Source organism: Hemitrygon akajei, chromosome 31 (assembly GCF_048418815.1).
Source record: "Hemitrygon akajei chromosome 31, sHemAka1.3, whole genome shotgun sequence".
NCBI lineage: Eukaryota > Metazoa > Chordata > Chondrichthyes > Myliobatiformes > Dasyatidae > Hemitrygon > Hemitrygon akajei.
In genome coordinates, this window is record NC_133154.1 from 27,931,483 (window position 1) to 28,003,571 (window position 72,089).

The window sequence follows — 72,089 nt, forward strand, 5'->3', positions numbered from 1 at the left end:
AGAGGTAGCTTATCCTTATCAGATGTTGTTTTTAAGTGTCTTTGGCTATGGATCATCTGACTGATCTATAACACCTTCTTATTTGCTTTGGTCCAGGCCAGCATCAATTTCAAAGATTCAAAGTATATTTGTAATGAGCCGATGACCATTGTTGGTCTGCAGGGGTTGATGGTGGGACTGTATCTTTTCAAGTTATTTTTCAATGATTTGCATGACAGTTTTGTGATGGTTTTGTGGCAATGTTTGCCACAATGTTTGCAGATGATACAAAGAAAGGTGGAGGACCAGTGGAAATGAGGAAGCAAGGGAGCTTGCAGAAAGATTTAGATGAGAGAAATGGGCAAACTATTGGAAGATGGAATATAGAGTAGGGAAGTGTATGGTCATGCATTTAGGTTTTTTATGGTTATCTAGAGAATAAGACTCTCAGAGTTTTATACTGCATATGTACTTTGATAACAAATGAATCTTTGAACCAATAATCTCCATTGTTACCCACAAAGATATGGCCACCATATTCTTCTATTCCTGGAATGCCCTAAATGCAATAGAGAACAACTTTCTGCTTCACACCAAACCTTTATTGAAGTTTCAAAGATTTACCAGCATATACAAACTGCTAGTATTTAAATCAACACTTCCATGTGGTGGGATGAGGATCCAATATCTAAGTTCATCCACACATGTATATCCTGATTCTTATTATTGCAGTTACATTGATTCATCTAATTGGAAAGATTACTGATTTGTTAATAAAGCTATATTATGTTTAAATGTAACATCTATGTTACTTAACAAATCTATTAGCTAAAACTATTCACGCAACTTATATAAAGCAATAACCTGCTGGAGGAACTCTGTGGATCAAGCAGCATCTGTGGTAGGAAAGGAATTACGCTGGTTCATTCACATCTCTGGGGTTCTGAGATTCACTACCTGGAATCTGACCCCGCTTTAAATGTTCCTGCGTGTGCCGCTAATATTAGGCTGGGGATTGGATGTGGAATGTGTGGGAACAATATTTGGGGTCCAGTTCATTGATCAGACTGGGGGAGGGGGTGTTGGAAGTGGTAAGGAATGTCACAGGACTGGTGCTGTGGACATATTTCGAAATGTACACATCTTTTTTGACTAGTTTACTGATTTGAATAGAGCTAATTTTGCTACGACAGTCACCACAGTAAACAGCGCAGCAGAAATCCCAGGGCTATGCTCCCTTATGAATTTCATGAAACTCCATTCTCCTGCCTCTTCATATTTCATCTTCAGGTACTTGTACCTCTGCAGAGCCCTTTCCATATCTTCCATCCTGCCCTCGACTTTGTATTTCTTCATCTCACTCCTCATATGCTCCATGGCGTTCTTCAGCTCTTCTACGCTACACTGTTTACCCTCCTCAAACCTTTTCCTGATCTGCTCCACGATCTCCATATTCCTCTGTTCCTCAGCCGCCTTCCTATTCTGCTCCATCTTCTCCATCTCCTGTTTCAGCCTTGAGATCTCCTCTTCCAAAGCTGACAATAGGGGCAGAGGATGAATTGGTTAGTCTGTGCAGAGAGTGGTGAAGGTGTCTCAAGGTGTGTGTGACAGGACATTGAGAGGGAGATTCACTCACTGTTCAGCCTAAGATTACACACAAAAAATGCTGGAGGAACTCAGCAGGTCAGGCAGCATCTATGGAAATGAGCAGAGTCCCTATGTTAAGTGTGAGAAGGAAGGGTGAAGATGCCAGAATAAAAAAGTGGGGGACAAGCCCAGGGGATTTGCAGGTAAAATGCTCTCTCAGCTGGACAGACGGTTTAGGGTCCTGGATAGAGATGCTGGAGGAGTTGTATGGACAGGTGTAGTGCTTAGGCTGCTTGCAAGGATAAGTGCCAAGACAATGATATTTGGAGGGGCCATGGGGACGGATGCATAAGGGAATTGTGGAGGGAGCAATCCCTGCGGAAAGCAGAGAGGTAACGATATGTTTAGTGCTAGGATCCTTTTGGAGATGGCCGACATTGAGGGTAATGGGTTGGATGCAGTGATTGATGGGGTGGTAGGTAAGGACAAGAGGAACTCTATCACCTTAACACTGTGGAAAGGTGGGGGAAGTGCGGATGTTTGGGGAAGAGAAGAGATGTGGGTGAGGGCAGCATCAACAGCGGAGGGAGCGAAATCCCATTCTTTAAATAAGGAAATCACTGTTTAAACTGTCCCCCCTCAGGTAATTTTTTTGATACCTATGAGGTTATTCTTTAAAACTATACATGCAATCAAAAACAACGTACTTAAATTCTCATTTCTGTCCTAGTTCTCAATCTTCTCCACTCCTTGGTCAACCCCAGCTATACTCCTGACTGAAGAGACCAATGTGAGCCTTGCTCCCCTTCACGTTTCTCAGAACAGTCAGAACAAAGCTTGGAAATGGGCTGTCCTCCAGCCTATTAAAGTGCTAGTTGTTAAAGAGCCGGTACATGGACCCTGCCCACATGTGTGATTGATGAGCTCTGCCCATAATAGGTGGTGGTCGGAGCACAGCACCAGGTGTATTGGTGAATGGTACAGACACAAACTTCATGAGCTGTGCCATTTCCAACTCAGAAGTCAATAGCTATTGGCATCTTTTTGAAGGGACTAGAATGAGAGGAATCACTGTACAAGACCCAGAAGTCCATCTTCTCACTGTCAATGGACACCCACACACCCAAGTACGTGCCCCCTCCAGCCCGATGCTACTCATAGCTGACACCTGTTTTCCTCTCTCTGCATTTATTATTCTGCACCCATCAGCTTTTTCCATCTCCAAGAAAATCCTAACTCCTATCAGTGGTAAACAAGTGCAGGGAAAATATTCCTCATTCTGTAATGGGCAACTCCTGGGCTACCTTGGAGTCTGAACAGAAAACTCAACCTTTATGGTCTGCGTCTTCCTTGTTTCCCCATTCACTGCCCCATCAGCTACACTGGGAGTTCCCCAAGCACTGAAGCACCCTTACTCTGCCCCATGAGCGGGGTTGCTAACCTACGGCCTTGTTCCATTCCCATCACCCATGGTTATGTTCAAGGTAAATGCTGGGGTCCCACACTTGCAGTCACTGTTCCACATTGTAGCAGGTGTTTCAAACCTGTACTAGCTAACTCCTCTCTTATACCATTGTGTTCTCCCTCAATTTGGCATAATACACCAGGTTTTTGATCAAGCTATTGATCCTCCATTGTATGAAAAATTCAGTTATACTCTGATCACCCTTTTCAAGATGATCTCTAACTACAAGATCGCTACCCTCTCTCATTACCTAAGATGAGAAAAGGTAATATATTCCCTTGTAGATTCAGTAACACATTGTTTCAGAAACCTATCACAGATGCATTCTATGAAGTCCTCCTCAAGATTGCCTTGACCAATATGATCTTGCACTCAATGAGCAAGTCCCCATCACACTTGCCGATCTATTCTAACATGCATTGGATATTTTTGTGTATTGCCTCTGCCATTGCCATTCATGCCACCACTGGTTTCTACTGCCTCCTTGTCTTCTACCATGTTTCTCCACTCACTCCTGGTCTCCCAGTATCCCACAACTTCTTCACCCTTCTGCACCCTCCTCTTTTTGCCTTCCTACTTCCTACAGTTTTTTGAATACTTTGTTTCTTTTCTCACCAGAGATACGCTTTTTTTCCTTCATCAGCCTGCTGTCTATCTTCTGTATTTCGTCTAGTCGGGGTTTTTCCTTCTTCAGGAAGTGGGTGAGGACAGCTGACCCCTACAGAGAAGAGAAGATATGGTCATTCAAGTCCAACTCTCTCCCACCGCACCTGTCCAGAAGAGATGAGAGATGGGCTCTCACCGTCAAACATACAATGTTGGGTATTGATACGCAATTAGGGAACGCCTCTTCCCAATCTAGAGGAAACTGGTAAAAACACAGCTGAAGACTGTTTATATTGTGGCATTGGATGAAGGCAGATTTTTAAAAAAATGATACCAGGATGAGTTGTAAAAACGACACACAGATGTGACGAAGAGTAGAGAGATGAGTTCTGGGAATGAAGAAGGATCTAGGAAATTAAGCACAATGTGGGATAATGCAAAATATCCATTATGGCAGAAAGATAAACAGAAGCATATTATCCAAATGGGAGAGTTTGTGAAGTTCTGAAATGTAGAGGGATCTGGGTGTCCCAGGGCAAGATTTGCAAAACGTTTATGTGCAAGTAAATGGGAGAGATAGACTGTGTAACAAAAGCAGAAGGGTAATGCTTCAGTTACATTAGGTTTTGGTAAGATTACATCTGGAATATGGACAGTACAGGTCTCCTTTAACATTACACACTGGAAGAAGTTCAGAGATGGGTCCCTGGACTGATACCTGGAAGGACAGGTTACATTATTAGAGAAGGTAGGACAGACTGAGACTAGACACTTGTAAAGGGGGTTTCTTCTTTTTCTTTGTTACTGTGTATGTAATCAAAATGGCTTCTTTGTTTTGTTAAAAGTAGGAATGCTTCTTTGTTGTGAGAGAGTGCTTGAAGTTTGTTTGGGTTAAAATTTACTGATACCGAGAATTGTATTCCTTTGTAAACCAATTGGGATTAATGTTGTTCTTTCTTCTGAGTCTGTAAGCTATTGTTGGCGGGCTTTTGGGGAGAACGGCACGAGGGGTTGAGAGAGAGAGGACGCGATGCTTTAAACTGGGCGAGGAACGGACCCCAAGCAGGGGTCCAAGGCCAGGAGGTACTCCGAGGAGAGGAGATAAAGCTAGATGTGCTTGGTTGACCACTTCGGATAGTCCTAGGCTGCGAGTCGAGGAGTTCGGAGGGGATCGAATGGTGGCCAGAAGACTTCAGTAATTGAGCTCCAACGGTTGTGCACGAAGTGGTTTGGACTTTGATAAGTTTGGCGCCTTTTCTTTATTTTTTTCCCCTTCATATATACTGTATCGTTATTAATCACTTAGTTATAGTAACCTTTATAAATTGTACTCATTTAATTGCATATGGTGTACTGTCTGTTTTTGGGCAGGGTGGGGACATCACACAGGATCCACACCAGCTGATTACCCAGTTTGGCGGGGCCGAAGTCTGCTCCCCCGAGACGAGAACGAGCTGAGCGAGCCTGAGGCAACCTAGGGGGTTACACACTTCTGCGGGAAAGACCAGAACTAGATAGTTATTGACTGGATAGTTAGTGTATGGGATATGGTCGTGATTTGCAAAGCTGAGTTAAATAAACAACTAGCTTGATCAATGGAGATATGAGACAAACATTTTTCCCTCAGTGCATGATTGGTTTTTGAACCTCTCCGTTGAAACACAGTAGAAACGGTAAGTTAAGATTTTTTAATGGGAGAGATTAGAAGGCTCTTGAAAACTAACATGAAAAGATATTTCCCACAGCCTGTGGATATCTGCCCCATCACTGACTCTCCACCCACTGAATCCCCCCACACATCCTATAGACATCTCCTCTATCATGAACTCTTCCTACCCATGGAATCCCCTCCCACAGTACCGCAGGCACTCACCCCTATCACTGAAATACCCTCACCCACTGAACTGCTCCCACAGCCCCACTGGCACTAACCCCATCACTGACAAATCCCACCCAATGAAACTTCTCCCACAGCCCACCATAACTAGTCTCTCAATCACAGACTCACTCCACCAGTTAATCCCATTCCAGATGTTACAGAGAGTGGAAATCATATTCACCTTTGTTGGATGAATGGAAGGAGGTGTGGGTGGAGAGAGGGATTTTCTGAATCCATGTAAGGCAGAGGAAGGAAAAGCTATGAGAATTGAAAAGTAAATGTCTTGCTGTAAAATATTGAACACACCTCTATCTCATTCTTAGTCTTTTCTTTATACGCCGTGATGGCCTTATCAAGATCCTTCATCAGCTCTGGGAAACCACCAGGTCTCCGGTAACGTCCAGATGCCAGGTTTTCTTTAATTGATGACATTTCTTTTGCTAGATGTGCCTTACATTGCTCTTCTGACTTTTCCTTGATCTTGACCATGAGAGACATGTAAGTGGAACTCATCTTGTCCTGGAAGTGAAGGAAAGATGTACAGTAAAGTGGGATACCAAGTATTGTACACTGACCAGTGTCTCTCAGTCCCTTTTACCCAGGGAGAGATCTGCACTGTGAGTCACTCTCAGGGAGAGATCTGCATACTAACTGTATCTTTGAGTCACTCTCTCTCTCTCTCTCTCCGGGAGTGATCTGTATTCCGTTTGGCGTCTCTTCACCACCCTCACTCAGGGAGTGACCTGCGCTACCTGGTGTCTCTCACTCCCTCACGTTCAGGATGATTATCTATGCTCTATGTCTGTCAGTCTATGTTTGTATGGGTTGAGTCCAGGGACTGGTGCTCAGAGATGAGATAGTTGGTAATCATTGAACATTAGAAGCTCACCTCCAGCTGTTCGATGTGTTTGCCACTGTTGCTCATGGATCTTTTGTGGAAGATGTTGAATGCCTCTCTGCTCTTCATATTGTAATACTCTGTGAGTGCGCTCATAGTAAGACAGTTATATTCTGAGAATTTTTTCATTTCATCATCATAAAATTTCAGGGCTTCATCTACTGCTGCTTGATTTTCCACCTCCAGTATTTTGGCAAAGCTGCTCTCCACACACGGTAGGACACCATCCGCCATCATGCCCATGTATGCCTTGGTCAATGCAACAAATCCTGCATGGAATGTTTCTGGAGGTCAGCGCCTGGGGATCTGATCACACCCTTAATTCCTACTCTTCACAGCTCAATGTACCCAATCCATTCTCATTCACTTCCAATGGGATCCCACCTCCTCAAATTCTGTCCCATCATTCATACTCTCAGCGGACTCAACCCATTTCCCTTTCAATTCCACAGTCTGTGCACCGAATGGGATCCCATCCATACTCATTCAATCCCATAGTCCATTCTCTCAGCTTTTTTCATTCAATATCACGCTTCATATTTCCATTGCGTCCGCACACCTTCCCATTGGACTTTGTCTCTTTCCATTCACTCCTACCCTCTACACTCACGCTGGTATCCCACACCATCCAACTCATTCTCATCATTTGTATTCCCAATAGGATCCCAACCCCTTCCCATTCACTTGTATTGTACACACTTTCAATGGGATTTCTGCTCCCTTCCCATTCACTTTCATTGTATACACCTTCACTGAGATCTCAGATTGTCCCTCCTCCAGCCCTTTATCTTTCACTAATCAACTTACCAGTTCCTTATTTCACCCAGTCCTCTTCTCCCAGTCTGACGCATCACCTGCCACCTTCGACTAACTCCTTCCCCATTCCCCTCCCCCACCTTCTCATTCTGATTTCTCCCCTTCTTATCCAGTCCTGATGAGAAGGGATAGGAAAGGACTGAAGATCGTGGAATAAAAGAGAAGTGGGAGTAGCATTAGAGGAAGGTGATGGGAAATAATAATTTTCAGAAATCGAAGTTGGAGGCCACCCAGACAGAACATTTGGCCTCATATTCTAGCTTAATATGCCAATAGAGAAAGCCTTGGACTGACATGTTGGAATGGGAATGGGAAGTAGAATTGAAATGGATGGTTAGCAGGAAATCATAGATGGAGTGAAGGTGCTCAAGCTGATGGCATGAACATTGATACCTTGAACTTCTGGTAAATTCCCATACCCCTGCCAGCTCTACCATTCCCCATTTTTGTTTCCGTCTCAGATCTTCTCTTCATACCTGCCCATCACCTCACTCTGGTGCTCCTCCCCTTCCCAGGGCTTCTGTCCTCTCTTATCAGATTTCCCCTTGCCAGCCCTTTATCTCTTCCACTAGCCGACTTCCTCGCTCCTTTCTTCACCCCACCCCTCCCTCGTTTTCAACTGTCACCTACCAAATTGTATTTATTCCTCCTCCCAACAACCCCATCTTTTTATTCTGATATCTCCCCTTTCTTTCCAGTCCTGATTAAGGGTCTTGGCATGAAACATCGACAGTTTGCTCCTTTCCATAAGTGTTTCCTGGCCTGATGAGCTCCTCCAGCATTTTGTGTGTGTTGCTTTGGATGTCCAGCATCAGCAGATTTTCTCATGCTCGGTTAGTGTGTTAACCGTGAAGAGAGGTGGTGAGGTTTTGCCCAGTTACTCACTCCTGCCCGTGACCAGCTGACCCCCAAGAACTCTCTTGACTTTCTTGTGGGTGTGAATGTAATTGATGAGGTTCTGCCGCTCCTTGACGAAATCCTTATCCAGATTCTTGTCCTCCAGTTCCTGGAGCTGCTTGAGTTTCTTCCCGTGTGTCGGAATGGGAAATGCAAAGCAGCAACGTGAGGGAAAATGATTGCGGATACACCTGCGGAGTTCATTATATTTCTTGTCCTGCTCACTGCTCTCACCTGTAAAACAGAACCAGGAATCAGGCAGGAATCACCCTTACTGAGTCTGTTCTCCCATTCCCAACATGGTGACTGTTACCCACAAGGCTGCGGGGAGGAATAAGGGAAGGACAGGAAGGAAACAGAGGGGAGACAGTTAGTGAGATGTAATGGTAAGGGACAGATGCATGGGAGGGGCATCAAGTGCATTGTAGATGGGTCCTGGGTGACTTGTCATTGAGGGGAATGATACAGGGTAGTTGAGGGTCATATTGATTGAGAGGGCTGTGTGTGTTGGAGACTGTCACCCAGCCAATCAGATGAAACTCTGATGGGAAGGAGGTGTCAGCTGGGTGGGAATGGTGCATTTACACCATCAAACCAGAGGACAGTGTTCGCTGGCATCAGGTTATTGCAGGGAATTGTGAGGTAATGTGAATGTGAACAGGGCAGGGGAATGCAGAGTAAGTGGGGAATGAGAGATGTGAAGGGGCTGGGATACCCTGGAGTTTTTATGCACAGATTCTCAAAGGTAACAGGCTGCCCCTTCCTCGACCACCCTAGCACACACTGGATTCAACCCTGCTCCCTCCCATTTCTGGGCCCTTTCCAAGTTTGCCCTATCACCTCAGAGACTGGCACTGCCACATACTCACTGTCCCTCAGTTTCAGACTGTACTCTAGGTACTCATTTGGAGTCGCTTCTTTTCCATCGATCTTCATATCCAGTGTCAAATCACGGATCACCCAGACAAATTCAGGGAAGAAACGGATAAGGTCCCAACTGTCAGAGCCATCGGGCTGGGCCTTCATCTGGATCCGCTTGGACAGTTTAGTCACAAAACTGTGAGCAACATCAAGGATAAAGGAATGAAGGATTGGCAGGAATGTTGTGAGAAATGTTAGTCACTATGCAAATCTGCTCCTGAGAGAGAGAGGAACTGAGAGACACCGGGCAGTGTACAGGTTTCTCATTGAAAGAGAAAGACTAAGTGGCACCAGTTGGAGTGCAGATCTCCCCCTTAATGAGAGATAGACTAAGAGACACTGGTCCATGGACAGATCTTCTGCTAAGAGAGAGGGACTGGAGATCCCTCTTAGTGAAAGAGACACCAGTCATAATGGAAATTTCTCCCTGACAGAAATGGTCCAATGAGTACTAGGCAAAGCTGCTGGCAGTTGAGAGTCCTGGGTGTTAAGGGTTATTAACTCTCGGGTCATAAAATGGGGAGGTGACTTGATCCAGATACAGGCAGCTTGGATCAAGAGAATCATTGAACGTGTATAGAGGATACCAACGTAAACTGAGGATGGAAATTTGGAGGGCAGAAGGGAGCATGAGGTGACTTTAGTTTAAAAAAACATAAAGGAGAAATCTAAATAACTTTACAAATACATTACTAAAGGAAGAGTAACGGGGGTGGAGGAGGAATTAGGGCCCCTGAAAGAACAAGATGGAAATGTGTTTGTGGACCTGCTGGAGATGGGCACAGTTCTCAAGCATTATTTCACTGTCACAGTGGACAGGGAAGAAGAGTACCAGCAAGTGCAGTAGGATCTTGATCAGCTGAGCACCTGGGCTCAGGAATGTCAAATGGATTCAGATAAGTACGCAGAGTTACATTGTAGGAAGACTAATCATTGTAGGACTTTTACATTGAATGCAAGGATTCCAAGTACCTTTGTGCAACAAGAGGTTGGAGTAGAAGTGTATGGTTCCCTTAAATGGGAGTCACAAGCAGAGAGAACGGGGGAATGAATAAAGCTTTTAGCATGCTGGCTTTCATCAGTTAGTGCACTGGTGGAAGACAGCTTCTTTTACCTGGCCAATAGACTGCTAAACACTTGCGTACACAGCTGTATTTCTATGTGATATTGGCGATATGATGTAATTGATGACAGGTGGTGATTATATTGAACCAGCCAGCAGAGGAAGTGGGTGAGGCACATACATTAGACACATTTATGAAGCATGTGGACAGGTATGAAGATGATGAGAATTCAGAGGGATATGGGAAAGTGCTGGAAAATGGGATCAGCTTGAGAATGCACTTTAGTCGGAATGGACAAGCATGACTGAAGTGTAGGGGTCCTGCCTGTAGAACTCAATGACTCTGATGGAGAGACAATGATCAGGGTATAGATACATCCAAAAAGAAAGGGACAGAGTAATGCAAGTCTCTGCACAGATATCCCACTGAGAGAGACAGGGGCTGAAATAAATTGGTTAGTGTACAATATCTCCCCAAGAGAGTGGGATTGAAAGATATCAGTCACTGCGTAGATATTCCCAAGAGAGAAGTACTGAGAGCAGTGGTCACTATAGAGATATCACCCTGAAAGAGAAGGACTGAGAGACACCAGTGAAGGATACTGTAGGTCTTGCAGGGATTGCTGGTCAATTTTATTTTTACCATTGTAGATGAGGATGCTGCTCAGAAGGATAGCCAGTAAATAGATGGAATGATCATTGGCAGTGTCTCCCTGCAGGTAGGACAGACAAAGAGTTAGTGAGATCTCTTGCTCAGAGATCAGTCTAATAGATAACCATTCCATTTCTGGACATTTCTTGCTCAGTGTTTACAGAGGTTGGTGGGTGAGGCTTCCCTCCACAGCATCCTTCCTGTCAATGCCACCAGTGGCAGGTGTGTGCCCAAGGGAAGCCTTACAGATGAGTCTCAGCCAGTGCTCACCAATACAGTGTTGGGGGGGGGGAGGGTAATACATAGTCATGCTACCTTAATATCCTTTTCATTTGGGAGGATGGGGTTGGGAATTGTGTGGGTGGGACCGGAAACTTGGAGTGGGTAATGGTCTTGGACCACATACAGTTCCAATGAAAAAGATGACAGAATTCCTCCCTGAAGCTCAGTGTTACCCTGTGATAAAAAATGTTAGATGATTAGTTAACAAATTCATAAATTTTTACTTTAAATCTAGATTGTAAAGAGAATTTAAACATCCTCATTGCCTGTGGTGGGATTTGAACTCTGGTCTGCAGATCATTCATTCGTCTGGGGGGGGGGTATTACCCATTTGGTAATGAAACCACTGTTCTGAGGGGGGGGCATAGTTGTGAGGGAGGGACTGACCTTCTCAGGATCTCCCAGACCCTCGGTGTCCAACAACAGGAGGACCTCATTGGGTCTCTGAGGGAGTGATCGACACCACATCCAGATTCCTTTGGTGTGAGCCTGGACGGTTGAATCCACTGAGAATCCTGCAGAGGGAGACAGACAGAGAGGCAGAGAGGTAAACGTTGCAAGAACATAAGTGGTTCTATTTTCTAGCATTGCCCAAAGACATGTGGGTTGTGAATACCCTGTTCTCATTTGTGAATGAGGGATAGGGTTTGGGAAGAATCATTGGGGACATGGGTAGAATAAAATGAGATTGTTGTGGAATTCGTGAAAAAGATCGATTCATGGTCGGCACAGAGTTGTTTTTACAGCAAGTAACTCTGATCCTCATTAACGAGACCCATGTGCTCTCTGCATCCAAGATATGAAGCAAACATGCAGTTTACATTTCTCAGATCTCTCTAGATCCATTGCCCAAAACACTGATGGGAACACCAACATGACACCAACGAATGTCTCCAGTACATCTCCCACTACTGACAGCTTGACAATGCAAGTGTCCTCTGTGTGTCCCAGGTCTCAGCATATTTTCTGCAAGACAGATAGGAAACAGAGGTGAAAGGTTAGAGGTAGAAGTTTACAGCCATGGCCCTTACCACTCTTGTCTCCCGCGAGACAGTTCATGAGGTAGGACTTCCCTGTACGAGCAGCACCAACCACAGACACAACAACCATCGGAACTTCAATGGACTGGAGGACCTTCAAAGCCTCTGTGTTAATTTGCAGCTTCCCTTCATTGTTATAAACCAACTGCAAGGGTTTCTCCATTTTCAGCTTGTTGGCAGTAGGGTCTCCAGTTACCGACACCAGACAGTCCTTTCCCGAAATGTCTGCAAAGTCAGAGCAAGGGAAGCACACACTAATTGAATCACAGTAAATGGAACAGACAAAACACAGAACACATCACTGGGACATCTGCATCTCAATCCTGAGTCCCTGGAGTAGTTTCCAGTGTTTAATTTACTCACTGAGATCTGTTATCTACAGTATATACCAATCCCTAGTACCATCGATTGTACCCCAGCTGCTATATCACTACCGGGGTTCTGTTATTTTATATATACTCCGTCTGAACAGCTGGAATAGATTACGGTCGATAACTCACTGCTGGAAATCTGTTATTCAACATATAATCTGCCTAAATCACTGTATTAGATCCAAGTCACGAAAACCTCCCAGTTATTAGCTTTTTTTTTCAATATAGAAACCAGGGAGTAAATGTAGGCAGAGCCAAGAACATGCTTCAGGCGATCCTCACCACTCTCCAGAAACATTCTGACTTCAGGAGACAGGATCTGAGTTTGGTTTGAGTGGCTGCCAGTTCTGGGCATCTTGGAGACTATGTTAATACTCATCTACCCTCCATCAGGAAGGCCTCAAAGCCCCCTGGTTCTTTCTTGACAAAAGAACCAACCACACCCCTCCACCACCACCCTCCCCTCTCTGGCAGAACTTGTCCTCACACTGAACAAATTTTCCTTTCACTCCTCCCACTTTCTCTAAACCAACGGGGTATCTAATGGCAATTCTGTGGGCCCAACCTATGCCCGCCTCTTTGTCAGCTATGTAGAACAGTCTATGTTCGAACTGCTGCACAGTTTTACTCCCAAACTCCAACTCTTCCTTGGCTACATTGATGACTGTGTTGGCACTGCTTTATGCACCCATGATGAGGTTATCAATTTTATCAATTTTCCCCCCAACTTCCACCCTGGAATTAAATTCATTTGGTCCATCCCTGACACCTCCTTCCCTTTTCCAGATCTCTCTCGTTTCCATCTCAGGAGACAAACTGCCAACTGACATCTTGGCGCCAGCTCTGAGCACCAGCTCACTAAGTTCTGTACTTCCACTCTGTACGTTGATTCGTCTCTGTTGGAGATCAACCTGATCACTGTTGTGTCGTCTGCAAATTTGATGATGGTATTGGTGTTAAAAGCAGGTACACAGTTATAAGTGAAGAGGGAGTAGAGTATGGGACAGAATACACAATCTTGTGGTGTACCAATTTTCAGGATAGTAGTGGAGGACAGATGAGGGCCCAGTCTCACTGCCCATGAACTCTCTCAGAAGAAATTCAGGACCCAGTTGCAGAGTGATGAGCTGAGGTCTAGCTGGTGGAATTTGGAGATGAGCTTGCTGGGGATGACAGTATTAAAAGCAGAGCTATAATCAACAAAAAACATCCTCACGTATGTGCCCTTTCCCTCCAGCTGTGTCAGAACAGTGTGAAGAACTAATGAGATGGCATCCTCAACGGACCTGTTTGCTTTATAGGCAAACTGGTGTGAGTCCAGTGTGGCAGGGACAGTGACTTTAATGTGGGAAAGGACCAGTCTCTCAAAGCACTTCATTATTGTTGGTGTGAGGGCAACCAGACAATAGTCATTCAAATTGTTGATGTTTGTTTTCTTCGGGACAGGCAATATGATGGCTGACTTCAGGCACTTTCGGACTGTTGCCTAAGATAGAGACAGATTGACAATTCTCATAAATACATCAGCCTGTTGTTCAGCATAGTCTTCAAGTACCCATCCTGGAACTCCATCTGGGCCTGCAGCTTTTCATGGCTTGACACTCTGCAGCATGTACAATACATCAAGTGTGCTTAGTGTAAGAACCTGTTCATCCTCTCGGCCGGGATTCTTGCGCTCCTCGCATTGTTGTTAATGTCAAACCAGCCAAAGAAGGTGTTGAGTTCATTGGCCAGTATGACATAACTGTGGGGGCATACAGGGTTACTCTTGTGGTCAGTAATAGGCCTGGTGCCTTGCCACATGCTTAGATTGCTAGCACTGTTAAAGTGTTCCTCCACCTGTTGCCTGTGGATGTCTTTGGCCTTTTTTATGCCTTTTTTTTCAGGTTTGATCTGGCAACACTATATGCTGAGGCATCACCAGATTTAAAAGCATTATTGCGTGCATTTAAAAGATTTTGTACCTCTTTATTCATCCACGGTTTCTGATTTGGGAATATCTTTATTTTCTTGTCTACTGTTACACTATCTACACAACTGTTGATGTAGGAAAGCTCAGTGGATGTGTACTCCTCCAAGTTCAGCTCTGTGCCGTGGGTAGCCTGTTGTGCAAACAGGTCCCAACAGGTGTAACCGAAGCAATCTTGGAGTTGTAAAGAGGCATCTTCAGGCCATATTTTGATTAGTTTTATTGCAGGTTTAGTTTTGTGTATAAGTGGTCTGTATGCTGACATCCCACTTATTCGCGAAAGAATTCAGGATTCCTGATGGTTTCCCTGATTAGTACCACTGTGGGAAGAGTACCCAACTTCAGCGCTTGACCGACTGGGTCAAGGAGTTGGAGTTTGAGTTGGATGTACTGACGATCATTCGGGAGGCTGAAAATATTATAGATGAAACATTTGAAGAGCTGGTCACACCCAGACTACAAGTTTTGGACTGTTGATGGGTGACCATCAGGAGAGGTAAGGGGATTAAGAAGTCAATGCTGGGTTTCCCTGTCACCATTACCCTGAACAACAAGTGCACCTCTTGGGGGGGCGGGGGGTGATACTCAATTGAGGCATGGCAGCTGCTGTCATGGTCCGGTATGTGAAGTCTGCATTCTGGTTCACGGTCCGGTCCATTTTTCCTTATTCCAGGTTTTCCAGTTTTCCCTTGTACTGTTGGGTGCTCTAGTTGAGGCACCTGATTTTCATTTTGGGCTGGCTACAAAAGTAGCTCCTGGGTTCAGCTTCATTTGCTGTTGAAAGCTGTGGTTGGTGATAGGGTGTGTGGGGCTGGCTGGCGAGGACATGATTTCTGCTTTGGGGGTGCATGTGTGAATGTGGTTTGGAACTTGTTGAGGGAAAGAGAGTGGGGAAGGAGTGGGAATTGCTGGGAGGGGGTTGCCTGGGTCTGGTAATGGCAGACAAGGCGAGAGGAGGGGCTGAGGGAAAGAGAGTGGAGAAGGAGCGGGATAGGGATTTGGGATCAGAGGTAGGCAGCTGGGGAGAAATGGATTATTGTGAAGGGAGAAATGAAGGGAGAACTAAAGGGAATAAGGAGATAGTGAAGGGATGGATGAATGAAAACTGAGACAAAGGGAATAAAAGAATAAGAAATGACAGTGGAGAGAGTTCTGAAAGTGAGGAAGATGAACAAGTTCAGAGAGGAGGTGTTGTCATAATTGGGTTTAATGAGAAGGCGCAAGGACACATGAAGAAAATTAACCTGTTTGTGCTAACAATAACCCTGGCAAATAAGATAGGGGAAATAGTATTTGCAAAACACCTTAATGATGGCAAACTATTGGTAAGATGTGCGAATGAGGAACAACTTGAGAAAGCACTCAAGCTAAAAGAGATAGGAAAATGCAAGGTGGAATATACAGGGAGGGTGGGAGCACGAAATGGTGGTTGTAAAAGTGTGATCACGGGTGTACCAATGAGTATAAACATGGAGGAGTTGAAGAGGAATATCAAAGGGGGGGAAGTAATTAATGTTCTAAGACTGAAAACACCAAAGGAGGGAGTGAAAAAGGAAAGTGAAACAGTATTGTTTGAATTTGAAGAAGAAAGTGCCAAGGAAAGTGTTCCTGGGTTTCATGAGTTACCCAGTAAGGGTATATGTGCCAAAGCCGTTGAGGTGCTATAATTGTCAAAGGTTTGGACACATAGCTAAAAACTGTAAAAGGCAGAGGAGATGTGCTAGATGTGTGGGGGGGGGGGGGAATCATGAATATGGAAAGTGCGGAACAGGAGTGCAACCAGAATGCTGTAATTGTGGAGGAGCTCATACTGTGGCGTATAGTGGGTGTGAGGTTATGAGACGGGAGAATAAAATTCAAGAAATAAGAGTGAGAAGAAAGATCACTTATGCAGAAGCTGTAAGAATGTCAAGAGAACAGAATAATGCTCCTAATGACCAGAGAGCAATAGGGATGCAAGAGATGCAGCAAAGAGTAAATGACAGGATTTATGTGGGAAAAAACCTCTAGTAACATTCATTGTAGGAGTCATTAATAGTACGGCAGAGGTAAAGTCAAAAAGTGACAAAATTCAGCTGGTGGTCAAAGCAGCAGTAAACCATTTAGGGTTAGTAGGACTGACATGGGAAGAAGTGTGGGAGAACCTCACTAATCAGTCAAGCCAGGAAGTGTCATAGGTTGGTTAATACTCATTATGGCGATTCTTTTGCAATGGAATGCAAGGAGTTTACTGGCCAATGGCCAGGAATTTAAGGACTGTATTAAGGAAATAGTTGTAAAACCGGATGTAGTGTGTATTCAGGAAACTTGGTTGAAACCAGCTTTAGACTTTGTGGTACATGGGTATACAATGATAAGGAAAGATAGAAATCTAGGGGGAGGAGGAGGTTGTGCTATGTTAATCAAGCAAGGTATACCATATAGAGTACTGGAAAAAGGAGACAATCGGGAATACATAGTGGTGGAAATATGGGAGAGAAGGGAGGGAGTGGTTATAATTAACTACTACAATCCATGTAAAAGGTTGGATTTGGACAGCCTACTAAGGATACAAGAACAAAATAGATATAACGTAGTGTGGTGTGCAGATTTCAATGGTCACAGCACAATATGTGGGGATCTGATTACAGATTCAAATGGAACGGTAATTGAAGATTTGATGGAAGAAAGGGATTTGGTATGTATGAATGATGGTAGAGGAACAAGGATAAAGATAACACCAGGAACTGAGTCGGTATTAGATATTACATTAGTGTCTAATGTCTTGGCTGGCATCAGTAACTGGAGAGTTTGGACTGCTTCAACAGTAGGCAGTGATCACTACCCAGTTTTATGTTCAGTGGGTGAAAGAGTTGAAGTAAAACCAGGTGGTGGAATCCCAAAGTGGGTGTTTGGAAAAGCAGATTGGGGTAAGTTCCAGAAGTTAAGTGAAGAAGCATTGACAAAGATTGACATTTATGGCAAGATAGATCAATTAAACAGTCAGGTGACTTCAGCAATTATTATGGCAGCAGAAGGATCTATACCCAGGAGTAAAAATAGGATGAATAGAAAAATAGTGCCATGGTGGACAGAGGAAGGTTGTCAGGCTGTAAAAAAACAGAAATAGAGCATTCTGGATAGTTAAAAAACTCATAATATGCAGCATTTGATTGAAAATAAGAAGGCACAGGCAGTGGTGATAAGGACTATATGTCAAGCTAAAAGGGCAAGTTGGAGGAGTTTTTGCAACAAAATAGGAAGAACAACGCCTATGGGAGAGGTATGGGGAATCATTAAGGAGATGGGGGGGGGGGTGGGGGGAGATAGAAGTGATTGGGAATATCCAGTAATGATATCTGAGGAGGAAACAGCAGTCTCCAGCAGGGATAAGGCTGAGATCATGGCCAAGTCATTTGTAAAGATACATAGTTCAGAACATTTGTCTGAAGAAGGGAGAAGAAGGGAAAGAACAATGAGTCAATACCCAGGTGTGTTAAACGGGAGGAAAGAAACAGATGATATAATTGATGATCCATTTACTTTGGCAGAAATGGTGAGAGCAATAAAGAGATCGAGACCAACCTCCCCAGGGAAAGATCTAGTATGCTATGTTATGCTAAAAAATCTAGGAGAAGGAGCGCTTTTGAAGTTACTGCATTTTTATAACAGAGTGTGGGAGGAGGGAAGATTACCAAGTGCATTGAAAGAAGCAGTAGTAATTCCAGTAAGGAAACCTGGCAAGGATCCATCAGAACCCACTAGCTACAGGTCAATAGCACCAACATCAAATGTATGTTAGGTAATGGAAAGGATGATAACTGAAAAGTTATCATATGATCTTGAGAAGAGAGGAATGCCAGCAAGTTATCAGAGTGGTTTTAGGAAGGGAGGGGATTCCATGGATTCAGTGAAAAGGTTAGAGACTGTAATAAGAAAGGCCCAGGCAAATAAAGAATCAGTAGTTGCAGTGTTTTTTGACATTGAAAAAACCTATGATATGATGTGGAAGGAAGGATTATTAATTAAACTGCACAACATGGGGTTGGGGGGAGAGTTTTTAATTGGATTAAAGATTTTTTGTTTGGTAGAAAAATTCAAGTTCGGATTGGATCAGAATGATCAAAACCGTACATAGTGGGAAATGGCACACCTTAGGGTAGTGTGATTAGCCCGTTACCTTTTATCATTATGAGCAATGATGTCTTCACAAAGGTACCAGTGGATATAGGTAGGTCACTGTTTGCGGATGACGGGGCCTTGTGGAAAAGAGGCAGGAACATGGAGCATATAATCAGGAAACTACAAGGAGCAATTGATGAAGTGGTAGAGTGGGGTTATGATTGGGGATGTAGATTTTCAGTGGAAAAAACTCAAACTGTATTTTTCACTAGGAAAAGAATTGAAGTAGGGAAGAAGTTAAGGATGTATGGGATTGAATTAGAAAGGGTTGGATCATTTAAATTTCTGGGAGTTGTATTTGATTCACGATTAACATGGGCAGACCATATCAGGAAAGTTGAGGAGAAATGTAAAAAAGTAATAAGCGTGATGAGATGTTTGACTGGTAGGGAATGGGGAGCAAGTTGTTCAGCATTAAAGAGAATGTATGTGGCTTTAGTAAGATCTGTGTTGAATTATGGAAGTGTAGCATATGGATCAGCTGCTAGGTCTCTTATAAGGAAACTGGATTTGATTCAGGCTTAGGCTTTGAGAGTGTGCAGTGGGGCTTTTAAAACATCACCAGTATCAGCCCTGCAGGTAGAAATGGGAATAATGCCTTTGGAATTAAGTAGGATGCAATTGATGGCAAACTACTCGGTTAATTTGCAGGGACACAGTGATTCTCACCCTGCTAAAGGAGTGTTGCAGGAGTCCTGGGAAAATAGATAGATAGATACTTTATTCATCCCCATGGGGAAATTCAACTTTTTTCCAATGTCCCATACACTTGTTGTAGCAAAACTAATTACATACAATACTTAACTCAGTAAAAAATATGATATGCATCTAAATCACTATCTCAAAAAGCATTAATAATAGCTTTTAAAAAGTTCTTAAGTCCTGGCGGTAGAATTGTAAAGCCTAATGGCATTGGGGAGTATTGACCTCTTCATCCTGTCTGAGGAGCATTGCATCGATAGTAACCTGTCACTGAAACTGCTTCTCTGTCTCTGGATGGTGCTATGTAGAGGATGTTCAGAGTTATCCATAATTGACCGTAGCCTACTCAGCGCCCTTCGCTCAGCTACCGATGTTAAACTCTCCAGTACTTTGCCCACGACAGAGCCCGCCTTCCTTACCAGCTTATTAAGACGTGAGGCATCCCTCTACTTAATGCTTCCTCCCCAACACGCCACCACAAAGAAGAGGGCGCTCTCCACAACTGACCTATAGAACATCTTCAGCATCTCACTACAGACATTGAATGACGCCAACCTTCTTAGGAAGTACAGTTGACTCTGTGCCTTCCTGCACAAGGCATCTGTGTTGGCAGTCCAGTCTAGCTTCTCGTCTAACTGTACTCCCAGATACTTGTAGGTCTTAACCTGCTCCACACATTCTCCATTAATGATCACTGGCTCCATATGAGGCCTAGATCTCCTAAAGTCCACCACCATCTCCTTGGTCTTGGTGATATTGAGACGCAGGTAGTTTGAGTTGCACCATATCACAAAGTCCTGTATCAGTTTCCTATACTCCTCCTCCTGTCCATTCCTGACACACCCCACTATGGCCGTGTCATCAGCAAACTTTTGCACATGGCAGGACTCCGAGTTATATTGGAAGTCTGATGTGTACAGGGTGAACAGGACCGGAGAGAGTACGGTTCCCTGCGGCGCCCCTGTGCTGCTTACCACCGTGTCAGACCTACAGTCTCCCAACCGCACATACTGAGGTCTATCTGTCAAGTAGTCCACTATCCAATCCACCATGTGAGAGTCTACTCCCATCTCCGTTAGTTTGTGCCTTAAGATCTTGGGCTGGATGGTGTTAAAGGCACTAGAGAAGTCAAGGAATGTAATCCTCACAGCACAACTGACCCCCTCTAGGTGAGAGAGTGATTTGTGCAGCAAATACGTGATAGCATCCTCCACTCCCACCTTCTCCTTATACGCACACTGAAGAGGATCCTGGGCGTGCCTGGTTTGTGGCCTCAGATTCTGTATTATCAGCCGCTCCATGGTCTTCATCACGTGCGACATCAAGGCAACAGGTCTGAAGTCATTCAACTCCTTTGGTTGTGGTTTCTTCAGTACCGGGACAATACAATACAATGGGAGGTTTCAGAGGGAAAACTTTAGTCGGGTAGGGACTGATATTGCTAGATCATGTGGAGTGTTTGATCTAAGGATAAGTCCTTCAGTAGTTTATTCGGTTGTAGCTCCATGGAAGCTGGTATGGCCTGATGTAGAGTGGTATTTGTTAGAGGTACAAAGAAAAAGAAAGTATGAAACTGAATTGTTAAGTGCATTTAACTGTTATGTGATGGAAAAGTATAGTGATTATACTCAGGTCTATACAGATGGTGCTAAGGAACCTGAAACAGGAGTGACAGGGTTTGGGGTGGCTATACCAGCAAAAGCAATTGCAATCAGCAGAAGAACATCTGATAAGTTAGCAGTGTATACAGTGGAGATGATGGCAGTGTTGGTTGCGTTGCGTTGGGTGGAGAAAACTAAACTAGTCAAAGCATTGATATGCTCAGATTCATCTTCAGTACTAGCAAGTTTAAGGTCTTCTCACTCAAACAGCTGGCAAGATGTACTTCATGAAGTCCTTCAGTCAGTCACAGGAGTTGCAAATCAGGGAGGTCAGGTTAAATTTCTATGGGTTCCAGCTTATGTAGGGGTGAAGGGGAATGAAAGGGTGGATGAGTTGGCAAAGAGGACAATAAAGACAGAAAATATAGAAATGCACATTAGTATCAGTAAAGCAGAGGTTAAGTGTGTAATCTGGGAAAAAATTAACCAAATGTGGCAAGCAAGATGGGACAGGGAGGGGAAAGGGAGGCATTTATATCAAATACAAAAAAGTGTTGCAGGTACTAGGGTAGGAAGCAGATACAGAAGAGAGGAAATTGTGTGAACTAGGTTAAGGCTGGAGCACTGTGCATTAACCCAAACATTGAAATTGATAGGGAAATACCAGACAGGATTGTGTGAGGATTGTCAGGAAGAGGAGTCAGTAGAACATGTAGTTCTGAGTTGCAGGAAGTATGGGATACAGAGAGAGAGATGATGAGATTTAATCTAAGGGAATTGGAGGTGCAGGAATTCACATTAAAAGGGTTGCTGGGCATGGGTGAGAGAACACAGGTCAGGGTATTTTTTTTAGCTTTCATAAGGGGTACAGGGTTTTTTTTATAAGATATGATGGATAAACAGAAATAGGGTACTAGGATGGGGAGGATAAAGTGTAGGTTAGGGCATGTGTATGTGTGCGATTGGGTGAAGGGATTTAGAATGTGAGTCCATCGCATACTCCGGAGCAGAAGGTGGCGGTAATGCACCATTAAGCTGGGTGCCAACCGCCGTTAAAGAAGACGGGGGCGGGGGAGAGAGGGAGGGAGAGGGAGAGGGAGGGAGAGAGAGGGAGAGAGATTCATTTGCTGAGGGGGCTGACTGGAGCGGGCTGAGGGGGGTGAGTTGGTGCATGCGTGAATGTGGTTTGGAACTTGTTGAGGGAAAGAGAGTGGGGAAGGAGCGGGAATTGCTGGGAGAGGGTCACCCGGGTCTGGTAATTGGCAGACAAGGTGAAAGGAGGAGCTCAGGGGAAGAGAGTGGAGAAGGAGCGGGATAGGGATTTGGGATCAGAGGTAGGCAGCTGGGGAGAAATGGATTATTGTGCAGGGAGAAATAAAGGGAATGAGGAGATAGTGAGGGGATGGATGAATGAAAACTGAGACAAAGGGAGTAAAAGAATGACAGTGGAGAGAGTTCTGAAAGTGAGGAAGTTGAACAATTTCAGAGAGGAGGTGTTAGCATAATTAGGTTTAATGAGAAGACGCAAGGACACATGAAGAAAATTAACCTGTTTGTACTAACAACAACTCTGGCAAATAAAATAGGGGAAATAGTATTTGCAAAAGTCCTTAATGATGGCAATCTATTGGTAAGATGTGCGAATGAGGAACAACTTGAGAGAGCACTCAAGCTAAAAGAGATAAGAAAATGCAAGGTGGAATATACAGGGAGGGTGGGAGCACGAAATGGTGGTTGTAAAGGAGTGATCACGGGTGTACCAATGAGTATAAACATGGAGGAGTTAAAGAGGAATATCAAAGAGGAAAAAGTAACTAATGTTCTAAGACTGAAAACAACAAAGGAGGGAATGAAAAAGGAAAGTGAATTCATATTGATTGAATTTGAAGAAGAAAGAGTGCCAAGGAATGTCTTCCTGGGTTTCATGAGTTACCCAGTAAGGGTATATATGCCAAAACCATTGAGGTGCTATAATTGTCAAGGGTTTGGACACATAGCTAAAAACTGTAAAAGGCAGAGATGTGGGGGTGATCATGAATATGGAAAGTGTGGAAAAGGAGTGCAAACAAAATGCTGTAATAGTGGAGGAGCTCATAATATGGCATATAGTAGGTGTGAGGCTATGAGCTGGGAGAATAAAATTCAAGAAATAAGAGTGAAAAGAAAGATCACTTATGCAGAAGCTGTAAGAATGTCAAGAGAACAGGATAATTCTCCTAATGAACAGGGAGCAATAGGGATGAGAGAGATGCAGCAAAGTATAAATAACAGGATTTATGTAGCAAAAAAAGCTCTAGTAAAATTCATTGCAGGAGTGATTAATAGTACGACTGAGGTAAAGTCAAAAAGTGACAAAAAAGTGACTGCTGGTGATCAAAGCAGCAGTAAACCATTTAGGGTTAGTAGGACTGACGTGGAAAGAAGTGAGGGAGAACCTCACTAACCAGTCAAGCCAGGAAGTGTCATAGGTTGGTTAATACTCATTATGGCGATTCTTTTGCAATGGAATGCAAGGAGTTTACTGGCCAATGGCCAGGAATTTAAAGACTTTATTAAGAAAATGGTTGTAAAACCCGATGTAGTGTGTATTCAGGAAACTTGGTTGAAACCAGCTTTAGACTTTCTGGTATATGGGTATATAATGATAAGGAAAGATAGAAATCTAGGGGGAGGAGGGGGTTGTGCTATGTTAATCAAGCAAGGTATACCGTATAGAGTTCTGGAAAAAGGAGACGATCAGGAATACATAGTGGTGGAAATGTGGGAGAGAGGGGAGGGAGTGGTTATAAATAACTACTACAATCCATGTAAAAGGTTGGATTTGGATAGCCTATTAAGGATAAAAGGACAAAACAGACATAACATAGTGTGGTGTGCAGATTTCAATGCTCACAGCACAATATGGGGTGATCCGATTACAGATTCAAATGGAAAGGTAATTGAAGATTTGATGGAAGAAAGGGATTTGGTATGTATGAATGATAGCAGAGGAACAGGGATAAACATAACACAAGGAACTGAGTCGGTATTAGATATTATGTTAGTGTCTAATATCTTGGCTGGCATTAGTAACTGGGGAGTTTGGACTGCTTCAACAGTAGGCAGTGATCACTACCCAGTTTTATGTTCAGTGGGTGAAAGAGTTGAAGTAAGACCAGGTGGTGGAATCCCAAAGTGGGTGTTTGGAAAAGCAGATTGGGTTAAGTTCCAGAAGTTAAGTGAAGAAGCATTGACAAAGATTGACATTTCTGGCAAGATAGATGAATTAAACAGTCAGGTGACTTCAGCAATTATTATGGCAGCAGAAGGATCTATACCCAGGAATAAAAATAGGATGATTAGAAAACTAGAACCATGGTGGAAGAGGAATGTTATCAGGCTGTAAAAAACAGAAATAGAGCATTCAGGATAGTTAAAAGAAGCTATAATATGCAGCATTTGATTCAATATAAGAAGGCACAGGCAGTGGTGATAAGAAATATACATCAAGCTAAAAGGGCAAGTTGGAGGAGTTTTTGCAACAAAATAGGAAGAACAACGCCTGTGGGAGAGGTATGGGGAATGATTAAGGAGATGGGGGGGGGGGTGGGGGGAGATAGAAGTGATTGGGAATATCCAGTAATGATATCTGAGGAGGAAACAGCAGTCTCCAGCAGGGATAAGGGTGAGATCATGGCCAAGTCATTTGTAAAGATACATAGTTCAGAACATTTGTCTGAAGAAGGGAGAAGGAGAAAGGAAAGAACAATGAGTCAATACCCAGGTGTGTTAAACAGGAGGAAAGAAACAGATGATATAATTGATGATCCATTTACTTTGGCAGAAGTGGTAAGAGCAATAAAGAGATCGAGACCAACCTCCCCAGGGAAAGATCTAATATGCTATGTTATGCTAAAAAATCTAGTAGAAGGAGCGCTCTTGAAGTTACTGCATTTTTATAACAGAGTTTGGGAGGAGGGAAGATTACCAAGTACATGGAAAGAAGCAGTAGTAATTCCAATAAGGAAACCGGCGAGGATCCATCAAAACCCTCTAGCTACAGGCCAATAGCACTAACATCAAATATATGTAAGGTAATGGAAAGGATGATAACAGAAAGGTTATCGTATGATCTTGAGAAGAGAGGAATGCTGGCAAGTTATCAGAGTGGTTTTAGGAAGGGAGGGAATTCCATGGACTCAGTGATAAGGTTAGAGACTGAAATAAGAAAGGCCCAGGCAAATAAAGATTCAGTAGTTGCAGTGTTTTTTGACATTGAAAAAACCTATGATATGATGTGGAAGGAAGGATTATTAATTAAACTGCACAAGATGGGGTTGGGGGGAGATTTTTCATTGGATTAAAGATTTTTTGTTTGGTAGAAAAATTCAAGTTTGGATTGGATCAGAATTATCAAAATAGCACATTGTGGGAAATGACACACCTCAGGGTAGTGTGATTAGCCTGTTACTTTTCATTATTATGATCAATGATGTCTTCACAAAGGTACCAGTGGATATAGGTAGGTCACTGTTTGCGGATGATGGGGCCTTGTGGAAAAGAGGCAGGAACATGGAGCATATAATCAGGAAACTACAAGGAGCAATTGATGAAGTGGTAGAGTGGGGTTATGATTGGGGATGTAGATTTTCAGTAGAAAAAACTCAAACTGCATTTTTCACTAGGAAAAGAATTGAAGTAGGGAAGAAGTTAAGGATGTATGGGATTAAATTAGAAAGGGTTGGATCATTGAAATTTCTGGGAGTTATATTTGATTCACGATTAACATGGGCAGACCATATCAAGAAAGTTGAGGAGAAATGTAAAAAAGTAATAAGCGTGATGAGATGTTTGACTGGTAGGGAATGGGGAAAAAGTTGTTCAGCTTTGAAGAGAACGTATGTGGCTTTAGTAAGATCTGTGTTGGATTATGGAAGTGTAGCATATCAATCAGCTGCTAGGTCTCTTATAAGGAAACTGGATGTGATTCAGGCTCAGGTTTTGAGAGTGTGCAGTGGGGCTTTTAAAACATCACCAGTATCAGCCCTGCAGGTAGAAATGGGAGTAATGCCTTTGGAATTAAGAAGAAAGCAATTGATGGCAAACTACTGGGCTAATTTGCAGGGGCACAATGATTCTCACCCTGCTAAAGGAGTGTCGCAGGAGTCCTGGGAAAATGGGAGGTTTCAGAGGGAAAACTTTAGTCGGGTAGGGACTGATATTGCTAGATCATGTGGAGTGTTTGATCTGAGGATAAGTCCTTCAGTGGTTTAGCCGGTTGTAGCTCCATGGAAGCTGGTATGGCCTGACGTAGACTGGTATTTGTTAGAGGTAAAAAGGAAAGGAAAGTATAAAACTGATTTGGTAAATGCATTTAACTGTTATGTGATGGAAATGTATAGTGATTGTACTCAGGTCTATACAGATGGTGCTAAGGAACCTGAAACAGGAGTGATAGGGTTTGGGGTGGCTATACCAGCAAAAGCAATTGCAATCAGCAGAAGAACATCTGATAAGTTAGCGGTGTATACAGTGGAGATGATGGCAGTGTTGGTTGCGTTGCGTTAGGTGGAGAAAGCTAGACTAGTCAAAGAGTTGATGTGCTCAGATTCATCTTCAGTTCTAGCAAGTTTAAGGTCTTCTCACTCAAACAGCCGGCAAGATGTACTTCATGAAGTCCCTCAGTCAGTCACAAGAGTTGCAAATCAGGGAGGTCAGGTTAAATTTCTATGGGTTCCAGCTCATGTAGGGGTGAAGGGGAATGAAAGGGTGGATGAGTTGGCAAAGAGGGCCTTAAAGAAAGAAAATATAGAAATGCACATTAATATCAGTAAAGCAGAGGTTAAGTGTGTACTCTGGGAAAAAAATCAACCAAATGTGGCAAGAAAGATGGGACAGGGAGGGGAAAGGGAGTCATTTATATCAAATACAAAAAAGTGTCGCAGGTACTAGGGTAGGTAGCAGATACAGAAGAGAGGAAATTGTGTGGACTAGGTTAAGGCTGGAGCACTGTGAACTGAACCAAACATTGAAATTGATAGGGAAACACCAGACAGGACCGTGTGAGGAATGTCACGAAAAGGAGTCTGTAGAATATGTAGTTCTGAGTTGCAGGAAGTATGGGATACAGAGAGAGATGATGAGAATTAATCTAAGGGAATTGGGGGTGCAGGAATTCACATTAAAAGGTTTGCTGGGCATGGGTGAGAGAACACAGGTTAGGGTATTTTTAGCTTTCTTAAGGGGTACAGGGTTTTTTTTTATAGGATATGATGGATAAACAGGAATAGGGTACTAGGATGGCCCAAGATGGGAGGATAAAGTGTAGGTTAGGGTATGTGTGTGTGTGCGATTGGGTGAAGGATTTAGAATGTGAGTCTATCGCACAATCCGGAGCAGAAGGCGGCGGTAATGCAGCATTAAGCTGGGTGCCAACGAGAGGGAGAGAGGGAGAGAGATTCATTTGCTGGACTGTCCCTCCCCTCCCCTCCTGAAGCCTTACCATTATCGCTGTCAAGTTCATCTGCCGGGAGCAAGAGCGGAGCCTTGCTGTGTCTAGATAAGGAAATGTCTATTGTTGTTTGGAACTGTCTCTGTGTCCTCACCTTCGCTCGGTAGTTCTGGCCATTTGCCGCTACCTTTTGTTGGGTACCGTCTCTTTGCCCATGCCTTCGTTAGGCAGGTCCGGCCGTTTACCGCTACCTTGTGTTTGGAGTCGTATCTCTGTATTCTGTGTACGAGTCCCGGCCCTACAACCTGCTCCCTAGGTCATGGCTCTGTGTTCCATGTCCTTGTGTTCCTGTTCTCTCAAGACCCAGGCTCCGTGTTCATGTGTCCCTAGATCGAGTCAAGGCATCGGGTTCTTGTCCTATCCATGTGGCTCGTCCTGTGCAGGAGTTCCATGTCTACTCCTGCAGCTCAGCCTCGAAGAACCGAAGCCCCGCCTAGTCTGGCAGCCAAGCCTGGAAGAACCCAAGTCCTGCATAGTCCGGCAGCCAAGCCTCGAAGAACCCAAGCCGTGTCCAGTCTTTTAGCCACGTCATATCCTCCACTAGTTCCGGGGTCCGAGCCTGAGTCAAGACCCAGGTTCTGGGTCCTTGTCCAGTCTCTGGCTTGGAGTCCAAGCCCAGGCTTCTAATTCCCAGTTCTTTGTCCTGGTCCCACTTTCCTAGCCAAAGTCCTAGCCCAAGTCTGTGTTCCTGTCCCAGCTCCAAATCTGTGTCCTGTCCCATCCCTAACTCTAGTCCTGTCCAGTTCCTAGAACTTCAGTGTCGATCCCTTGCATTTGGGTCCGCTCCCAGCACCCTCCTTATGACAGATATAACCGGACGAATGGCAGCTGGTGCAGCTCTGAGGCTCAACAGGGAAGTGTAAATTCGGGTAGTTAGGTAGTTTCAAAGGACTTTCGGTGGAGAGAAAGGAGATTCTATGGCAGAAAAAGAGACAGCAGGATGGTGTGTTGCCTTTTGGGTCCTCGAGTCCAGGATGTATCAGAACGACTGCAGGATATTCTCAAGGCGGAGGGGGAGCAGCCAGAGGTCATGGTACATATTGGCACCAATGACATAGGTAGAAAAAAGGAAGGGGTCTTATGTAGTGAATGTGCAGAGATGGAATAGAGGCTAAAGAAAAGGAACTCCAAGGTAGCAATCTCTGGATTACTCCCAGTGGCATAGGCTAGTGCAAGAAGGAATGGGGTGATAGCACAGATGAATGAGTGGCCGAGGGAATGTTGCAGGGGACAGCGTTTCAAGTTATTGGATCATTGGAACCTTTTCTCTGGAAGGGGATGGATTGTACAGGAGGGATGGATTGTACCTGAACTGGGAAGGAACCAAAATCCTAGCCGGGGAGTTTGGTAATGCTACTCGGAAGAGTTTAAACACGTTTTGCAGGGGTCTGGTAACCGGAGCACCAGGTCAGTAAGGGAAGGGTGACAGGGAAAGTATTGAAAAGCAGAATCTAAATAACTGGTATGATGGATCGGATAGTTTGAAGGGTGTTTATTTAATGCTAGGAGTATAATGGGAAAGGTAATGAATTTACAGACTCATGAGGGACAATATTACAGCTGCACGCAGGGGAGACATAATGGAGGGGTCAGGCACCTAGTCGATCACACTGATAGGATTGTACTACAGACACTGCAATGGCGAAAGAAACATTGTGGAACAGCTACGTAATCAGATTGGCCGGCTGGTGGCGTAGTGGCATCAGCGCCGGACTTCGAAGCGAAAGCTCCCGAGTTTGAATCCAGACAGCTCCCTTGCACGCTTTTCAGCTGTGCTGGGTTGCGCGTCGAGCTAACAACTCGTCCTTGTAAAAAAAAACGCTGTCTCGACGGCGTCCTGATGACTCCACTCAGAGTTAAGGGCTTTCTTTTTCTTCTTCTTCTATGTAATCAGATTAAGGAAACGTGTAAAAATAATAAGGTTGTTATCATGGGGGGAGGGGTGTGGATTTAATCTTCCCTCTTTTGGGTTTAGATGGGACATAATTTATTTAGCGTATCCAGAAATGTTTTTTCAATCAATATGTGGATGGTCCACTGAGAGGTTGGGCTGTACTGGACCTGATGTTGGGTAATGAGCCAGGCCAGGTGGCAGACCTTTCGGTAGGTATGCAGTAAATGAACAGTGACCACACCACCTTAATTGTTGGAATAGCTACAGAGGACGGTAGGTATGATTCTTGAGGGAGAGTTTTAAATTGGAGTAGAGGCATTAGGCAGAAACTAAGAAGAGATCATTGGAAATAACTTTTTTTTCTGGAAGTCCACATCAGACATGTGGAGACTGTTTAAAGATCGATTGCACAGATTACAGGAAAGGTATGCTCCTAGTAGAAGGAAGGACAGGGATGGAAAGATAAGAGAACCTTGGAAGTCCAGCAGATGAATTTAGACTGATGGGCTCCGTATTAGAAGAGTTATATTTTCCTTTTATTTACCTAGATGACATGCTTGCGCCACTGCATTCAAATCTGAACATGTATCTCATCTCCGCAAACTTTTTGAGCACTTAAGTCAACATGGGTGGATTATTAACCCTGCTAAATGCCAGTTTGGGTTGTCAATCATTGACTTTCTAGGCCATCGCATCTCTACAGAAGTTGCGAAACTCATCCCGTCCAAAGTAGCCAATATTAATGATTTCCCACCCATCCGCCCTACAAAACAATGACAGGAGATTTTAGGTATGGTAAATTCCTTTCATTGCTTCATTCCGTGAGCTGCTGAACTTAAGCTCACCCTGAATAGTGCGCTTGAAAGCAATACCCCTAATCAAGTGCTTAACTGGTCAGCGGACATGACCAAGGCATTTGTTGATATCAAACGTGTTCTTCACAACGTGACCCTACTGGCACACTTGCTCCCCTTTGCACTCAGAGCTATAATACTGATGCCTCAGACTAAGCTGTGAATGCTGAGCACGAAGAGTTGGTTGGAGGTGTGCGGCAGCCGCTCAACGTCTTCAGTCAGCAGCTCCGGCCCCCCGAAAGGAAGTACATCACTTTTGTCCATGACCTTCTCGGTCTCTGTCTGGCTGTCCATCGTATTTGTTTTCTTCCAGACGGTCACTATTTCACAGCGTTCATTGACCGCAAACCCCTCGTGCACGTGATGGCCAAAGTATCAGAGACTTGGTCAATCTGACAGCAACGCCCACCTGGCGTACATATCCGAATTAACAACTGATATACAACATATCAAGGGGAAAAATAATGCCGTGGCTGATTGCTTTTCTCAGTCATTGAGGCCTTACACACACGGGTTGACTATGCCAACATGGTAGCCGACCAATTGACTGACCCAGAGGTTCAGGCTTATTGAACAGCAGTTGACTGACATTAAGTTCGGTGAAGCTAGGGTTTCTTTGCTGTGCAATGTCTCAACCGGTCACCCTCGCACCATCGTGGCCGAAAACTAGAAGCTGACTTCATACATGGCCTCTGGCATCCAGGACGGAAGGCCTCAGATAAATTGGTTGCATGAAAGATTGTTTGCACGGCCTTAGAAGGACGTGCGTGATTGGACTGCCGCCTTTGCGGATTGCTGGCAGGCAAAAAAATTAACTGTCATGTTCAGGTTCCAGAGCAACGGTTTGAACATTATCCCTTTACCCCCTCCAGTGGTTTCATGCACCTTCTTACCATGGTGGACGGTACCACCAGGTGACCAGAGGTCATCCGTCTAGCAGCAACGACGGCCGCAGGCATGGTTCGGGGGTTCATCAGCACCTGGGTTGCTCGGCTTGGCACCCCATCAGGTATTTCCTCTGACCACCATCCCCAATCTATTTCAGTCGTCTGGGCGGCGCTGCCCCAGAACCCTGGCAATATGATACATCACACCACGGCGATTCACCCGCAAATCCAATGGCCTATGCGAGCGGTTTCACTGGTCCTTAAAGGCTGCTCTGAGGGCTTCCTTGATTGATGAATGTTGGCATGATCATATCCCATGAGTCCTACTGGAGCTCAGAACTGCTCCAAAGCAGGATCTGAGTTGGTACACAGGCAGCCGTCACATGTGCTAAGTGATTTCATTCCTATGCCAGGACCGCCTGGTCGTCTTCTCAAACGTGTGGCATCCTCCTCAGTAAATACAATTCCTTTTCAGCTATTCCTACCTCCCATCATGGCGTACAGCACTCTTGGGTACCTGTTGACCTACATTCAGCCTCGTTCGTTTTCGTGCGCCATGATGCACACCAACAGCCCCTTAGATCCCCTTACTGTGGTTTGGAAAGGAGAGAAAAGACTTTTACGTATCATAGATAAGAGGATTAAACCTGAGCATGTTTCGATAGATCGCCGTAAAAACCCCCCCGCCCCCCCCCCGCAAGATTTGAAAGATTCCTTTACCATGCCTCTGGCATCACAACATGACAATGAGTGTGTCAACTCACCTCTGGTCGAAACAGAAACATCTGTTGTTTTCCAGCCATGGAACACAGGGTCCAGGCGGCTCGTCCGAGATCCAGACAGGCTCACTATGCAGAGGCTTTCCCAACAAGGGTCTGCACCACCAGCATGGCTGCATGGATTCTAGTTCAGGATTTTATTGGGGAACCCCAGCCCAGGAGGACTCAAATCAGGGAGCACATCTCACAGGGAAACTGATGAAGGAAATGTGCCAGTTGTTATGGATTTCACAATACCCTACCACCCTCAGAGCTCAGAAATGGTAGTAAGGACGAATCAAACAATCAAACCTTCCTGAGTAAAGCTAAAGCGATGGGAAAAACATGGACTGATGTATTACTAGTAATTCTGATGAGATAGTGAACAACTTCAAACCGCACGTTGGGTCTCAGCCCCTACAAATTATTGATGGTGCAAGCAAAGCGACTCTCTTATGGGGTAAAAACGGGTTGTCGTGAACCTGCAACTTATAGGGATAGAATGACCGAGATAGATAGGACCACAGATGGTACATTTAACAAATTACACCCGTGTTTGTGTGCGAGGTAGCCAGTGGAAACACTGGAATCAGGTGAAAGCATACGACTAACTTTCATGTCACACCCCACCCCCATAGACAGAGCAAGAGGTCAAGCGCACTTGATAACAGTGCCATTGCAGAGAATGTAAGTGATGAACACCAGCGGCTGCATCAAAGCAATACACATAAAATGTTGCAGAAACTCAACAGGCCAGGCAGCATTAAGAAAAAGAGTTATCAGTCAACATTCTGGGCAGAAAACTGTTGAAATCCTGACGAAGGGTCTCGGCCCGAAATGTTGACTGATCACTTTTTTCCAGAGATACTACCTGGCCTGCTGAGATCCTGCTGCATTTTATATGTTTTGCTTCAAATCTACCCACATGTGATGAAAATTGACCCAAAGCAAACGCAAACGTAACACCGAGAGAACTGACAGCAAATGGCTAACAGCATGTTAAGTATAACAGGAACTGTATTCTGTAATGTAAGCTGGTTGCTGAAGGTAGATGAATGATTAGTCATGTAGCTCAGAATAAAAAAAAATGGGGACAATAGATAGGAAGGGATCAGAGTTCAGATTCAGAATCAGGTTTATTTTTATCGGCATGTGTCATGAAATTTCTTAACTTAGCAGTAGCAATTCAATGCAATATATAATATAGAAGAAGAAGAAATAGGCATCCGTTAGTCTCGAGAAACCATGGATTAGCACAGGGCGCAGACCTGGGCAGGGTTGTATGGGAGACCGGCAGTTGCCAATGCTGCAAGTCTCCCCTTTCCACGCCACCGATGTTGTCCAAGGGCAGAGCAAGGGCCGATATTGCTTGCCACCATTGTCATCGCAGAGCAATGTGTTGTTAAGTGCCTTGCTCAAGGACACAACACGTTGCCTTAGCTGAGGCTCCACCTAGCGACCTTCAGATCACTGGACTAACACCTTACCTACTTTGCCATGTGCCAACACAGAAGAAATAATAATAATAATTATAATAAATAAGTAAATCAATTATAGTATACGTACATATATTAAATAGATTAAAATCGTGCAAAAACATCAATCGTCCAAAAACATGAGATAGAGTTCATGGGTTCAATGTTCATTTAGGAATTGGATGGCAGAGGGGAAGAACCTGTTTCTGGATCGCTGCATGTGTGCCTTCAGGCTTCTGTACCTCCTACCTGATGGTAGCTGTGAGAAAAGGGCATGCCCTGGGTGCTGAAGGTCCTTAATATTGGATGCTGCCTTTCTGAGAATCCGCAACTTGCAGACGTCCTGGGTACTTTGTAGGCTAGGACCCGAGATAGAGCTGATTAAACTTACAACCCTCTGGTGCTTTCATTCCTGTGCAGTAACCACCCCGCCCCATGCCAGACAGTGATGCAGCCTGTCAGAATACTCTCCACAGTACATCCATGGAATGTTGAGTGTATTTGTTGTTACCAAATCACTTCAAACTCTAAATGAAGTATAGTCGCTGTCTTGCCTTCTCAAATACTTCATCGATATGTTGGGAGCATGTTAGGTTCTGAAGGATCTTGACACCCAGGAATTTGAAACTGTGCTACACCTTTCCCTACACCTCCTCTCTTACCACCATTCAGGGCACCAAACAGTCCTTCCAGGTGAGGAAACACTTCACTTGTGAGTCTTTTGGGGTAATCTATCGCATCCGGTGCTCCCGGTGCGGCCTCCTCTACATTGGTGAGACCCGGCGCAGATTGGGGGACCGCTTCTTCGAGCACCTCCACTCCATCCGCCACAACAGACAGGATCTCCCGGTTGCCACCCACTTCAACTCTCCTTCACATTCCCATTCGGATATCTGCATACATGGCCTCCTCTACTGCCATGATGAGGCCAAACTCAGGTTGGAGGAGCAACACCTCATATACCGTCTGGGTAGTCTCCAGCCTCTTGGCATGAACATTGAATTCTCCAACATCTGGTAATTCCCTCCCTCTCCCTTTCCCTATCACACTTACACTCTGCCTCCTCTTCTAGCTGTCTATCACCTCTCTCATGATTCTGCCTTCTTCTATTACCCATAGTGCTTTCCCCTTACATTCCTTCTTCACCTCTCCAGCTTATCCCCTCCCTGCTTCCCCTCCCCCATCCCCTGATCTTTCCTCTGATTGGTTTTTCACCTGCACCTTCCCCCTTCCCCCACTTTCTTTATAGGGCCTCTGCCCCCTCCTTCTTCAGTCGTGACGAAGGGTCTCGGCCCGAAACATTGACTGCTCTTTTCAACGGATGCTGCCCGACCTGCTGAGTTCATCCAGCTTGTTTGTACGTGTTGACTTGAAACTGCTCACTCTCTCCACTTCTGATCCCTCTATGAGGATTGGTATGCATCCCTCCGTCTTGCCCTTCCTGAAGTCTACAATCATCTCTTTCGTCTTACTGACGTTGAGTGCCAGGTTGTTACTGCGACACCACTCCACTAGTTGGCATATCTCGCTCCTGTACGTCCTCTCGTCTCCATCTGCTCTTCTACCAACAATGGCTGCATCATCAGCAAATTATAGATGGTATTTGAGCTATGCATTGCCACACAATCATGGGAAAGAGAGAATAGAGCAGTGGGCTAAGCACACACCTCTGAGCTGCACCAGTGTTGATCGTCAGCGAAGAGGAGCTGTTATCACCAATCTGCACAGATTGTGGTCTTGAGGTTAGGAAGTGGAGGATCCAATTGCAGAGGGAGGTACCGAGGCCGAGGTCTATAAATTCTCAATCAGGATTGTGGGAATGACGGTGTAAAATGCTGAGCGATAGTCAATGTACAGCATCCGTGAAACAAAGGACACACTGGATCCTAATGTCCTTCTGATTCAGCACTCTAGCTCTGAGATAATCGATTTTATTCATCAGAGACTGCACGTTTGCCAGCAAGATAGTCGGTATGGGCGTTTAAAATCCCTTTTCCGTAAATGCACAATTCCACGCAGGAAACATGGCTGCAGATCGAGGTTATAAGCGGCGATAGTTCATTTAAATGCATTAAGACATCTTTGTTGACTGTACTGACCTCGGAAACAGTTGTGCTTTTTAGCGTATCAGACTGAAACGAGAATATTTAATCGTATCCATTGAGAGTTCTGCTGCCACACGTGTCGCCTCGAAGGTGTTCACAGTTACAGAAGAGACGTCAAGTTCGACGTTGTAGCAGACCGAGAAAGAAACGAAAATACACAGTGCCTGAAGGCAGTCACACCTGCATGCATGGGGGTTGAATACAAATAAGCTGAGCCCTTTCAGTAGTTGGGCCAACGATCGAAGGGACAGTCCTGAAAAGGATGCCCCAGCTGCGAGATCCTTGAAGTTATTCAAGTAGAGACAACCCCAACTCATCCTGTACTTCGATGAGAAGGTTTTAGAAACTAGTCGCCAAGTTCTGAAGTGGGGTGTCAGCCTGAAAAAATCACTGTTTACTCCTTTCTATTTATTGCTGCCTGACCAGCTGTGGTCCTTCGGCATTTTGTGTGTGTTGCTTTGGTTTCCAGCATCTGCAAATGTTCACATTTTTGTCAAGATTCTGACAAATTTATCATGGTATGAAGTGTGAATGTTGCTTTTGAGTCTGATTCATTTACCTTGCTGATGCCCCTAACCAGAGAGGAACCACTGATGGCCACCACTGAGTTTTCTCTGTCAGAGAATGAAGGGCTGAAGATAAAGAATGTGCGGTTCAGGGCGTATTTTGCTGCCCTGCATGATTGGATCCTCATAGAATGGCCTTTCCTGGAACAAATTGTCACAACCACGGATTCGGCAGCACAGCAGATACGACAATTGTGCTTGTGAATATGCAGGTGTCAGCTAATTATTATTTTATTGTGATAGTATTTAACTCCATTCTTTCCGTCGTAGTGCTATCGAGACTTGATCCCAGCACAGCAATGCTTCTCTCTCTGCTTGCATTTGGCCTTGCCTGAGAAATTGGACTGTCGAGTCAACTGCTTCTGAAGATTAGGAGTATTCGTTTGTTCTTTCAGCCATAGTGTAGGCTTCATTTTCCATGTGAAAGCTTTAGTTAACGGTCCTGTTTGGCCTAGCGTTTATTGTTTACTGTTCCTTCTACCTCAATCCGCATTAAAATCTGCGAACTATCAAATCTCTCCCTTGTCTCTGGCTCCACACTTGGGCCATAATCTGAACCCGGTGACAGCAAGTCTCGACCACACAAAGATGCATCACGAAGTTGCTGTGCACAGCCAGCGTCAGCTGACAGCCGTTGACGTTCTCGCCAACGCAATTCAACAGCCTGGGGCCGCCTCAGTCCCAGTCCCAGCATCTCGCACGTCCTCCTTTTCTGCTGCCCTGACAAGCTCTGCTACTAATTCTCCCGCTCTCGCTCCCACGCCTGGACCTGAGCTAACTCCCGCCTTCGAACCCTCACAGACACCCGCGTCTGTACACGGACCGAGTATTCCACAAGCAGGCAGATATGCCTGTGATCCCGATTGCCGCAAGAATGTTGTTACCCAATGCGAGCTGACATTCCAAGGGCAGCCTGGTCGTTTCGTTGATGATGCGTTCATGGTCATTCTAACAGATGGACCCCCACTCAGCCTGTTCAACGCTTTAGGCGAGTAAAGGTGCCCCGCAGCCCCATTCGTTCCGATATTTCATGGCGGAGTTAAGGAGGCCTTTTGATCTTTCAGTACGGGGTCAGGAGGCTGCCTACCGACTCCTGGGCCCCCGCCAAGGCAGAGGAACGGTGAGAGCCTAGCAATTAAATTCCGTACGCTTGCAGTAGAGATGGGTTGGAATGAGGGTCCGGCATAAGATCGCAAAATAGGATGAGCAAAATAATCTGGATGACGGGATTAATCTGGCTATTCGAGTTGACCACCGCGGAACTGACTGGTGCAGGGAAAGCATGTTTCAAGCTTCCTACGCTCCCTCCGATCACCATTTTTACCTCTCTCCCTCACCACCCAGCTCCCAATCCACGGAGGAACCTCTGCAAGTAGGACGCATGCGCCTGTCTCAGGAGTAACGAGAACGGCGCAGGAGACATGTTCCTGCTTCTATTTAGGTGTTCCAGGGTACTTCTTGGCGAAATTTTCCAAGCGTCCAGTAAAAGAGAATATCCAGCAGCAGGGAAGGGTATCCTGACGCAGGGCGGTTCTCTCGTCAGTCGCCTTCCCCTAATTGTGTAATGGTCGCTGCTTCCTTGTCGTGGAGGTCTGGCCCATGAACTTAGACGTTTATCGACTCCAGTGCAACTGGGAATGTCATGGATATCTGTCTAGCTCAATGATGGGGAATTGCAACTCAGAATTAGGAGGAAAAAAAATCAACGTCAAGTCGATCTCTGGGCACCGGTCAGAATCACATTTCAACTCAACACCTCTAACTGATGACCAAAGGCAACCAACATGGTGAAATATCTATCCGTTTAATTCACCTGAACTGCCACTGGTACTTGGCCTGCCCTGCATATCCCGACATAATCCACAGGTCGGTTGGTCTCTGAAAGTACTCCAAGAGTGGTGACCTGCATGCCTGTCTACCGATCTGGGTCCACCTCAAGCTCCGTTCCATGAATTCCCTGCTGTGTCACCTAAGGATGTGGACCTGCCTGGGAGTCCGGCTGAATATGCAGATCTCTTTGAGGTTTTCAGTAAAAGAAAGGCCAACACCCTGCCCCCACCCCGGCCCTACGATTTTGCCATCGACCTTATAGTCCTCCCCAGGGCCGGCTCTTTTCATTCTCTTCTCTTCTCCTGAAACGGTGGCCATGGAGGAATACATCAAGGAGGCGTTGGCCAAGGGGTCTATCCGTCCGTCAAACTCGCCGGCAGGAGTGGGCTGCTTTTTTGTGAACATGAAAGATGGCAGGCTCCATCCCTGCATCGATTATCGCCCCCCTGAACATCACTGTGAAGAACCTCCATCCTCTTCCCGTGCTGGCGTCTGCGTTTGAACTTCTCCAGGGAGCAACTATATTTTCCAAAATTTATCTGCGCAATGCTTACAATCTGGTTCGGGTAAGAGAAAGGGATGAGTGTAAAATGGCTTTCAACACTTCTAATGGCTACTAGGAGTACCCGTTGACGCCTTTTGGTCTGGCCAACTTCCCCGCAGTATTCCAGGCCTTGGTTAACGATGAGCTCAGGGACATGCTGAACCAGTTTGTATTTGTATATCGATGGCATCCTTATCTATTCCCGCTCTCATCAGGAGCACACCCAGGATTTCCGGAGAGTAACCAGACGGCTTCTTGAAAATAACCTAAACGCCAAGCCCGAAAAGTGTGAATTTCATAAAGAGCAGGTGTCGCTTTGGGGCTATATACGTACCCCATCCAGTGTTCAAATGGAACCTAGTAAAGTTCAGGCAGTTGCAGAGAGGCCCAAACCATCTACAGCCAAACAGGTACTGCGCTTCATGGGGTTTGCGAACTTAGTTCACCGCTTCATCCGAAGTTCGGCTCTGTCGCGGCACCTATAAGTGCACTCACCAAGAAGACTCACCAAGCAGGATTCCATTGGATGGGTGGTGCCGACCAAGTATTTGCGGAGCGAAAACGACGTTTCACCACGGTCCCGCTGCTGCTGCTGCAACAGCCATTCATTGTCAAGGTGTATGCATCCGATGTAGGTATTGGAGCTGTTGGCGGCCAGGTCGCTGGCTGCATTTAAGGCAGAGATTGATAGGTTCTTGATTGGACACGGCTTCAAAAGTTACGTAGAGAAGGCCGGCAATTGGAGTGAGGAGGAGATATTTTATATTTTTAAAAAATCAGCCATGATTGAATGGCGGAGCAGACCCGATGGGCTAGATGGCCCAATTCTGCTCCTATGTCTTATGGTCTCTCAACGCTCGTCTGAGGATAATCGGCTGCACCTTTGTGCCGTCGTTTGACCCCAGTCGAAAGGAATTATGATGTAGGGAACCGTGAACTTCTGGCTGTTAAGAACGCCCTGGTGGAATGGCGACACTGGCTGGAAGAGTTAGAACATTCACTCTTAGTCTGGAAAGATCACAAGAACCTCTCATATATTCAGAAATCAAAGAGAAACAACTATCCTCAAGCCCGGTGACCTCTCTTCACACGCCTCAATTTCATCCTTGCCTATCATCCCGGGAACAAGAACACAAAGTTCGACGCGCTCTCCCGTCGCTTCGACGGACCTGGGGACAATGCTGATACAGAGCCGGTTCTTCCTCGCTCATGTATTGCTGCTCCGGTGATCTGTGGAATGGACGCAGAGGTGAGAGCCGCCCAACAGTCAGACCCAGGCCCCGATGGGAAACCTCCCAACCAGCTGTTTATTCCTGCAGCGTGCGTACCAAAATGTTGGAATGGGGTCACTCTTCCCGTCTGGCTGGACATCCGGGAATTCAACGGACCCAGGAGTTTATAAAGGGACAATTCTGCTCGCCATTTATGTCCCAGGATGTCCACGACATTGTATCTGCCTGTCCCACCTGCGCTCGGAACAAGACATCACGCCAGCGTCCTGCGGGTCTGTTGTGTCCATTGCCTGTGCCCCACCACCCGTGGTCCCACCTCTCAGTAGATTTTATCACAGGGTAGTCCCCGTCCACTGCAAACAGCATCATTTTGGTGGCCGTGGATCAATTCTCCAAGGCTGCCCACTTCATTGCCCTCCCCAAGCTCCCATCGGCTCGTGAGAATACCACACTCATGGTTCCACATGTGTTTAGGCTCCATGGCTTTCTTCACGACAGTGTCTGATCGTGGACGACAGTTTACTTCCCACTTTTGGAAGGCTTTCTGCTCTCTTATAGGAGCCACGACCAGCCTCTCATCTGGTTTCCACCCCCAATCCAATGCCCAGATGGAGAGAGTGAACCGGGAATTGGAGACAACCCTTCGCCGCCTTGCCTCTTCCATCCCACACATCCTGGAGCCCCAATTGGTTTGGGCGGAGATCGCACACAATAACTTCCAATCGTCTTCCACTGGTATGTTTCCCTTTGAATGCCAGAAGGGATATCAGCCCTTGCTCTTCCCTGATCATGAGATTGACGTAGGAGTTCCTGCTGCTGAACAACTGATCCAGCGCTACAAGCGCAACTGGAGACGAGCCAGGACTTATCTGATGCGCGCCCAGAAACATTCCCAGCAAGCTGATCGGCTCCGAGAGCAGAAAAGGCCATTGAAGCTAGGAGGTATGTTTGGCATCAAGGGATCGCCCCCTTAAAGTCGAGCCCGCAAATTAACATCGCGCTACATGAGACCGTTTGCAGTTGAAAAGGCTGTCAACAAGGTGTCGTGCAGATTACGTATACCAGCTTTACTGAAAATCCACCCAGTATTCCATGTTTCCCAGCTCAAGCTGGTTACTACCTTTCCCGTGGTCCCAGTCACCTCTCTTCTCCGCCTGGTAGATGGTTCCCTTGCCTATACGGTTCGGCACCTCCTAGCATCTCGCCCGGTAAACGGTAATGTCCAGTACCTTGTGGACTGGGAAGGGTATGGCTCAGAAGAACACATTTTGATCCCAGCGAGGGACATCTTGGACAATTCGCTCATCCGGGACTTCCAGCGGACGGAGGTCTGTGGCGCCTCAAGGGATCTGCCTAGTGAAGCGGGGCAGGTGTGCAGATACTGCGAATGCGCTCGTGAATATGCACGTGTCAGCTAATTATTATTTCATCGTGATAGTATTTAACTCCGTTTTTTCCGTCGTAATGCTGTCTAGTTTTGAACCCAGCACAGCAACGCTTCTCCGCCTGCTTGCATTTGGCCTTGCCTGAGAAATTGGACTGTCGAATCAACTGAATCTGAAGTCCAGCGGTATTCGTTAGTCCTTTCAGCCATAGTGTAGGCTTCGTTTTCCATTTGAGAGTTTTAGATAATGGCCCTGTTTAGCCTCACTGTTACTGTTTTCTTTTTCTTCTAACTCTGTTTGCATTAAAGCCTGTGAACTTTAGACCTGTTCCATTGTCTCTTGCTCCACACTTGGCAATATCCAAAACCAATGAGACCCAACGACCTGGCCTCCAAAGGTGACTGTGGCAACAAACTCCACAGATTCACCACTCTCTGGCCAAAGAAATAACTCTGCATCTCCAATATAAATGGATGTAATTTATTCTGAGGCTGCATCCTCTGTTCTTGCACTTGCACACTATAGGAAATATCTTCTGCAATCGATTCTATCGAGGCCTTTCAACATTTGAGAAATGTTCATGCATCTGAATTCCAGTGAGCAGTGGCCCAGAGCCAGCAAACGATCTTCATATGACAACCATTTCATCCTTGCATTTATATTCTAGTCCTCTCAAAATGAATGCTAAAATTGCATTTGCCTTCCTCATCACTGACTCAACCATCAAATTAAGTTTTCAGGAATCCTGCACGATGACTCCCTAAAATCTGGTATTCTCTCCCTTCCACAAACATGGCCTTTGAGATTCTCCAGATTGGAACTCCATAGCACAAACAACATGCATTCGTGACACAGTCTAATAAAAAATGGCATACAGTACCATGCACCTTTCGGGTTGGCAGGCACTCCTACAGTATTTCAAACCTTCATCAATGACATTCTCCTGGATATGCTATACCACTTCATCTCTATCTAACTAGACCAGGGGTTCTTAACCTGGGGAAAAAGTTTTCATCTTTATTTTCACTAAATTCTAACTGAAATTTATCATCTCCTTCAATTATGAATGTTGGCAACTAACCACAGTAATACCAAACTAAACTAATATTTTTAGTACCAACAACAACACACACAAAATGCTGGTAGAACACAGCAGGCTAGGCAGCATCTACAGGGAGAAGCGCTGTCGACGTTTCGGGCTGAGTCCCTTCGTCAGGACCCTTGTGTTTGATTTTTAGTACCAGTTTCTTCGTCACCAATAGAAATCAGACATTTTCATATCTTAATACAATTGTTACAAATATTTCAATATTGTTTACTGCACGGGCATCACTACTTTAAAATTATGGTAATTATTGGAACCGCTGCTGTATCGACCATGGTTGCAAAACGGGACAGTTCAAATGAGACTCGACAAAGCTGCGTGGCCTTTGGTAATACCACACAATGACATTTGCAACAATAATTGAATTCCAGGAAGTTCAACACCTGAGATACTGCTGTAATCCATGTGTCTAACTGAGTAACTAAAAGCCATTAAAAGTGTTAAAACTTTGGATGAATTGTAAAACCTCCCTTGTTTTACTAACTTGGCATATCTTGCACTTCACTTAATTAACATACAAATTAAGTATTTCTTTGCAGAGTTATCAAATTACTTTAAAATATACAAAAGTATTGAGTTTAAAATGTATCAGTTGAATCAAACATTTTATTTAGCTTTATTTATTTTATGTTATTCTGCAAACCCGCTTGAAGTTGAAATGCCGCTTTCAATGAGACTTCATCTCATGTTCTTGATATTTATTGCTTATTTATTTATCATTATTTCTTCCTTTTGTATTTCCATAGTTTGTTGTCTGCTGCACTTTGGTTGAATGTTCTAGTTGGGCGGTGTTTCATTGATTCTGTTATAGTTATTATTCTACAGATTTGTTTTTGAGTATGCCCACAAGAAAATGAATCACAGTGTCATTTATGGTCATATATGTGGTTTGATAATAAAATATACTTTGAACTTGTTACCAGTTTGCCAAGCACAATCAGCCCCACACTATAAGAGAGATTTTAGTAAAATCATATGCACTGGAAATGGTCCGGATGGTTTGTCGACTCGAAGAAAGGGGGAAAGACTGGAAACAGTTCTCTGATAAGACCATAAGATCATAAGAAATAAGAGCAGAATTAGGCTCGCTTTCGAGTCTGTTCCATTTCATCTCCAGTGATCCAGTTCCTTCTCTGCCCTAATCACTTTCAAGTCCTGACTAAGAATCTATTAATCTATTGCCTCAAATATAGCCAAATTCCACAGCTCCCTGTTTTTGTTTGTTCTGTGCATGCTGATTCCATGAAAGAGTTTTTATTTTCAAATTCGTTTTGAAAAACACAAAGACAGTCAATATTGTGGAAGTGGTAAAAAGTTATTTTGCCAAACAAAACTTCGACTGGAAATGTATACTTCACACTTCATATACGCTTCATACTTCACAGATGGAGCTCATGTATTTGCTACTAATTTCTCTCTCAATTTCTTTGAAGAGAGACATCTACAGAGACCCCCAGGCCCAGGACTGCACCAAGCCCAAGAGGAACATAGAACAGATATAGGTAATAGTCCTCCTCCCAGATGTATCCTTGTTTCCTGTTCATTCGCAGGTGGTCAACTGGGGACATGCTTTGCACCTGGCTGAGCATCCTGGGGTAACTCGCAGCCTAGGGGACTTACTGCTGCACCATCATGATCACCCTGGGCATTTAGGAGCTGGCCATAGGTTGGGGGGAGGGGAGTTTTGTCATGGTCCCAACTGAACAGCAGCTGGCATCCAAGTTTCGGCACTGCAATTCCCTGGAATGTGGTTAGCTGACACACTCCCTTTAAGACTCTGACTTCCAATTATTGTCTGCCGTATTCCTTCATGGAAAGTTTATACTTAAAGGCCTTGTGCTAATCCAGAGACGTCGACATAAATGGGTTAAGGCGAGAGAGATGTTGTTGGCCAACTTGTGGCAACAACAAGACCAGGCCAACCACTGGAGAGGACAGAGACCAGCGCTTCTTTCTGGTTAACAAATTTTGCGTCACATGCCTGTGATAATAAAGCTGGTTCTGATTCTGATTCTGGTCAGTGGGTCTGAATCTCAACTAGAGATCTCCCCACGTCCACTGAATCCAAAAACACAGGTCCCTTTTTCCATCAGCCCATTCAAAATCCTGCAAAGCATCAACCTGGTTACCTATTGTCTCCAACTCCCAAGCACAATACAGATTCACCCCACATTCCACATATCCTGCCTCAAATCCCTGGCTGCCAACCCATTGGCTTCAGTTCCCAAATTTCATTCACTTCCCAGAATTGTTGAGGGACAGCCTACTTACACATTATGGCGACTTTTGGACACCCACATTGTTTGAAGTGAAAAGGCAGTACCTTGTCGATTAAGATTAATATGGCCCAGAAGGAAGAAGCCAGATTCCTCCATTGGGCATCCTGGACCCGACATTGTCAGAGGACTTTCACCTACACCATCAGGATCATCCTGGGCCATCAGGAGTTGGCTTAGGAGGTGGCTCTGTCATGGTACTGAGTGAACAGGGGCAGGTAGCCAGGTTTCAGCATTCCGGTTCCCCAGAGTTGCCACTATCCCTTTAAGACTTAGACTGCCAATTATTATCTGTGACAATCCTTCACAGAAAGTGTGTACTTACAGGCCTCATGCTGAGCAGTCCCTGCTCAATCACAGGAGTTCCATTTCTAGAGCTACTGTTTGTGATTTTGCGTTTAGATTTTGTTGGTGTTGTCTTGTTTATTTCTAGTCTAAGTCTGAGTTCATTCTAGACCTTACTCTGCACTTGGGCTCACCACCCTCCATAGCCCTCTCATTACAGATACAGTACCATCCCAATCCCCTCAAATCCTTGGGTTAGGACTCAGCCTATAACTCACTCTCGCTTATCTGTTGTTCTATAATATAAACCACAAACACACCCCATAGCACTTGATCCCTCCTATCCCTCGTACTCACTGTTATGGAGCAGGCTGCCCTTGCACAATTTAGTTTCTTCACAGAATTAAATAACTGATCGTGTATACAATGTGAAGCCCCCCCCCCCCTAAAATCCTCTACTCACCCAAATTCTTTCTCGGTGGTGGGCACTGAGATTTCACCAGGATCCAGATTGATTTTCAATGTTGTCAGCATGTACACATCACCTGACTGCAATGACCTATGTCCAGGACAGAACTCCCTGAGAGGATAAATGTTACTGATTTACCACCTTATAGCGTGCCAACGTGAAACCACTTTGTTTGTAGAACTCAAGTTTCATAGCAGAAATGACAAACATGTGAAGTGAAGCCAGAACGACATTCTTAGATGACTACAAAAATATGCCTTTGCTTTGTGCTGTGATCAGACACTTAAATACCAGTGTATAAATAATTGTGAATATGCGTTATTGAACATAGAGGATATCCCACCTACCAGCCACCAAACTCGTGATTAGAACCCACCATGTAATCCATTCCTAGAGATTTGGTCCACCCCAAAACCCCGGATTGTATCTCAGTGTGTAACACACTCACAGGGAGAGGTTATTCTATACATGAACCCCTAAACACTTAAATTAGATCCCAGAATGAACATCCTTCTGGGGATCTGTCATTCCATATATAACGCCTCGAACCCCTGTGTTAGATCCCAGCCTATAACCACTTCAGGTAATGTGTCATTCTATGAATGACCTAACTGGGTTTGGTCCCAGTCATTAACTCAGTCTTCTGTATCTCCAGTGTACATTTATAGAACTTCCTCAAAGATTTTGGTGAGGGATATAATTGCTAATATAATAATTACAATCAAATGTAATAAATGCACTTCTGTTAATTCCTTCTAATAACTACATTGTTTGTCCCTCTCTGATCTACCCCACAGTTCATGCCCTTTCTGGTTTAAAATTCAAGATCCAGTTGCCTGAACAAGAGAAATACACAATTAGAATGTCAGTAATCTGACCAGAGATGTTTATGGAATATGGAGCCAAAAGTAGGCTAACTTCAGGTTGGAGAAACAACATCTTGTATTCTGTCCAGTTATCTTCCAATCTGATGGCATGATTATCGGTTTCTCTTTTCAGTTTAAAAAAAATCTCCCACCGCTCACCCCACTCTGACCTTCCACCTCTTTTCAGCTGCCTATTATTTTCACCAGAGCCTCTTCCTCCTTCCATTTCCCTTTTGTCCACTCCTCTCCTGTCAGATTCTTTCTACTCCAGCACACTTTCTGTTTTATTCCTGGATGTAATTCCACAATCCGAGAGTCACTTGAACTACTGGTGTTGGTGTGGTCTGGTCAAATCAGGGCAAAAGAAAAGGAGCCCGAGGCACCTCCCGAATTATCTGTTGAACCTTTCACCTCGAATCCCAGTGCATCTGATTTGTCTAGAGCACCTCCAGAATATTTAGACTTGCTGGAGGTCTTCTGCAAGAAAAAGGCCACCCCATCTGCCACTTCACTGGGACTATGGCTGTGTCACTCATCTGCTACCAGGTACTTTTCAGGGACAGTATACTCTCTATCGGTTCCAGAGAGAAAAGCCATGGAGGATTACATCCACAAAGTTCTGACTTCAACAATCCACATCTCCCGCTGAAGCCTGGATTTTTCTTTGATACCAGGAAGGATGGTGAAACAGACCATTTGTCAGACCAGAAGACAGAATTAAGCCATATGACCATTCAAGTCTGCTCCACCATTTCACATGGCAAATCGATTTCCCCCTCAGCCTCAATCTCCTGCCTTCTCCACATATCCCTTCATGCCCTGACTAATCAGGAAGCTGTTGTTAGGGTGTATTCTGAAGTTAGGGTAAAGTGCAAATATTAATTTCAATGCTAACCATCTTTCAGATCTTAATATAGAATGTAGATTGAATTTAAAATGTAGCTCAGAACAATTGCCTTCCTGAAGCTGGATTTTGGAGTAAACTTCAGAACAGGAAAGGCCCAATTGATTGATATATGTCTGCTTATGTCAGAATCGGTATCAGAATCAGATTTATTATCACTGGCATGTGACGTGAAATTTGTTAACTTAGCAGCCTCAGTTCAATGCAATACATAATCTAGCAGGGAAAAATTAATAAATAATGTAAGAAGAATAACAATAAATAAACAAGTACTACAATTACAGTATACATATATTGAATAGATTAAAATGTTGATTGCATGAATGCAATCAACACCTCATTGCATTAATACTACTCGGAGACCACAGCGTTTGGAATAAATTGCAGACCAGGAGACATCCAATTGACTGAGATGCCTGCACAGGTGTCAATGCAATCAACACTCTATTGCATGAATACAACTCAGATGTATCGGATTGCAGAGGCGTAAAGTCATGAGAGGGGAGCTGGCCAATATTGATTGGAAAATAACACTGATGGGGATTATGACAGAGAACCAATAGCTGAAAATGCTCGCAGCAATTCGGAATGCACAGGATACATATAGTATATCACAAAGAAGCAGAAATATTCTAAAGACATGGTGACACAACTGTGTCTATCAAGAGAAGTCAAAGACAACAGAAAAACCAAAGAGAGGGCATATAGTAGAGCAAAGATTAGTGGGAATTTAGAGGAATGGGAAGCCTTTAAAAACCAACAAAGCGCAACTGAAAAACATAAAGAAGAGAGTGGATGTCAGACCACTGAAAAATTCTGTTGGCGAGGTAGGTAATGTGAATGAACTGAATAAGTATTTTACATCAGTCTTCACTGTGGGAGACTCTAGTAGTAAGTTGAAAGTCTGAGAGTCAGGGGGCAGGAGTGTGTGAAGTTGGAGAAGGTTCCTGGGAAACAGAAAGGTTTGAAAGTAGATAAGTCACCTAGGCCAGATGGGGTGCACTCCAGGATACTGAAGGAGGTGGCTGAAGAAATTACGGAGGCTTTTGTAAAGGACTTTCAAAAATCAATTGATTCTGGGATGGTTCCACAGAAATGTAAAATTGCAAATATCACTCCATTCTCGTGGAGAGGGAGAGGCAAGTGGAAGAAATTTATAGGTCAGTTAGTCTGAGGTCATTGCCTGTGGAGATGTTGGAGTTGATTGTTAAGGATCTGGTTTTGGGGGTACTTGGGGGCACATAGTAACAAGCACAGTTTCCTCCAAAGGAAAATCTTGCCTGACAATCTGTTGGAATTCTTTGTTGAAATAACGAGGAGGGTAGACAGAGGAGAATCGGTGGATGTTGTGTAGTTGGATTTTCAGAATCCCTTTGACAAAGTGCTACATATGAGGATGCTTAATAAGTTAAGAGCCATGGTATTACAGGACAGATACTAGCATAAATAGAGCATTCGCTGATGGCAGGAGACAAAGTGTGGGACTAAAGGGAACATTTCTGGTAAGCTTCTGGTGACTAATAATGTTCCACATGGGTCAATATTGGGACTCGCTTCTTATTACATTATATGTCAGTGACTGGGATGACAGAATTGAAAGCTTTGTGGCAAAGCTTGCAGACAATGCAAAGATACTTTAGGTGGAGGGGCATGTATTTTTCAGGAAGTAGAGATGCTACAAAAGGACTATCACATATTAGAATAAGAAATGGCAGAGGGAATATCGTGTTGGGAAGTGTATGATCATGCACTTTGCCAGAAGAAATAAAAGGGTAGACTATTTTTGAAATAGAGAGACCATTTAAAAATCTAAGGTGCAAAGGGACTTGGGGATCCTTGTGCAGGGTTCCCTAAAGGTTAAGTTGTAGATTAATTCTGTTATGTACCCCCGTAACTGGGTTTACAGACCCAGCAGAAATAGAAGAATCCGTTGGAGTCTGGTGGTACTGAAAACTAAAGGTGTTTATTAGTAAACTACGCAATACAGTATCAAAAATGCAAATATACATATAAACCAGGTTAGCAATAATAAAACATAGAAGTGTAGGAATAATAATCAACAATAATAAACAAACTCTATCATGTCTAGGGGTAAATGAATTGTCATAAGAAAAATATAAAGTTCAGTTCAGTTCATGTGTGCTGAGGTAGTTGTGGTTGCTGTATTGTAATTTGTTGGAGAGAGAGAGAGAGAGGAGAGGAGAGAGGAGAGAGAGAGAGAGAGAGAGGAGAGAGAGAGGGAGAGAGAGAAGAGAGAGAGAGAGAGAGGAGAGAGAGAGAGAGAGAGAGAGAGAGAGAGAGAGAGAGAGAGAGAGAGAGAGAGAGAGAGAGATGAGAGAGAGAGAGAGAGAGAGAGAGAGAGAGAGAGAGAGAGAGAGAGAAAGAAATTGAGCAACTGCAGCCAGCAAACCTTCTGTTGTATTCTGATTCCGTTGTACCGTTGTGGTCATTTGGTTATGACCCCTCCGTCCTCCAGCTAGACCATTCTTCTGTGGTGGACTCGTCACTCTGGCATGAGTGGACACACACACAAATCCCCACCGGCCCTGCCATCACACTGTGAGCTTTGTTGACCAATCTCCTGATCCGGTCCTCAAAGCCCCCACCTTCCTGTGGGTGCACAACACTCGGTCAGTGTCCACTGGTGTGTCTGAGGGGGTGTCTCCCCACACCTGTCTTTATCCCCAATGACGGGGTATTAGCCATCCATCAACTCAAAATGACCATGTCCATCAAATCAGGCCACTCCTGCTGTCTCCTTAGGAATGTTAACGAGCAAAATAATGTCCTTGTAGTGAAAGGTAAACAATCCAGGAAGAAGCCATAATACATAAATCAACTGTGTGTCTCTCTCTCTTATCTGTAGCAGATGTTCCTGTCTCTGTGCTTCATCTCTTTCTCTCATTAGCAGCATAGCAATAGCAATAGTCCATAGTTCTCAAAGGGGGGGGGAATGGTTAACTCTACACCCCATTTCTATCACGTCTGCTCAGCACTCATAACAACTTGAGCTTGAGAAACGCAAATGCGATGTTAGTATTCACTTCAAAAGAACTAGAACATAAAAGCAACAACATCATGTTGATGCTTTAGAAAGCACTGGTGATTCTTCACCACACATTGGAGAAGGTTCAAAGGAGGTTCACAAAAATGATTCCAGATTGAAAGGCTGTCATATAAAGAGCATTTCATGAGTTTGGGCCTGTATCCACTGGAACTTAGAGGAATTCCAGGTGACCTTATTAACCTATCAAATGCTGAAAGGTCTCGATGTGTCGAGGATGTTTTCTATAGTGGGTGAAATGAAGACCAGAGGGGACAGCCTCAGAAAAAAAGGGCATCCTTGTAGAATGGAGAAGAGGAGGTATTTCTTTAGACAGAATGGTCAGTTTGCAGAATTTGTTGTCACAGGTGGATGTGGAGGCCAAGTCATTGGGTACATTTAAGGCAGAGGTTGATAGATTCTTGAATAGTCAGGGCATGAAGGCAAGATATTGGGCTGAAGGGGAATGGATCCGTCACTACGAAATGCTGGAGCAGACTTGATGAGCCAAATGCTGAATTCTGCTCCTATATCATATGGTCTTAGGGTCTTAGGGATTCAGATAGCACAGTAATTAACAATCATTTGGGGTGTTGGTGGGAAGAACCAGGAATTTGTAAAATTGCATAAAACTCAAAAGAAGCATTATGAGGACATTGTATGTATAGACATTGGCCTTTTACTTTTGTTCAGTAACATATAAAATGTGCTGTAATCTTGTATTGGAGAGCCCTTCTCTCGAGTGATTCGAATGGCTGTTACCTTGTGTGTGTCCCGAATAAAGAGATTTCTATCTACCAGCTTTGTCATGCTGGAGACTTCGTTAACAGTCACGACATCTGGGAGTCTCTTCCGGGATACGAGCGTGACCCATCACGTGGCCAGTGATCTCAGCAGTCTGAGTGGGTAAGTAGTTTCAAAATTCACACTCACTCTTGGTTCTTTCCAGATTGCTGACCATGGGAATACGAAGTACTACAAACATAGCCGCGAGCTGAACTGGCAGATATAAAGGTTGTGTGTGTGTGCACTTGTCTGTGTGTTTGTATGCTCGTGCATGTCTGTTTATGTAAGAGACCAGACATGTTCGTGTAATTGGGTGAGACGATGCCACCAGTTGTAAAGGGTGGTTACTGACCACTTTAAAACAGCGGTATACCAGTTCGGAGAACTGTATTGCAGCAGACTCATTTGTGAGCCTTTGTGTTTTAAGAATACGTCTGGACCTTGATGTAGCAGTTAGATGCAAAGGAATATAAAAGGAATTATGAGTACTTTTGATTTTTATCCGTCATTTATATTTTGTATGATGTGCAAAATAGTGTGGAGATATTTGGAGGGAGAAGTTATACCCAGATATATCAGTCAAAATGCCACCTTTTGAGGTCAGGCAGCATCACGTTGAGAACTCTGAGGACCCGAGCCAGCCCTTGACCTTGATTACAACCATCCATTTCCCATTGACCCCCGAGAGAAGCAGACAATTTTGTCAGAGTTGTTGCCACTTTATGTTGCCTATGGGAATGCAGAATTCTGGTGCAAGCTCAAGGGAATTCGCCAAATGCACCCAAAGATATATGTGTGTTAGTAAAAGCACAGATCCCAAGGAATATGTGGGACAGTAGGGCCCAAGGAGTGCAGGATGGTACATGGACATCTACAGGGAACACCAGCAATGAAGAGATATTGCTTCTTTAAAAAAGGAAGTGAGACAGTGATTGGGGGAGGTGAGAGTAACTGGGGAGCAATAGTGTCAGTGGTTCAGAGAGCTGATGAGACTGCCGTGGATTATGCAGAACGTACATATCGAGTGTGTTATGCCCGCAGCCCCCTCCTTTGTGAGAATTGCAAGAGCACTATTGGGTTGGGTCAGGGGGCCCAGGAAATGAGAGAGCGACGTGCAAAATGCCTCGTTCCCCGGCGATGTTGAGTCACGGGACATATCCATTGTCTCTTGGAGACACATTTGTGGATTGCGATCCTATGCTACGTGAACGCCTTCAGGCAAAAGTGGGCTGGGTGAGAAAGGGATTGCATCACCCCAACCTGATTGACATCTACAACCCTGCAAGTCAGGATAAAAGAGGGGCTGTAGGAACAGCCCCCTCAGACGCACCAGAAGAAACGCTAGCAATCCCATAATAGCGGGAAACCATTTGAAGGAAGCCACGTGCGTTCGGTTCCCTTGCCTGGGAGTCGGTGGCTGGTACCACGGAAAACGATTTTGAACTAACAACGGGGAACCAACTCCCCCGACTCAACGGATTGGCCTCATAAAAGACACAGACAAGTTTAAGACTGTCTCTCTCTAAAACCCAAAGAGCTGCATCTTGAATGACAATTGACTTTTATTTTTCTATCGGACAATACAGTACCCCTATACAAACGATAGAGTTATTTCTTATTGATGATTATGATTATACCCGCGCTTTTAGATTGAGTATTGATGACGTATATTATCTGAATGTTTGTTTTAATCTTATTTTTGTGCCCCTTTATAAATAAAGACTTTTAAAAATAGTACCATCAGACTTCAACGGACCTCTCTATCTTTGCTGGTAAGTGACCCAGTTACGGGGTACGTAACAAGTGAATGAGGAGTGTTCAGGGCTGGATAATCCAGGGAGGAATGACCCAGTCTCCCTGCAAATGTGAAGTAAGGCCTGAGCTCACCTCAGAGAAGGTTTAGACTTGAGGATAACAATGGTGTTGACTGACACCGTGATAGTATCATGGCCCTGTGAGATAGACCAGAAAGGGGAGTTTATGCAGTCTGGTATCTGGTATCCAATAAAATCTGATGCACTGACAACTGTTGAGAGTGTAGGGAAGGTACTAAAACACCAGGAAATACCAAGGAAGTTTGCATCAACCACAACTCGCCAATATGGCTGGGAAAGAAGCCAGAAGAATCATATCAGTTAGGAATAGACAATATCGCCCTTAATAAGATCATGCTGAGTTTGCAGCCCATTGCGGGCGGTGTCCTGCTACAATTCTGTACAGTCTGTCTCCAGAACATTAGATTTACTCAGTCCTGGATATCGCTAATCGATTTTGGGGAGCTCCCTTTATTATATGGGCCCCAAGACCTATTTGCTTTCACCCTGGTAGGCAGCAGTATACGTGGACAAGACTCCCCCAAAGATTCTGCAATTAGTCCAGCCATTTTTTCATAAGGTCATGGCGCAGACTTTGGAAAAGCTCAACTGAACACCTGACTGGTCGATCATCTTACAATATGTAGAATGCCTAACAATCGTTTTGGAAAATGAAACAGGTCATTTAGTGGTGATAGCAGTATTGTAGAGATATTGCAAGATGAGGGATTTAAAATCAGCTTACACAAGATTCAAATAGTAAACCAACCCGTACAGTACCTAGGCTACATGACTTCCCAGGGGAGAAAGGACATATCAGATGACAGACGTTCTACAATCAGCTTCATGCCTTGCCCAGTAAACATCAGGGGAGTAAATGGCATGGGTCTATTCAGTTGCTGCAGTAGTTTCAAACCAGAGTTCTCAGCACCAGTGCAGCCAATACGGGCCTTAATTAAAGGAAGGCATCTCTGTCTGGAGGAAGGAAGATGGGGTGCCAATGAGGAAATGGTTTTTACAAATATCACAAAAACCTTGGTCTCTGCACCTGCACATGTGTTACCAGATATGATTCACCCCTTTCACCTGCACTGCAGTAATTACAACACACTGGTGCTGTGTTACATAGCAGCCTTAGACTGTGCAAGGAGGGCAAAACAAGTAAATGAAACTGTTGTGTTGATGGGACAAGTCATACTACACACTCGCCATCCCATTGTAGAGCTCCTGAACACAGGGGAGGCTGAGAATGGTCACTGACAGCAAAAGGACAGCCTGGAAGACAATTTTCATCCTCTCAGACAAGTCAATGAAAATAGTAATGGACACTGGAATGAACCCCGCAAGTACCATCCGAACAGAAGGGGAGGCACATGAGTCGCAAATGGAAATAGTACAGGAGGAAAGTATTGCTGTAAGAGAAACACCTCTGGAAGGGGAAAGGGGAGAATTTTTTATAGATGGGTCACAGAAGTACATACTGTAGATGGGAAGCCACTGACTAGATGGGCTGTGGTGAAGGAAACGTGAGGAATTAGCTGCAAGAGAATTGCCAGGAGGTTCCTCAGCTCGAGCGGCAGAAATAGTGGCCCTGATAGAAGTAACGTCGACTCTCTGTGAGCTGCATGAAGTTACACCAGTTTTCCTCTTTAATATACACCTTTTGAACTACTTTCACTGTAATTTACAGCATATAATTTTGTCCTAATAAAAGACTATGAAACTATATTAGATCTCACGTTCGATGGTTTAATGTGGCGTAGTTAATTGTGGTGCCTTTTGGGCCTAGGCAATTTCCATGGTCGAAAAGGCAGCAAGAGAGGCGGGATTCAAAACCAGGCTGAAGAGCAGAGGCGTGAGGCCTCCTCTTCTGAGCATCTTGTTGGAGAATGTACTGTCACTTGAAAATAAGATTGATGATCTCAGGGCAAGACTGCTGTATCAGAGGCAGATCTCAGTTGTTTGTTGCATTGAGAGTTGGTTAACGCAAACACGCTGGATGCAGCAATCTGAGCAGAAGGTTTTACCATCTTCAGAATAGATCGAACCTCGATTTCTGGTAAGGAAATGGATGGAAGGACTGGTTTTTAGTCAATTCTAGTTGGTGCACGGACTTTGGGGTTATGTCAGCTTCTTGTTCTCCTGACTGAAAACAACTAACAATTAAATGCAGATCATTCTATTTGCCTCAAGAACTGATCTGAGAACTCCAATGACTACACCATGGTCGTTACAGACTTTATGAAAACAGCTGTGGATGAGTGTGACCCCAGGAAATTGTTCAGGGTTTTCCCCAATCAGAAGCCCTGGATGAACAATGAGATCCAGAACCTGCTGAGAGCCAGATCAAAGGCATTCAAGTCTGAGATCAAGAATGCTACAAGAGGTGGACGTATGATCTCTGGAAAGCCATCTCTCAGGCAAAGTGGAGATCCTGGACTGGACTGGAATTAACGAGGGTTGCTCGACAGTGTGACAGGGTTTGAATGCTTTCAATCTTGTGGCACATGGGGCAACAAAGCTTTCATTCCAGATGAGTGCAATACTTGTTACGTTCAGTTTGACCACCAGAACAGGGAGGAACCATCGCCATTCCCATGTCTCCCGATGATCCTCTGGTCTCAATGTCTGTAGCTAACACTTCAAGAGAATAAATGCAATCAAAGCATCCAGTCTGGATGGAGAAGCTGGCCGAGTACTGAAGGCGTAGGCCAACAAACTGCCTGGTGTATTCACCGATATCTTCAACCTCTCACTCCGGCAGTGTGTGCTACCCATCTGCTTCAAGCAGGCTTAAATCATACCAGTGCCCAGGAACAGCATGGTAACCTGTCTAAATGACTCTCCCCCAGTGTCACGTACATCCACAGATTTACTCTTTTGAGGGGTTGATGTTGAAGCATATCAGCTCCTTTCTGAATGACGACTTGGATCTGCTCCAACTTGCCTACCAAAGCAACAGGTTTATAGCATATGCTATTTCATTGGCCCTTCATACAACCCTGAAACATCTGGATAGCAAAGATGCATACATCAGGATGGTTTTTATCAATTACAGCTCAGCATTTAGCACCATCATCCCCTCAAAACTAATCAGTAAACTCTAATACCTGGGCATCAATGCCCCCTTTGTACAATTGGATCCTGGATTTCTTCACATGTAGAGCCAAGTTAGTTTGGATTGGCAAAAGCATTTCCTCTGCAATCTCCACCAACACAGGAGAAAGGATGTGTATTTAGCCTCCTGCTCTACCGGGTTTACACCTATGATGACACCACTGCTGTGCAAAGAGGGTAATGAATCAGCATACAGGGGGAGATCGAAAACTTGGCTGAGTAGTGTAATAACAACAATCTCTCACCCAGTTTCAATAAGACCAAGGAACTGATTGTAGACTTCAGGAGAGGGTGACCAGACATCCACGAGCTAGTAATCATTGGAGGATCAGAGGTGGAGGGGGTCAGTAACTTTAAATTCCTGGGTGTCACTATCTCAGGCAACCTGTCCTGGTCCCATTATATAAATATTATTTTGAAGAAAATACTAGTTACTCAGGAGATGGCAGAGGGTCAGCATGTCATTGAAAACTCTGCAAACTTGTATAGATGTGTAGTGGAAAGAGTACCGACTGGCTATATTGAGCCTATTATGGCAACACCAATGTCTTTCATCGGAAAATCCTACAAAAAGTAGTTGATTCAGCACAGTACATCACAGGCAAAACCCTCCCAGCCATTGAGCACTATGAAACGTTGCTATAGAAAAGCAGCATCCATTATCAAAGATCCTCAACACCCAGGCCATGCTCTTTTCTCGCTGATGGCATCAGGTAGAAGGTACAGGTGCCTCAGGAGCCACACCACCAAGTTCAGAAACAGTTACTACCATTTAACCACCAGGCCCTTGAACTAAAAGGGATAGCTACACTCATTTACGGACTCTGTTATATTGTTATTTCATTCTTGTTATTATTGCTATTGATTGATATCTGCATTTGCAGAGTTTGTTCACAGTTAACAGTTCCTGATGTTTACTGTTTACAGTTACTGTTCTATAGATTTGCTAAGTATGCCCACAGGAAAAGAATCTCAGGGTTGTATGTGGAGACATGTATGTACTCTGATATTAAGTTTTCATTTGAACTTTGAACTATCCAGATTACTTTCCCTGTCCATCAATTAAATTGTCAAATTCTCTCAGCAATTAAATGTTTTTCTCATTTCTCTCACTGTTCTATAGTCCAGCAGATAGAAATCTCTCTGTTCTCCATGATCTACATACTTAAAGGTAAAAGGTTAAGGGCAGAAAGTTAAAGGGAATCACATGTACTTTCCTGCACTCTGCAAGCTGCTTCTGGAAACCAAAACTTCCCAGTGCACACTTCTGGATTACTGCATATCGTAGCCAGCAAGCCCCTCCTGGGGATCTGTATTACAAATATGAACCCCAAGCACTTAGATTAGATCCCAGTCTGTCACCACTGCCTTTGACAACCTTTTTTCTTCAGTGGTTTAAACGGGGCATGACAATGCAACCGCGTGGAGGTTGGCCAGTGAGAACAGCGGGAAGAGTTTAAAAAGAAGGCAGCTTTACAGAGCGGGGATCAGAGAAGCGGGCAATGGAGTACAGGGAGATGGAGTAGGAAGGCTTTGGCTCAATGGAATTTAGGTGATAAGGGGTCGATGTGAAGTAGGTTATCTGTTTAGAATACAGACAGAAAGTATGTGTGTGAGGCCGGTTTTCTGTGCTTGCTGTCAGATGTGGGAGGTCATGGAAACTCCCAGCATCCCGGACCGCTACATCTGCACCAGATGTGTCAAGTTGCAGCTCCTTAGTGACCATGTTAGGGAACTGGAGCTGCAGCTCGATGACCTTCTTCTGGTCAGGGAAACTGAAGAGGTGATAGAAAGGAGCTATAGGCAGGTAGTCACTCCAGGGCCACAGGAGACAGGGAAGTGTGTAAAAGTTAGGAGAGGGCAGGGCAAGAGCCAGATGCAAGAGAGTACCCCAGTTGCTGTCACCCTTAACAATAAGTACTCCTGTTTGAGTACTGTTGAGGGAGATGGCCTACCTGAGAGAAGCAACAGTGGTTGCGCCTTGTGGCTCAGAAGGGAAGGGAAATGAAGAGGATGGCAGCAGTGATAGGGAACTCTATAGTTAAAGGTTCAGGTAGGCGATTCTGTGGACGCAGGGAAGAAACGAGGATGGTAGTTTGCCTCCCAGGTGCCAGGGTCCAGGATGTTTCTGATCGTGTCTACAATACCTTGAAGTGGGGAGGATAACAGCCAGAGGTCACGGAACATATTGGTACCAATGACATAGGTAGGAAAAGTGAGGAGTTCCTGAAAACAGACTACAGGGCATTAGGAAAGAAGTTGAGAAGCAGGAGCTCAAAGGTAGTAATCTCGGGATTAATGCCTGTGCCACGTGACAGTGAGTATAAGAATAGAATGAGGTGGAGGATAAATGTCTGGCTTGGAGCAGGGGGCCGGTATTCTGATTACTGAATCATTGGAACCTCTTTTGGGGCAGGTGTGACCTGTACAAAAAGGACTTGCACTTGAATCCAAGGGGGACCAATATCCTAGCGGGGAGGTTTGCTAAGGCTATTGGGGAGAGTTTAAATTAGAATTGCTGGGTGTGGGAACTGAAGTGAAGAGGGAGGTTGGCTTAGAAATAGAGGAAACTTGGAGTCAGTGCAAAAGGGAGGATAGGCAGGTGATCAAGAAGGGATGCGCACAGACTGATGGTTTGAGATGTGTCTATTTCAATGCGAAGAGTACTATGAAAAAAGCAGATGAGCTTAGAGCGTGGCTCAATACTTCGAGCTATGATGTTGTGGCCATTACATAGATTTGGATGGTGTAGGGGCAGGACTAGCTACTTCAAGTGCCAGGCTTTAAATGTTTCAGGAAGGACAGGGAGGGAGGCAAAAGGGGTGGTGGAGTGGCACTGTAGATCAGAGTTAGTGTCACGGCTGCAGAAAAGAAGGAAGTCATGGAGGGGTTGTCTACGGAGTCTCTGTGGGTATAAGTTAGGAACAGGAGGGGGTCAATAACTCTACTGGTTGTTTTTTATAGACCACCCAATAATAACGGGGGCATAGAAGTGCAGATAGAGAGACAGATTCTGGAAAGGTGTAATAATAGCAGGGTTGTTGTGGTGGGAACTTTTAATTCGCAAATATTGATGGGCCTCTCCCTAGAGTGAGGGGTTTAGATGGTTTGGAGTTTGTTAGGTGTGATCAGGAAGGCTTCTTGACACAATATGTAGATAACCCTACAGGAGGAGAGGTTGTAGTTGATCTGGTATTGGGAAATGAATCTGGTCAGGTGTCAGGTCTCTCAGAGGTAAAGCATTTTGGAGATAGCGATCACAATTCTTTCTCCTTTACCATAGCATTGGAGAGGGATAGGAACGGTCAAGTTAAACAATTGTTTAATAGGAGTAAGGAGAAATATGAGGCTATCAGGCAGGAACTTGGAAGCATAAATTGGAAACAGATATTCTTAGGGAAACGTACGGAAGAAATGTGGTAAATGTTCAGGGGATATTTACGTGGGGTTCTGCGTAGATACGTTCCAATGAGACATGGAAAGGAAGGTAGGGTGCAGGAAGCATGGTGTACAAAGGCTGTTGTAAATCTAGTCAAGAGGAGAAGAAAAGCTTCCAAAAGTTTCAAAAAACTAGGTAATTATAGGGATCTAGAAGATTGTCATGCTAGCAGGAAGGAGCTTAAGAATGAAATTAGCAAAGCCAGAAGGGGGCCATGAGAAGGCCTTGGCTGGCAGGATTAAGGAAAAGCCCAAGGCATTCTACAAGTATGTGAAGAGCAAGAGGATAAGACGTGAAAGAATAAGACCAATCAAGTGTGATGGTGGAGAAGTGTGTATGGAACTGGAGGAGATAGCAGAGGTACTGTGCTTCAGTATTCACTACAGAAAAGGATATTGGTGATTGTAGGGATGACTTGCAGCGGACTGAAAAACTTGAGCATGTAGATATTAAGGAAGATGATGTCCTCGAGCTTTTGGAAAGCATCAAATTGGATAGGTCAACAGGCTACTGTGGGAAGCGAGGGAGGAGATTGTTGAGCTCTAACAATGATCTTTGCTTCATCAATGAGGACAGGAGAGTTTCTGGAGGATTGGAGGGTTGCGGATATTGTTCGCTTATTCAACAAAGGGAGTAGGGATAGCCCAGGAGATTATAGACCAGTTATTTTTACTTCAGTGGTTGATAGAGAAGATCTTGGGAGGCAGTATTTATGAACATTTGGAGAGACATAATATGATTAGGAATAGTCAGCATGGCTTTGTCAATGGCAGATTGTGCCTTACGAGCCTGATTGAATTTTTTGAGGATGTGACTAAAGGCATTGATGAAGGTAGAGCCGAAGATGTAGTGTACATGGATTTTAGCAAGGCATTTGATAAGGTACCCCATGCAAGGCTTACTGAGAAAGTAAGTAGGCATGGAATCCAAGGGGACCTTGCTTTGTGGATCCAGAACTAGCTTGCCCACAGAAGGCAAAGAGTGGTTGTAAACAAGTCATATTCTGCAAGGAGGCCCGTGACCAGTGGTTTCCCTCAAGGATCTATTCTGGGACCCGTACTCTTTGTGATTTTTATAAATGACCTGGATGAGGAAGTGTTAGTAAAAGGTTGGGGGTGTTGTGGATAGTGTGGAGGGCTGTCAGAGTTTACAACGGGACAAGGATAAGATGCAAAACTGGGCTGAGCAGTTGTAGATAGAGTTCAACCCAAATCAGTGTTAGGTGGTTCATTTTGGTATGCCCAATATGATGGCAGAATATAGCATTAATGGTGACTCTTGGCAGTGTGGCGGTTGAGAGGGATCTTTGGGTCCGAGTCCATTCGACACTCAAAGTTGCTAGGCAGGTTGACTCTGTAGTTAAGAAGGCAGATGGTGCATTGGCCTTCATTAATCATGGGATTGAGTTTAAGAGCCAAGACGTAATGTTGCAGCTATATAGGACCCTGGTCAGACCCCACTTGGAGTACTGTACTCAATTCTGGTCGCCTCACTACAAGAAGGATGTGGAAACCATTTCTCCTTGTAGCGACAGAGGATGAGAGGTGACCTGATAGAGGTATTCAAGATAATGAGAGATATTGATCGTGTGGTCGCCAGAGGCTTTTTCCCAGGGCTGAAATGGTTAGCACGAGAGGGCATATTATTAAGGTGCTTGGAAGTAAGTACAGAGGAAATTTCAGGGGTAAGTTTTTTACACAGAGAATGGTAAGTGCATGGAATGGGCTGCCGGCGGCAGTGGTGGAGGTGAAAATAATAGGGTCTTTTAAGAAACTCCTGGATGGGTATATGGAGCTTAGAAAAATAGAGAGCTATGGGTAAGCCTAGGTCATTCTAAGGTAGGGACATGTTCGGCACAACTTTGTAGGCTGAAGGGCCTGTATTGTGCTGTAGGTTTTCTATGTTTCTATGTTTCTAACCCAGAGGATCTATTTTTACTGGCAGGTGAAGGGGCAAAAGAGGGTTATTGGCACCTTAATCCCAATCATTTCGAACAGATGGTGCTCATTAGCCGTGGTTGATAGCTCATCTAGGAGAAAGAAGACTCTGATTTCAAACCTCTCAAGCAACAAACACAAAATGCTGGTGGAACACAGCAGGCCAGGCGGCATCTATAGGAGAAGCACTGTCGACATTTTGGGCCGAGACGTCAACAGTGCTTCTAATATAGATGCTGCCTGTCCTGCTGTGTTCCACCAGCATCTTGTGTGTGTTGCTTGAATTTCCAACGTCTGCAGATTTCCTCGTGTTTGGATTTCAAACCTCTGCTGTCTTGCAGCTGCACCCACTCATGGAAAAGGCTTGGGAGTAAACGCCAAGGGAAAAATCCAGAGCTTGAGTCATTAAGGCAGTCTTACATTGAGTTCAATGCTGACTGGCAACTCCTACAATGCTGTCCTTACCAAACTGTATCCCAGCCTGTAACCCACTCCTGTGAATCTGTTACTCTATATATAAACCTTCAAATTTCTGAATTAGATCCCAGTCTGTAACCCATTCTTGAAGATCTGTTATTCCACCTATAAAGCCCCAAACCCCTGGAGGAGATACCAGTCTGTAATCCACTCTCGGGGATCATCTGTTATTCTATATATAATCTCCGAAATCCCCGGATTAGATTCCAATCTGTAGCCCACTTCCAGGGATCTATAGTTTCACTCAGCCCAACTGAGTCACTCAGTTTCTTGATTTTATTGAATTGGTTGCCTTGGATAATAATCCCAGAATTACCACCTTGGTGATTCTGCTCTTCTCCATTCTAGAGGCTCATCCTCACTCCACAACCCTTCCTCTATTATATCAATGATGTTTCACTTTCTTGGCTGGTGCTCTCACAATCCCTTAGTGAGGGCAAATAAAAATAAACCAGGGTCAAGTGAAGCAATCGTTCTGTGAGTAGCTAAGAAATTGGTGCAAGAGGCAGTGTTTTTTTCATGATCTCCCATGGAAACCCAAGCGACCTCTCACTGAATCCAAGTGTTCTGCGGACCCCCAGTTGAGAAACCTTGTTCTAGGTAATCTGCTGGACTGGGGATTATTTCCAATTAATAAATTATTTGTGTGGTATTCGTTGGTTAGATATAACATGCAACTTTGTGATGGTGTCTGTGTCAGCCGTGAGTGATGTGAGCTGTTTACTGGCTTGGGAGCTGATTTGGAGCAAAGAGCAATATATTACCAGTTTCACTTGTAGAAGGACAATAAATAGATATTCAACTAAAAATTCTTTCTCCGGAGTAGATAGTGTTAAACTATCACCGCAAACAACGAAGATACATGCAGAGCAAATGCTAATTGAAAGGATGGGCCATGTAGGTGCATTTCAAAGCCGAGGCACAACTTGTTCAAGACAAAGTCACAGATGGAGTTGGTATCATTGTTGGGGTTGTAGTGAGTGATCTGGAGAGGCGTCGATGTGGAACAATTTTGATGCCCGTCCACCTAAACTGAGTGCAAGTTTCGATTGATTCAAGCGCCGAGCCGATTTGATGAGACCGAGAACGGTTTTTGGCTATTCAACTTAAGTTTATCAATGCACTGTGATCTGGGTCCTAGAGTGATGCATCACCCATTGCTTGGACAATTTAAGCACCGGATCAGAAATCTGGGAAGTCCGAGTATCAGGACTAAGGCATGGGTCGAGCTGATTTTGCTCACCTTCTCTCTCACTGCGGCACCGAGGCTCTGAACTGTTGTTCTCTGAGAAGTTTGCGGCATTTGTGCCCCGATAACATGATTAACTGAGATCGAGGTTTGGGCCTACTCCTGCTGCTCTGCTGAGCAGATCTAAGGCCTCAGTCTGGTTCAGAATGCCATCATTTGCTCTGATTATTTGCATAATGTGTGTACATGTTTTCTTCTCTCAGTGCAGAGGTTATGGCCTTTTTAAAATTGTATTCTTTGGGTTTCTTGCTATACTCACTAGCCACTAGCTTCAGTGTCTCTCCAAGAACTATTCATGCCACAGCATTTGGGGGCTCATTCAGGATATGTCTGTAATTCATCATGTGGCAGAAATTTCAGCAGTCGAAGTGGGTGAGTAGATTTAAAGTGAGCACTCACACTTGGATCTGTTTGAGTCGGTCACTAGGCTGTCACAAATTATCACAAATGCAGCAGAGAATTAAATTGGTTATAACTGTGATGTGAGTGTTTGTTGGTCAGATATCTGGAACAACCTCTGTTTAGAGTTTTCTACGTAGCCGTTAGGGATGCTAGGGAAGATGTAAATCTGCACTAGGGAAATGATAGATAAATGGAGAAAGGGTTCAAACTACAGGGCATTTTTGCTGCCATATTTGATTAGATCCTCCTTAAAATCTGTCCTTTACTGGAATAAATTTATTTTTGTCCCAGGAGGAACAAGAAGGGACTGTTAAGAGGGACCATTTCTGGAAAATTGTCCTATGTTACCTTTGATCTTTAGGATATAAAAACATCATGTAATATTAGATCGAGCAGTCCTCTTCTTCCCAGAGTATTTCAATATGAAGCCTGCAGCTCATTTTTGTTGAATAAAACACTTCTATATCCTCTATTTCAGTGTATCTCTGGTGACATTGGTCACAATACCTTACCTCTATTTTGAGGCTATGCCATCCAGTCCTACACACTTCCACCAAGGGAAATGCACCCTAACTAGGCCTTCCAACACTGGATAGGTTTCAATGAGATCCCCTTTGTTCTTCTAAATTCCAGCAAGTACAGCCCAGAGCTTTGAAACATTGCTCAGATGGTAACCTTTTCATTTCTGGAATCTGTCATGGTTCAGTCTGTGAAGTTACATTCTGGTTCACAGTCCGGTCTGTGGACTCCAGACTCCGGATCTTCTGGCTGTCCCTTGATTCAGTTGGGCATAATCAATCATAGGCACCTGATGCTCATCTTGGGGCTGGGAATATAAGTGGCCCTGGGTTCAAGTGTAGGTGCTGGTTTGTCTTGTCAGTATCCTGTCCTCAACTCTGTGGGGTAAGTCAGGCTGGCTTTGCTGTTACTCCATGGTTTGATTTGTTCCTTCCTGTCCTTGCCTCTGTTGTGTAAGCCAGGCCATCTTTGCCATTACCTTGAGGCTGGACTGTTCCCTTCCCTTCCTGTTCCTTCTGTAGCCCTTGGCTGGAGCCTTGCCTGCTACCTTTCGACTGGAGTCTCGCCCTACAACCTGTGTCTGGAGCCTCGCCCTGTTTGGAACTGTCTCTTTGTGTCCACACTTTCGCTAGGTAGGTCTGGTGGTTTGCTGCTACCTAGCGTTGGGAACTGTCTTGTCATGTTCAGCTTTCTGTGTATGTCCCGGCCATAAGTCCTGTTCCCAAGGAGGGGTCCCAGCTCTGTGTTCTGCTTTCCTGCTCTCCCTTGACCAAGGCTCTGCGTTCATGCTGTCCCTTGACCAAGTCTGAGCTTCACATCCTCATCCAGCCCAGGAGTCCCGCTTCCTGCCCCCACGTCCAGTCCTATTGCCTTGCCACGTCTTGTCCTCACCTAGATCCAGAGTCCGAGCCCAAGTCAGGATCCAGGTTCCAGGTCCCTGCCCAGGTCTCTGGCTCGGAGTGTTACGTATTCGGGCAACAATAATATAGATGAGTTAGGCAAGGGGTTTTATAACAAATAACACGTTTATTAAACACTGATAACAAACCCCCTTCAAATGTAAACAAACCCAAACAATGGTCCGAGCTCAGCTGCTGGCAGCTGGTCAGACAGTTCTTAATAACTTTGCAGTCTCAAACAGTCTTTAAAGTAGTATTGAAAAAAACAGTTCTCCAAAGCGAATTGCCGAATGAAAACAGTTCAAAGAACGATATGCCAACAGTTCAAAAGCTCACGGTACTTTTAAAAGGAGAGACTTTTTAAAACGAGGTAAATTCTCTTCCACGTCGATGTCCTTCGATTCCCAGCGTCGAACTCCCACGTCGAATTTTATTAAATATAACAGCTTAAAGTGACTGACCTCTCTTCCACACTATTCTCAAACCCTTTCTGGTCATCCCAGGGGTCAACAGCGAGAATAGTCAACGAAATCCTTCCGAATGAGGATCACACAAGGTCGAAGTCAATCCATCGAAAATCGATTTTTCTTGATCTCCAAACTTCACTCTCCATTAGCAAAGAAACCGTTGGCTCTGACCTTTTAAACTTTAGGCATTATACAAAACTTCATTTTTAACTAAACTGCGTCATCACATTAAATCACACAGTAACATGAAGTCATCTTGGCAAATCCAGCCACGAACTGCCCCACCTGACAGGGTGGGTCTTCCTTTTATACCCTGTAGAAAAAACCTGTCACATGACCTCTACTGGCGGGAAAATGACATCACTCCACCATTACCTCATGTCCAGTATAACTTCAACCCCAGTCACGTGACAAGGGTACCACTGTCACGTGTCACGGGTACGTAATACCTCCCTCCAAAAAAAACATTTTTGGTCTGACAAGAACAAAAATTTTAACAATTACTTACAAGAAAAAAAACAAATGTATAAATCATATAACATACACAATATACAATACAGTAGGAGTGTTACAATAAAAAAAACCACTCCAAAAAAAAAACATTGTCCATTCAACATCGAGATAGACAATCAGCAACCACATTATCTTTACCTTTAATATGAGTTACCACAATATTGTACTCTTGTAACATCAAACTCCAATTTAACAATCTTCTGTTTTTGTTTTTCATCTTACTCAGAAAAACTAATGGATTATGATCAGTGTAAACAATAAGTGGTTTTTGAGTTGTACCAACATATACCTCAAAATATTCCAAAGCTAAAACAAGAGATAACAATTCTTTCTCTATTGTTGAATAGTTTCTTTGATGCTTATTAAATTTCTTAGAAAAGTATGCTACCGGATGATCAACCTCATCACCCTCATTCCTTTGCATCAATACTGCTCCCGCAGCTTCATCACTAGCATCTACAGCTAATGAAAAAGGTTTTTCAAAGTCAGGTGCCTTAAGCACAGGTTGTTCACATATCATTGTTTTCAATTTTTCAAATGCTTCCTGACAAAACACTGTCCATACAAACTTAACATTCTTCTGCAGAAGGTTAGTTAATGGAAGGGCAACATTAGCAAAATTCTTACAAAATTTTCGATAATATCCTACCATTCCCAAAAACCTTCTGAGAGTTTTTTTCCCCGTCGGAGTGGGAATTTCTAAAATTGCCTGAACTTTTGCCTGAACAGGAGCTACCTTACCTTGACCCACAACATAACCAAGGTAAGTCACAGTAGCATGTCCAAATTCACTCTTGGCTAAATTAATAGTCAAGTTAGCTTTTGAAAGCTTTTCAAACAATTTCTCCACCCCAATAATGTGTGCTTCCCAAGTATCATTTCCTGTCACTAAATCATCAATATAAGCATCAGTATCTTTCAAACCCTGAATCACAGAATTAATCATCCTCTGAAAAGTACCTGGCGCATTCTTCATCCCAAATGGAAGAACATTATACTCATATAACCCAGACGGAGTTACAAATGCAGAAATCTCTCTACCTCTGTCCGTTAGTGGAACACACCAATACCCTTTCAATAAATCAATCTTTGTAAGGAACTTTGCTTTTCCAACTTTATCTACACAATCATCTACTCTAGGAATTGGATATGCATCTGTTTTCGTTACAGCATTCACCTTCCTATAGTCCGTACAAAACCTAATACTACCATCAGGTTTTGGCACCATTACACATGGCGAACTCCAATTCGAGTTAGAATGTCTAATAATATCATTCTCTAACATGTATTCAATTTCTTTCTCAGCAAGTTCACATTTTTCCATGTTCATCCTATATGGATGTTGTTTAATAGGTTTGGCATCTCCAACATCTACATCATGTGAAGCTATAGTAGTCCTTCTCGGAACATCTGGAAACAAATCCTTATACTTAAAAATCAATTCCTTCATCTGTTGTTTCTGCTCTAGCTGTAAATGTGCTAATTTCTCATCCATATTTTCCAAAATAGTCGAATTAGGTAACCTAACAGAAACAATGTTAGATTTAGAATGAAAGTCAGATGAATCATCTATCATGTTCCCAGTTAAATCCAACTCATTCTCCCTAACCACAACAGTCACAGTATCAGATTGTTTCTCAAAATATGGTTTAATCATATTTATGTGGCAAAGTTGTGTTGACCTTCTACGATCTGGAGTTTTTATTACATAATCCACATCATTAACTCTAGACACAATTTCATAAGGTCCATGAAATCTAGCTTGTAAAGGATTTGTCTGCACTGGGAAAAGAACCAACACCTTATCTCCAGGCTTAAACATCCTCATCCTAGCTTCCTTATCATACCAAGTCTTCATTTTCTCCTGAGCCAACTTCAAATTTTCCTTGGCTAAGCTACAAGCTCTATGTAACCTGTCCTTAAATTTCAAAACATAGTCCAACAAATTAGTATGCACTTCCTTACTAATCCACTGTTCCTTCAATAAAGCTAAAGGTCCTCTAACTCTATGCCCAAACACAAGTTCAAATGGACTAAAACCTAAAGATTCCTGTACCAATTCCCTTACTGCAAATAAAAGTAAGTTTATACTCTCATCCCAGTCACTTTCATTCTCCACACAATATGTCCTAATCATATTCTTGAGAGTAGAATGAAACCTCTCCAAGGCACCTTGCGATTCTGGATGGTACGCAGACGAAGAAATTTGCTTAGCTCCCAATTTATAAACTATCTGTTGAAACAATCCAGACATAAAATTACTACCTTGATCAGTTTGTATTTCCTTAGGCAATCCAAAATAAGTAAAGAATTTTATAAGAGCCTTCGTCACAGTTTTAGCTTTTATATTCCTAAGTGGTACTGCCTCTGGAAACCTAGACGAAGTACACATGATAGTCAACAAATACTGATAACCAGTTTTTGTCTTTGGTAATGGACCAACACAATCTACAATAACTTTAGAAAACGGTTCACCAAATGCTGGAATAGGTTGTAATGGAGCTACTGGTGTAACCTGATTTGGTTTACCCACAATTTGACAAGTATGGCACGTCTTACAAAACATCGCCACATCTTTTCTTAAACCAGGCCAGTAAAAATGTTTTAAAATCTTGTCCACAGTTTTCCTTACCCCTTGATGTCCACCTAAAGGCACACTATGAGCTAAAGTCAAAATCTCATTCCGATAAACTTTAGGAACAACTACCTGGTAAACAACATTCCATTCCTCACTTGCAGGAATTGTAGGCGACCTCCACTTCCTCATCAACACTCCTTTTTCCAAGTAATATCCTACTGACACCTTCTCAATTTCACTACCTAGTAAAGCTTGTTCCCTTAATTTTACAATCTCAGGATCTCTATTCTGCTCTGCTATCATCTCCTTCCGAGACAAAGATAAATCTTCATAGTCAGACTTACTCCCAGAATCTTGTTCAAACAACGAAGGTAAGAAAGTTTCTGACACATCCTCAAAACCCAAATCCTGAGTTGAACAGTCATGAGTAACAACCTCATTCTGCACATCAATTTTTTTAGCCATAGCTCTAGTCACAACACAAGAAAAATCTGTGTTAGAATTCACCTCTGGTTCCTCTGATTCCATTGTCAAATGCACTTCAGGAAAAACTTGTCCACCTGCCAAGTCATTACCTAACAATAAAGAAATACCCTTCACAGGTAAGCTATGCTGTAATCCTACCTTAACAAATCCTGTAACTAACCCTGACTTTAAATTTACTTCATGTAAACGTACAGGCATAAAATCACTTCCAACACCTCTTATGTAATTTACCTCACCAGTATCACTTTTTTCATTAAACTTCAACACACTATCTAACATCAGTGATTGAGAAGCTCCAGTATCCCTAAGAATCTTTATTGGCACCAGAGTAGATCCTTCTTTCAAGGATACAAACCCTTCAGTTATAAAATGATCATATCCCTTTCTAACTTTGTCAGACTCTAACAAATCCTCATTTGTGTTTACCAAACCCTGTAACTTTACAGGTGCTTCAGTATGTTGCACACAAGCATCTGGAACTGCTTCCTTCTCTTTCTTTTTCAATTTGAAACAGTTAGCTATTACATGGCCAGGCTTCTTACAATAGTTACAAATAAGACCAAACTGTCTTTCCTTCACAGGTTTTCCTTCCTCCTTACCTCTCTCATTAACCTCTGATTTAATTTCTGATTTACCTTGAGTCTCCATATTATTTTTCCTCTTAAAAATTCTACCCTGAGGAAATTTATTCTTATGGATTAAAACATACTCATCAGCTAATCTAGCACAGTCCTGCAATTTATCAGTATCCCTCTCATTTAAGTAGGTCCTTACTTCAACAGGAATGCTTCTTTTAAATTCCTCCATCAAAATCAGCTCTTTCAAAGTCTCATAGTCCTCATTTACATTTTTAGAAGAAACCCATCTCTCAAAACACATAGCTTTATCATAGGCAAATTCCACATAAGTCTTTTCCACAGACTTTTTCAAACTCCTGAATCTTTCCCTGTACGCTTCTGGGACCAATTCATACGATTTGAGAATATTTTCTTTCACAATATCATAATCAAGTGCTTGCGCAGCAGTTAAAGCTGTATAAACGTGTCGTGCCTTGCGTTTGATTACACTCTGTAATAACACTGACCATTTATCTTTCGGCCAGTCTGACATCCGAGCAATAGTTTCAAAATGTTGAAAATATCTCTCCACTTCTGTTTCACTAAATGGAGGGACCAATTTAATTTCTTGGCTAGCAACAAACGGTTTTTTAAAATCAGCAGACTGTTCTACAGACCTTAATTTCTCCATTGCATATTCAAAATCTCTCTGCTTTTGTTCAATTTCCAATTTACACCTCTCTAACATCATTTGTTCAATTTGCAACTGCATCTCCAGATTACTTATTGGAAACGATTCTAAAATCGATTCTTCAAAATGACCCGAAGCCACAAAATGTGATGCGATCTTTCTCTGTATTACAGCTTTTGATGTAGTTGGCAAAATCCCTTTAAGATGCAACCGATTAGCAATTTCAGAAACTTCAGTTTTTTTCGCCTTCGCTAACAAATCCGCGACTGGCGAATCCAGAAACTCATCAATATTCATCGTTGCCGAATACCACTCACAAGCCAATCAAACAAAAAAAAATCGAGCAATCCCCGTTACCAAAACACCGATTCAAAATTCAAAAAACTATATAAACTCAAATAATTCAATTCCGGACGTACCCCCATATTTATGTTACGTATTCGGGCAACAATAATATAGATGAGTTAGGCAAGGGGTTTTATAACGAATAACACGTTTATTAAACACTGATAACAAACCCCCTTCAAATGTAAACAAACCCAAACAATGGTCCGAGCTCAGCTGCTGGCAGCTGGTCAGACAGTTCTTAATAGCTTTGCAGTCTCAAACAGTCTTTAAAGTAGTATTGAAAAAAACAGTTCTCCAAAGCGAATTGCCGAATGAAAACAGTTCAAAGAACGATATGCCGACAGTTCAAAAGCTCACGGTACTTTTAAAAGGAGAGACTTTTTAAAACGAGGTAAATTCTCTTCCACGTCGATGTCCTTCGATTCCCAGCGTCGAACTCCCACGTCGAATTTTATTAAATATAACAGCTTAAAGTGACTGACCTCTCTTCCACACTATTCTCAAACCCTTTCTGGTCATCCCAGGGGTCAACAGCGAGAATAGTCAACGAAATCCTTCCGAATGAGGATCACACAAGGTCGAAGTCAATCCATCGAAAATCGATTTTTCTTGATCTCCAAACTTCACTCTCCATTAGCAAAGAAACCGTTGGCTCTGACCTTTTAAACTTTAGGCATTATACAAAACTTCATTTTTAACTAAACTGCGTCATCACATTAAATCACACAGTAACATGAAGTCATCTTGGCAAATCCAGCCACGAACTGCCCCACCTGACAGGGTGGGTCTTCCTTTTATACCCTGTAGAAAAAACCTGTCACATGACCTCTACTGGCGGGAAAATGACATCACTCCACCATTACCTCATGTCCAGTATAACTTCAACCCCAGTCACGTGACAAGGGTACCACTGTCACGTGTCACGGGTACGTAACAGGAGTCCTTGACCAGGTTCCTAGTTCCTTGTCCAGATCCCACTTTCCTAGTCTAGTCCTAGCCTAGGCCCTGTATCCTAGTCTCATCCAGGGCCTGTGACTAGTCCAGCGTTGTTTCTCCCCCACTTCCCTTGCTTTCTTGACATACTTGGTCCTTTCCCTAGTACTTCAGTGTCTGTGTCTTGCATTTGGGTTCGTCCACCGCCAAGCTCGTATGACAGAATCATTTTCATGAACCTCTGAACTCACTCCAATATCAGAACATACTTTCTTAAACAAGGGGCCCCAAACTGCTCACAATATTCCAATTGAGGTCATAGCAACATATTACATCTGTGTTTTTATTCTCTAGTCCTCTTAAAATGAATGTTAACTTTGCAATTCGCTTCCACACCAGTTTATCAACCAGCAAATTAAATTTTAGGGATTATGCTGTGGACCCATCCTATCTTTCTCAATATCTATTCAAAAATAAAAAGTGATTGAGTAATAGTCCCCTTCCCAAAAGACACTTCAGTTCCTTGTCCCATCTCATTCCCTAAGAGGGGACCAGTATTGCAAACTCTCTGTATATTGATTAGTATTTTTGAGATACATTACACAAACTCCACCCCATCTAAGCTCTTTGCAGTTCGAGTGTTCCGTTCCATGTGTCACCTGCCCTCTCAATTCTTTCTGATACCAAACTCACTTTTTACTGAATCAGCCAATACTTGCCCATCTTTCCCCAAAGCTTTGATGCAGCTGACTTTGAAAAATCCATCTGTCTCAACTTAGAAAAATTCAGAGCTCTGAAAGGGGTAACATATGAGGGGTGTTTGATATCTCTGAGCCTGCACGCAATGGGAGTGTGGAGGCTAGAGAGCGGTGGGTTGTCAGTAAAATGTACACAATACTGTAAGGCTGAATAGGCTGGATGCCAAGAGTATTTTTTTCTTCATCAGGTGTGTTTAGGATCTGAGAATATAAAAGAACATTGATTTAGATCTGAGATGAGGATGAATCTGATATCACAGTT

At 43.9% G+C, this 72,089-nt stretch overlaps 1 protein-coding gene across 1 annotated transcript; it reads right to left on the reverse strand.

The window, feature by feature from the left end:
- Positions 1-571: 571 nt before the first annotated feature.
- Positions 572-45,121, reverse strand: LOC140719437 (guanylate-binding protein 1-like). Its single transcript, XM_073034112.1, has 10 exons — positions 45,039-45,121; positions 12,077-12,310; positions 11,433-11,560; positions 10,715-10,824; positions 8,997-9,184; positions 8,116-8,361; positions 6,406-6,683; positions 5,823-6,035; positions 3,647-3,749; positions 572-1,514 (listed from the first exon to the last, which is right to left on the reverse strand). Exons 2-10 carry the CDS (start codon positions 12,246-12,248, stop codon positions 1,132-1,134), a joined length of 1,821 nt encoding a protein of 606 aa, XP_072890213.1. The 5' UTR covers positions 12,249-12,310; positions 45,039-45,121; the 3' UTR covers positions 572-1,131.
- Between the last annotated feature and the right edge of the window lie 26,968 nt (positions 45,122-72,089).

Excerpts from the sequence above, each read along its gene's own strand:
- LOC140719437 (XM_073034112.1), bottom strand. The coding sequence starts at position 12,248 with ATGGAGAAACCCTTGCAGTTGGTTTATAACAATGAAGGGAAGCTGCAA. Across the intron at positions 11,561-12,076 it reads TCTCGCGGGAGACAAGAGTG|GATTCTCAGTGGATTCAACC; the intron begins GTAAGGGCCATG and ends CTCCCTCTGCAG. Across the intron at positions 1,515-3,646 it reads GGAAAAAAAGCGTATCTCTG|CTTTGGAAGAGGAGATCTCA; the intron begins GTGAGAAAAGAA and ends CCCTATTGTCAG.